Raw genomic sequence first — 72,089 nt, forward strand, 5'->3', positions numbered from 1 at the left:
GGAGTCTATCTTGAGATAGAGGAGTCTATCTGTGAGGAGTCATCCACAGATAGAGGATGGGCGGTTACGGTAAAGTCTTACAGAGGACAAGTCAAGTACAGTTGGCTAACACGGATGTTCGTTATTCGATTTACATTTAAAAAAGTAGGAGAAGCTTAGATAAGTTGTGCGTAGGTGTAAGGACCAATCGTTCGCCTCAACATACAGACTTTCAACAGGGCTTGTCCTAAATGCGCCTGTTGCCAGCCATATACCTAGATTGTGAACTGGGTCAAGAATTTTGAGAGCAATGGACAGTCCACTAGGTGGACTCTTACAGAATACCTCCCCAGAGCTCAGTCCACGTGAGCGAAAAGTTGGCGCGCGTATCATATTCGCGGCGTGCGTTGTTTTGTTTCGCTTGTGAAAGCGCGGAATGCAACGATGAGCAAGCCTCCTGACCAACAGAAGGTGATCGAAAAGTACCTCCAAGGGTTACATCATCATGAAGACGGCTACTCCCATGGCTACCTGAAGTCAGACGATGAGCTTAAGCTTTTTGAGAGGTCCTTGGCTGCCGGCAACGAGAGGTATATGCTGTGCGGACATCAAGCGACCTGAACAAGCCATTTACATGTAAGGATATATCGACTGCTTCTTAATGTTTCACTGTGTGCATAGATTTATCTTTGAAAAACGCAGTAGTAATTTTAACTAGGGACTCAACGCGGCTGAACGACTTGTTCCTGTTTCCCGGCTCTTGCATTTCTTTTATACAGTCCCGTGAAAAACGTATCAGTGGGGTTCTACTGTATATAATTTCACTTACAGGTACTGAAGTGCGCACTGACTACGGCGTGCGTTTATTACAAAGTTCTCAATCAGTTACTGATAACTTATACTAACTGAGGGTGGGCCAATATTCAGGTTCGGATATGAATAAAATATATTATTATGCACTGACTATTCATATTCTTATTCGAAAAAGAACTATTCGGCATTTTCAAATATTAAAAACGAACAAAATATTTCGCAACCGAAGTATGTTAAGGCCTGGTTACTGTTCTTTGTCAGGTAAACAAAGTACTGCTAATTATCAGAAGTGAAACAATGACAAAAGTTTACGAAAGAATGCAAAAAAAAAAATAGGTAATGCAATCTTTGTGTTCGAACCTGCGACTTTTACTTGTAGTCTTCGATTTAGTGCTTTTGGCCGTCTAGCCTTCTAGCAGTGTCTAGGCTTCAAGCAGTTTTATTTATTGTGCTACATTCTGTGATGTTTACCTTGCAACAGGCAAGGTAAATGTTTTTTATTCAAAATTTCATTTGTGTAAAGATAGACAGCAGAGTAAAGCTTCATTTAGGTAATATTACAAGAAAGAATGGTTGAGGCAGTTGAATACCTCTCTATGCAGCTTAGAAATCACCTACTGCCATAAAAAATTCGACCAACTGGTTTATTAAAAAAAAAGCAGCTCCACGCCCCTGACGTTTAGGGCTTGTTGCCTGTGTGAAGGGACATGTGGATCTAGAGTCTCGCCTTCTGTAAAAAGGACATGCCGCAGTGCAGACAGGAAAAGGGACCATCTCCTGTGTGCCTGCAGAGATGCCGTTTCAAGATGAAGCTGTTAGTGAATGTGTCCATGCATGCACAGGTGACACTGGTAGGGACGCTCGCCTGTGTGGCTGCACACATGCTGTTTAAGGTTCCAATCTCGAGAGAATGTGTGCGGGCAGAGGTGGCACTTGAAGGGGTGCTCGCCCGAGTGTGTGCACAGGTGAGTCGTCATGTTCCACTTGTGTTTGGTCACATACGAGGTCTGTTAGAAAAATAGCCGACCTTTTTTTTTGCCAACACCTGATGGATGTGAAACTAGCGCGCTTGCATCAGCCGACCTTTAATGTTCGTGCGCATGCGCAAATTTTTTTCCGCCTGCCGATAGCATCAGTCACTGGGACGCAGCGTTTGAGTGAGGTAGTGCGCAGTGCTCTCGTCAATTTTTGTAGGATAATGACGGAGCGACTGGAGCAGCGCTACTGCATCAAATTTTGCCAGAAACTGGGCGACAGCCAAGTGGGAACCCTTCGGAAGATTCAGATGGCTTTTGGTGACGATGCTATGAAGAGCACATAGATTATGGAGTGGTACAACCGGTTTAAAGACGGCCGCACATCGCTGGCGAGCGAGCGAGCCACGCTCCGGTTGGCCATCGACAAGCCGAAATGACAAAGTCATTGCCGAAGTGAACGCTGTGGTGATTCGGGACCATCGTGTGACTATCCAAGAAATTGCGGAAGAGGTGGGCGTCAGCACTTTTTCTGCACATTCCATTATGACCGAAGATTTGGCCATGAAGAGAGTTGCGGTGAAATTCATGCCGAAGCTGCTCACGGTGGAGCAAAAGCAACTTCATGTTGAAGTCTCACAGGACATGCTGGATTCCACAAACAGTGACCCCGACTTCATGAACACCATAATCACTGGTGACGAGTCTTGGGTGTACGGGTACAACCCGGAAACCAAATCCCAGTTGTCACAGTGGAAGTATTCCACGTCACCAAGACCAAAGAAGGCCCGCCAAGTAAGCAGCAACGTTGAAGTGATGTGGACTGCTTTCTTTGACTCCCGTGGTGTGGTACACCACGAGTACGCACCACAGGGTCAAGCAATCACCAAAGAGTACTACAGGGGTGTCCTCCGTTGCCTATGTGATGCTGTGTGGCGCAAGAGACCGGAGTTGTGGTCAACAGGAAATTGGCGCATCTATCACGACGATGCTCCTGCATATTCCTCGCACTTGATTCAGACTTTTTTGTCGAAAAACCAGACTCCTGTAGTTCAACAGGCTCCTTACTCTCCTGATATGGCCCCCTACAACTTCTGGCTGTTCCCCAAAATCAAGAGACCATTGAAAGGAGCGCGAATTTAGACAAGAAAGCACATTATGGCTGCAACAACAGCTGAGCTTAACTCCATTCTGAAAGAGGCCTTTTCGTAATGCTTCCAACAATGGCAGCACCGCTGGGAGAAGTGTGTGGAGTCCCAAGGAGACTACTTTGAGGGTGATTAGGTTTCCAACGCTCCAGTTATGCCAGTTTTTGTTCTTCAGCCAAACGTTGGATACTTTTCTAACAGACCTCATGACTGCACTGCCAGCAGGAATGCTGCTGGCCATGTACGGACACAAGAGAATAGTACTACTCCAGGGACCCTGAAGGCAAGGAACCTGCGAAGTTAGAGAGTACAGGAAGGCGTCCCACAGGCTTAAAGTCTCCCTTCAGTGCAGGGGGGGCTCAAATAGCACACACGCTTATATCTATATATTGTAATGAAGTGTGGGTCCGTGGCTCGGAGGCGGGATGGAAGAAGTGAAGGACGAAGCAGAATAGAACAGCATGCCCAAGGAATGCAGCAACGTTGAAGTGATGTGGACTGTTAGAAAAATAGCCAAACTTTTTTTTTTTTGCCAACACCTGATGGATGTGAAACTAGTGCGCTTGCATCAGCCGACCTTGAATGTTCGTGCGCATGCGCAAATTTTTGGACTGTCGTATACTGACAGTCCAAACGTTACTAAACATATATGCTTCTCCCCAGAGACGCTCCTTCTATATGTTTATTAGAGAACCGACTGCATTCTTTGAGAATCAATGGTCCAGACTGCATTGTCCCCAGGTAGTTTTTGTGCAGAAACTATTAGAGCCATTAGAAATATCAATCCGTGATGTGGATTTTCAAAATTTCCCTACTGCGACAGTAAGCGTTGAATTCGATGATACATTTCCTAATAACGCTAAACTCCTGCCTATTTGATACCTAAAAAGTTTGCTAGATGACCACCTCGAGAACCTCCAAATAAATGCAGTAATAGCCACAGATGCTTCTGTCAGTGAAGAGAAGGCAGGTGTGGGTATTTTTTTTTCGCCATCCTTAAATTGGTCTTTCTCCCTTCGACTACCCGACTTTACGCCAATATTTCAGGCGGAGTTATTAGCGATCATCCTAGCTCTACGAAAACTTCCCACATCTATTACTTCAGCCGTAATCTTAACCGACTCCTTGTCTGTTTGCTCCGCTTTATCAGTGCCCAATTCATCTATCATTCTCCGAGAATTTCATTCATCCATCCCCCAACATTTACGCCTTATCCATCTCGTATGGGTGCCTGGGCACGTGGGGCTCACTTTAAACGAATCTGCAGACGCACTAGCAGCGGCATCTCTTAACGGCCCGGTACTGAGGATCCCAAGACCTTCGGCATACGTCACTTCTGCGAGATTTAAAAAATTTTCTGTCCAAGAAGAACAGGCCAAATCATGTGTACTCAATAACACCAATTTTCAGCACCTTAGGTTTCCTTGGCACAGCAGATGGTGTTCAACAAGAAAATTTGAAGTGTTGTTTACTAGAATGTGTTGCCGAATACCAAGGCTTAATTTCTATACCCATAGGTCTGGTTTGGCGCCTTCCCCTCAATGCTTTTATTGCAATGAACCCGAAACTATGGATCATTTCTTTATAGATTGTCGTAGGTTCACCATGCATAGAAAACGACTCCTAGAAGGTCCCCTTCGCCAACTTGGATTGAACATTATGTTACCTATCATTCTATCTCTGGGGGCGTCGGCACTAGCACACTGTAATAGGAACGTATGTGATGCCATATTTAATTTTGTAATGGAAACAAAGAGACTGCCATGCTAATTTATTTTTCACAACAAAAATATTCGCTTCAAATTTTAAGATGCTATAGCATGAAAATTAATATTAACGATTATAATTTATTGATTATCTCATTCTTAAGTAAGAAAATCCCATTTAGGTATCCTTCATTTTTCTTCCCACTGCCGCCCGATTCATGGCCAATCCCCCATAGTGGGTTGTGCTATATCTACAGGCACCAAACCAAACCAAGGAATGGGTGTCGTGTCTGTTCTCGTCTCTTACAATGGCACAGTTGCCAAACCGCAACTCCTTCGAAGACCTCGACGTCCCTGTGTCCATGAGACTCCGAAGTGGACGTACACTCTCGGACTTGCCGCCAGGGCCGTCCACGGATGGCGTCCAAGCAGTCCAAGCCTCCATGCAGCGTCGTCACTCCACTGCAGCATCGTCATTTCACAAGCTATGTCCCTGCTGACTCAACAGCTCAAGACATCCGGATTTGGGTATGCCACACTCACACCGCTCTCCGAGAATGAAATTCCATGTTTTCATGGTTTTAAAGATGACCCTACCACGTGGCTTATCATAACTCGGCTGCTCTCAAGCACCCCTGGGCAGTGACTACCGAAAAATCCGTTGCCGAAGGACGTCTTCGAGGATCCGCCCAAGCATGGCATCGATTCCAAGGTAGCGATTACACATGGCCATTGGAGCGCGGCTGCTTATGATGCGCGTTTTATGATGATGCGGTCACGCCGACAAGTTTAAACCGAAGACATAGCAACCTACATTTACGACAAGCTGTCCCACTTACAAGCATGCGACATATCCTGGTCCTCCTCGGCAGCCAGGCAGTACATCATTGATGGGCTACACGACTCAACGCATGCAGCCGTCTTGTCCCTGCACACACACCAGGCCGACATTGCCACTTTTGTACGCCAGGCGGTGGAGTTGCAGGACACTTCTAGTCGCTGCTCGTCGGCTGCAGCCTGCCCGCAAGAGCCGGCTCCACCAAGACACAGATGCTTTGCGTGTGGGCACTCCGGCCATGGAGATAAGAACTGCCCCCAAGCCCAACATCAATCCATGCAATTTCAAACATGCCCGCTCCCAACACTCAAGGTCCGTGTCGACGGCATCGGAGAACTTACGGCGCTTGTCGATACTGGAGCACAGCGAATGGCGTTGCTTTGACACCACGCCCCTGAAACTCTCGAGAATTGGACTGAGGCACCCCTACGGGGCCTCGGGCGTAACATACTGCCGGTCGGTGCACTGAACCTCCACCTCCAAACCGAAGCCGGCACGAAAGTCTTGAACGCAGTGCCTGTCCTCGAGGATCTGCCTGCAGACATGGTTTTAGGGGCCGACTACCTTCGTTCAGGAGAAGTGCGGCTCACTGTGGAAGGAAGCAATGTAAACGTTGTTCCGTGGCTCCGACTACGTCTCCTGCTCAACCTTCTGAGGGTGAGCTGACTACGCTACTTACACTCTCTGCTGATACTACTGCTCAGCTACCTGGAACTAGCGTGCTAGAGCACCATATTCCAATCGACAATCATCCGCCAGTGTCTATACCGCTGCGAAGATATGCCGAACTAGAGCGGACTGTAATTGCCCAACAGGTACAAGAAATGGTAGCCGCTAACATTATCAGGCCGTCTTCCAGTCCGTGGGTTGCCCCTGTTGTCTTAGTCCTTAAGAAGGACGGGAATCTTCGATTCTGTGTCGACTACCGAGAGTTGAACACACACACTATACTAGACTCGTACCCACTGCCACGCATTGACGATGCCATTGACGCCGTAAGGAATGCCAGGTTCTTTTCGTCTCTAGATTTGAAAGCAGGATATTGGCAGATCAACGTGGCTGAAGACGATAAGTTTAAGACGGTCTTCTGGACACCATGTGGCTTGTCCGAATTTAACCGGATGCCTTAATTTCGGACTGCGAACAGCCCCAAGTACTTTCCAGAGCACCATGATCACAGTTTTGGGTGCACTGATAAACCACGTATGCATTGTGTACCTCGACGACATTCTAGTTATTGGGGAAACCGAAAAACAACATCTGCAAAACTTCGACGAAATACTGCAGAGGTTGCATAACGCCGGTTTTCGACTTAACCTCGAGAAATGTCAGTTCGGATTGACTACAATATCTTATCTCGGCTATAAGATATCGCGTAACGGTGTACAACCCCTGTCCGAATGCATAGACGCCGTAGCCAAATATCCCGCACCAACCTGTATTAAACAGCTCCAAGTATTCCTCGGAATGGCATCGTACTTGCCCAAGTTTGTCCCGAAATTTGCTTCAACTGCTGCTCCCCTCACAGATTTGCTAAAGAAAGGAGCTCAATTTCAATGGGGGCCTTCGCAAGATACAGCCTTCCAAACCCTCAAACACCAGCTGACACATTGTCCGGTGCAGTGTCACTTTTATGCCAATCTGATGCGAGTCAGATTGGCATAGGGGCAGTTTTGCTTCAGCATGACACAGATGGGCATACACACGTTGTCGCTTATGCCAGTCGTGAACTCTCAGACCGGAGCGTCATTACCACTCGAACGAACTGGAGTGTTTGTTTGGCTGTAGTTTGGAGCGTGGGCGAGAAGTTCCGTCATTATTTGTTTGGCCGACAATTCACAGTGGTAACGGATAATTCCACCATTGCATGGATGTTTCAAAAGCAGTACCTGAAACACAAGTTTGCCCGATGGATTGTTCGGCTACAGGACTAGAAGTGCATCTGTCGACAGGCAACGTGACATCATGTGCTTTTCTTACAGGAGCAAGCCAGTCGCAGTGTGGCAGAGTGTAATGAAGAGTGGGTCCGTGGCTCGGAGGCAGGATCGAAGAAGTGAAGGATAACGCACAATAGAACAGCTTGCCCTAGGAACGGGTGTCTCTTACAATATATATATCCACAGACACACGCACGCACGCCTGTGAAGCGTGTAATCACAGGATCCAGCAGTGATGAAACAGGTCAAAGAATAGAAGCACGTAGGAAAAATGGCAGAATTTTACCATCACAATCACAATTAAATCATGTATTGAAAAACGGGAGAGTTAGAATTGCCCCACACAAGGCACCACTGGTAATAAAATGACCTCCAGCATCTGTGGAAGGGGCGCCACAGTGTTACAGTTGACCTGCGAGTGGGGGGGGGGGGGGGGGGGATCGAGCCTCTCAAAATTGGAGACGGGGCTGGGCCACCCCAAGCGCCCCCCCCCCCCCCCCCCCGACTTTAAGCACTGACGCTGCAAACCATGTGTCAACACCTGAAATGCTACACCTGGCAATCAACGAAAATTACCATGCTTCTTGGCAAAGTATGTCATAACCCAATCCACGTATTACAGTGGTGGCAACAGTGAACTGGTGCAGCACAGGATGCAACAGCAGACTACGACCTACAATCTACACGAGTCCCGATATCTCTATAAAAAGGCTGACTAAAAGTAACAACCTTCTGGTTGTCATTGAGGTAGAATCAGGCATGCAATTTTGATGTTATGGTCAAGTGGTGAAAGTACATGTAGGTAACATACAGCATAATGTACTGCAGTATTAAATAAAACATCACATGCTTTTTTGGCATAGTGGTGGAGTCAAACCTCGATATAATGAATTTCAATATAATGGAATTCTCAACATAACGAAGTGTTTAACTAGTTGTATCTTCTTGTCTATAGAACACCATGTATTTAGAATCTCAATGCAACAAAGTGTGTTTATACAAGATTCTAATATATTGAAATTTCACTGTCACCGCGAAGGAATACCGAAACAATAAACAGAAACTTCCACTGCCGCAGACAGTCAAGTGGTTGAATTACAAGTGACTGCGTGTGAATGCACCTCTCAAATCGAAGCAGCATCATGTTCCATTTAAAGTCCAAGTGCAATAACATCCTATCGGGCCTCGTATACTATATGTTTTTGTGTGAGTGAAAGCATGCAAGGGTGACTCAAAAAGGATGGTGGCTAGATGAGTGCAGTGTTCCCATGTGATAAAGGGGAAAGGGCAGGAGAGGAGCGAACTCGCGGTAGCACGATCAAGCACTCGCAAAGAGAGGGGGAGGAATTGGGATGGGGGGGGGGGGGGTTAGGTTGGCATGCGTTTCCTTTTCTAGTGTGGCCTGGCTGCGCATGGCTGTCAGCGCAGCCGAGTGCATAAGCAACCCACACACACTGTTTTAGAGGTAAACTGCCACGTGTGCAAAGTGTAAGAGTAGGTGTGCCGAGATGGTGTCTTCCTGTGCGTACAGTATTGGAGCTTGCGTAATCTCGAGTTGCGGAGACACCTTGAAGCGAAAGGCAGACGACGCGCTCACTTTCCACTGCCGGTGCTTTTCATGATGCCGTAGTCCTACTGCTCTGGGGTATCAGCCCTGGGGTCGGAGTAGGCGCAAAAGCAGTGTTTGCTTGGCTTCATTCCTCCGATGTGCAGATATTGTCAACACAGCATGAAACCGTATCTTGTGTCGCCAACTCTTAAATGTAGCAAAATTTTTTTTTTCTCATTTAAATTTGTTTTTTCTAATTGCCCGGCAATTCCGGTAAATTTTGCGGCCTCTTGCGTCTAAGAAAAATCTATCAGTAACTACTTATTGGCACAAAAGGCCGAATTTCAATATAACAAAGTAAATTGCCAATTTTACCGACTTCGTTATACGTATAAAGGTTTAACTGTATTTATGCAATGCAGCACAACAAAAGCATCAACTGATGTTTCAACCCATGAGGCACACAAAATAAAATATGAATGAAAGAAATTATATGAAATAAAATTTAAAACATACAAAGCTAAAATAAAAGAATAAAAAGCATTTATAGAAGTTGGAATGGCAGCATATTTGCAGATGGAAGAGGATACTGCCACAATGCTGTTTATTAAACAAACAGTTGTTTCTATATTTGTTCAATTCAAACAGGTGGATGCTTTGCAAAAAGAAACTGGATGCTCTGTAGGAGAACATAACAGAACAGAGATCACTGTCAAGCCAGCACAAACATAAACAACACACACACACAGACAATGTGTTCCCCTTGGTATTGAGAAACACATTTAGATTGGGGACACAGTGCTACACTTTACAATAAATTATAATCCCATGTAGTATTATGACCAATTATTAATTGAGCTCACGCAAAGACTACAAGACTTTTTCTTTTAATGTAAGAGCATCATCGTTATGCATAAAACTTTTTACCTGCCTAGAGTCTTGATCACAACGGCTCCTTCTCCAAACACCAAGTGTCTCAGTGCTCCTGCCAACGTTCATTCAGCACATGAAGAGTCTAAATGGTCAGTATTCTGAAAGGTCTTCTACAGTCACCGAATGTCCACATGAGTTTAAAAAAATGATTATAAAAAGAATAATCCACTGTCATTGAGCTTGCAGCCAGCACATAAATGCTCATTAATGTCACTGATGTTAAAATTTACTTCAATTATGGATTCCTCAGCTTTCTCACTTGTAAAAAACTTGTGATGCATGTTAAGGCCACATCAGACGTTTTTTTTTTTTTCTTTTGGTTAGAGAACAATGTGATCCACAGTACATCCAAACTTCCACAAGTATTGCTGTCACTAGGTCGAAAACACCAGTCAACATGCTTGTAGCCTAAGAAGAGATTAAATGTGCATTTTTGATAAGCACAAAGTTCCTGGCAACGCACACCAGCTCACATTGATTCTAACACTGCCACGGCACGTTTCACTGGTTTGCCCCTGACAGAACAATCCAGTGCAGATGCAACGGTGTTAGGGTGGCCAGAATACCCTAGGTGTGCTTTAATGCGTTTACTTTGATGATGCATTAAGTTGCATTTCTGTAGGCAACCAGTGGCCCACCTGATGTGGCCCAATGCATCACGCACTTCTTTTTTTTTAAACAAAGTTTAGCATGCTATCACTACCAGTGGTCACAATTTTCGTGATCCTGCACAAGTTTCTTCCATAGAGTGTTTGTTTTTTTTTGTTTTTTGGGGTTGTGTGTTTCTGCACAAAAGATCCATCCGTACATGTGAGGACACTCCTTCAGGACAGCATGCTCTAATTTTAGAATGACAACTTTAGCAAATTTGCAACAAGTTAGTGAAGCACAAATGCCTTCCCACAGACTGTGACATAACAGCAAGTACACAACTGCAATATTTTTTTATTAGAGGCAATAGGCCAGGCTCCATGGACCAGCCGAATCGTGGATAAAACCACTTTCGATCTGCGTGCAACTCCCGATATGTGTCATCAGTTTGAAAGTCCTTCTGTGTGGTTTCACAGTGAGGCATAAAAATAAAAACACTTGCACGTATTAGGCACCGCTTTTCTCACAGGTGTAAATATGTTGCGAAGGAAACACACAGGTAAAAGAATGTATACTGATGGTCCTGTCACGTCTGGTCTGCTATTATGAACTCCTTGCTAGCTAATTTAGACAATACACCAAACATTAAATCCTAGCTGGCTTAACACAGCATAGTCTGCATGCTGCAAGTGCAAAATGTTCTAGATAATTTTTTGTGTACTGCAGACCAAGTGACCATTAAGAAAACGCTACTTGTAAGACATAAAAACCCTGTAATTTAAAAAATAACGTTCGCCATAGAAATGCTGCAGAAAATTGATCTACATATATTAGTAGATTAGGAAGCACCGTGTGTGTGTAAAACATCACATGAAGTGCAAGGGAAGGTTTAAGCCAGACTAAACAGTCCAGTTTGTAGGGTCATTAAGGATTGTCACTGCCACTGAATAGCTTGACAATTTCTGTAGTCAATTTTCACTATTTTTTTTACATGGTTGGTTTACAAGATATTTGAATCCATAATTGGACACAGATGTGCAGTTAAGTCATATCAGTAGGACATTTCTTTGGGACCAGGACAGCAGCATCCATGCGGATCTCTAGCACTTTTGAAAAACAAGCGAAACTCAACTGCCATTGCCCATATATGCGGCCAAAGAGAAGTCAGTGCTGACAACCAAATTCTGGCTTTTATCTCATTATATTTTAATCAATTTGTACCCTTAGTGTAGAGGTGTATAAAAGTTTGTTTGAAAGTTACAATGTAAAAATTGTAATTTTTATTCAGTCAAGATCAAATTTTTAACAATTTATTTAGACAAAATACCTTGTGTGAATAGGGCTATTTTTGAAGAAACTGGGCAACTAACATGCAAATGGTTTTTATGTCTGATAAACCAATCATCTGGTTAAACTGCTTATGCCAGTTGTGTGCCCCCTTAAGCAGTTTTTTTTTTTTTTTTTTTTTTTTTGTTTTTGTAAATGACTGACAACCGCACAGTGACATTTTGCTTGCTTGAAAAAGAAAACTTTTATACCTTGTGTTTAATGTATGATCATGAGATGATGATGATGATGATGATGATGATGATAATAATACTTTATTAGCAGGCTTTTATTGGCATCAATACATGATAGGCCTGCCAAAGCCACATTGAGCTTGAAGGGCAGAGCCGACAGGCAGTGTTTACAAAACTGCTATATCGCAGACACAACAGAATATGAAAAAAACGTTTTTGGCAGGAATAAGCAAGTAAAAAAAAAAAAAACCCTGACAGCAATGAGGACGGAAATACTAAAATACAAAGTAAACAAATGCACATGATAGGAAAATACATATGACGCCAGCAGGGTACAGGATACCCAAATAAAACCAAAATAACAAGTTACTGTCTTCGCGGTCTATTCTTACACGTCAGCACCTGTATGATGCAGTGGCCAAACCATATGTCGTCCTCTTAAGGCGTTCATATCAGATAGTTATCTACGATTAGAGTGAACCTGCAAGGGAAGGGTGATGGCTAAAATATCAGACTAATGCGATGAAGAATTTGCTTTAGTTTATATTTTGTTTCCACGTGAAAGGCACTTGCTGGTAGTTGATTGAGACAGGAGGGTATGAAGTAATTACGAGTGCGCTGACCGTATCTGGTAGAGCAGCAGATCACCCGAAAGCGATCTTTAGGACGAAGACGGCGCGCAGGAACATATTCGACCCTATACTTGTTTGACCAAAAATGCCTCAGGGTAGCCATTTCTTTGAGAAGGGAGTTAAAATTTAAGCACCTTAATGCTTTGAAAAGGTCAATGCCGGAAGGTAATCCTAAATTGTAGCCAATTATTTTCAGAATAGATCGAAGGATAGAATTTATTCAATTTTCCCTTCGAATCGCACAGTGACCGAACACCATAATTCCATAACGAAGTATACTATAACCCAGTGCTTGTAGAATCATTTTACGAACTGATAATGACATATAATATCTAATGTTGTATAAGGTACCTGAAACTGCACAAAGCCTTGAGCATGGTGGTAATTCCAGCTAGGTGGCAAGCTAGGTGGGAATTCCAGGTAAAGTCACTGTCAAGTAAGACACCCAGGTATTTACCAGATGAGACGAATGGGACGGGTGTACAGGTCCAAGGAGAACAAGATGAAGGGTGCGCCAGTAGTGGGAGGTTTAAACTAACTTTCTTCAAGGGATTGTGGAAACAAATAAGCTGTGTTTTGTAGACATTCACTTTTATCACATTTTTACTGAACCAATTCATAGCGCTATTCGTTGACTCTTGTAAAAGGGAGATTGCATCTGAAAAACGAGAATGTTGAGACAACATAACAATGTCGTCCGTGTACTGGAATAAGACAGCAGGAATAGCAGCGGCGAGGTCATTTACATATAAATGAAAAAGAAGTGGACTTAATATAGATCCCTGAGGTACTCCAGCTTTAATTACGGTTACATTGCTTCGGTGCTGCCCTATGGAGACTAACTGTGTTCTACCATCTAAAAAGTTAGTCAGCAGCTTTAAAAAAGGCCCACGAAATCCAACCAATGAGAGCTTAGATATTAGATGACTATGGCATACACTGTCGAAAGCTTTGCTAGCATCTAGGAAGAGAGCGCAGACAACCTGGTTAGCTTCGAAAGCTGAATTGATAAGATCTGAAATATCCTCCAAGAGAACCTGTGTGCCTTTACCTGGTAAAAAACCGTACTGCGTACTGTTATTGGCATCAAGATACTTAGACATGACTTGCAGCAGATGTTTTTCTAATACTTGAGAGATACACGGTAGAATTGAGAGTGGCCGGTAATTTTCGTATTTGTTTCGTGCACCTCCTTTGACCAGGGACATTACTATGGCCTTTTTCATTTCTGTAGAAATAATACCACTGGCTACAATATGATTCAGCAATGTTAATAGCATACACTTAATAGCATCAAAATTTATGCGCAACTCGTCTACAAAAATGCCGTCAACGCCACGTGATTTATTAGATTATAAGTTAAAAAGAATTGATCTGACATGAGAATCTGAAAAAGAAGGAAGCTGCGTGAATTTACATACACTGTGACTTAGAGTACAGAAGTCGGAGTGCAGTTTAGCAATACCAGAGACTTGTGAAAAGAATGTATTAAATTCATTTGTAACAGTTGCCCCATTTGAGGAAAAATGAAAAATAATTGATAGCTGATGGCCACCCCGTCTAGGCGCCCCTCTTAATTCATTTGCGAGAGACCACGTGTTTTTCATGTCTGAGCGAGCCGCATTGAATTTGGTGCGCATGTGGTTTCGCTTTGCCAACCGAATCATGGAATTCACTCGATTTCTACACATCTTAAATTTCAGCAGCAGCTCAGGACGGTTAGGAGCCCGTTTTGCTTGGGCCCACATAAGGTCTTTTTCCTTAACTGCTGCTAATATTTGTGGCGACAGCCATTTGTTCTCTTCTCGACGTAATCTGACATTTATAGAGCGAGTACATTTGTTCCTATAAGTCTGGAGTACCTGGACAAAACGGTCGTATAAATTAGCTGGACAGACTGTGTGTAGGAGGGACTGCCAGTCATGCTTTGCGATGCATTCGTTTAAGAGCCTTGTATCAACAATGGAAATTTACTTCTTTGTGCTGTTGGCATTCAAAGGTTTAGAATAGTCTACGAGACAACAGCAGACTAAATAATGATCGGCAAGCTTGGTTTCAACTACGCCTGCATGTGCCGTGAGATTGGAGCACCGGACATTAATATGGTCAATGCAGGATTTGACCAACTTTTCAGATAAAAATTCTTCATGTGTTGTTTGGTGTGTTGCGTCTTCTAGTCCCCATTTCGACAGAAGGTCGAGATAGTCAGCGACCGGCGGCAGAGGGTATCAATGTTAATGGCGCACACACGTTTTCGTCAAGAGAAAGGGACGATAATGCTGTGTCAAGTTCTCATAGGAATAAGCGTACATTGCAACAAGGAGGGTGGTGAATAGACAGCACAACAATTGACAACGCAGATGAGCATAGTCACAAAGCAACCACTTCAGCTGGCGAAAAGGAAAGTGGTATTTTTGATACAGACCACATATCTTTCACGAATACGGCAACGCAGTGTGCCCTGTATGAAAATAGTTGATACCCAGATATAGAATAAGAAGCAATGGTATCTGCAGAAACATTAATTTCTGACAAAACAAAGACATCACAACTAGACAGCAAAGGCGAAGTTACAGCACAGAAATGATTCCAGTGTTTTCGAATGCTACGGGTGTTTGACATGGATGGCAGCGAAAAGCATTACCGGTCTTTAGCAGTAAAAAGGTTATGAACTTCCGAAAAGGTACCAAACGAGACTGAGCTGGCAACATCCATATTTAGACGAGTTTTTTGAGGTCATTTGGAATATAAATGCGGATGAGAGGGGTGCCTTCAACCTTTCTCGCCAGCACCCTTCCGTTGCATATCTAGACAAACTTGTAATCCTTTTCCTTTCCCCTCATGCGAGCCTGACGAAACAGGTCCCGGTTGGCACGCGTCAGATTATCATTGAAATATAAACGAGGGTTTGGATCCATGCCATCCAAAACAAGATTCCGGAGACTATCGCGAGCATCCAGCCATTTTTGCTGCTATAGTCTGTGTTTGAACAAGGATAGCTGGAACACAATCTACTAGCTGGGAGCCTATCCACAATGGCAACATGTGTGGGGTTTAACATGTGCTCTTGGGACAAAGGAACGACAACACAGTAGTGCAAACAATCAAAAGGGCATTTATTGCACCTTTCATACACTAATGCACACTAGCCGAATTACAACCAATAGAACATTCACACGGGAGCGCAACAAATCAAGGAAGTCCGACTCACCGCGACTGGATAGCGAGCGAATATGTTCACCCCATGCTATGATACCATCGCCTAGTCATTCACGTGTACGGTCACACGAACGGTGGCGCGTTCGAACGATCCGTGTTCGTCCGTACCGGTGCCCCGCTCCGAGCCACGCGAGACGTCTCGCGAAGCGTGGATTGGCGCACGCGCGGGACGTCCGCGTCGCTCACCGATCCCAACCCAAAAAGGAAGCGCCCTCGACCTTCCTCTCCCAAGTCACCCCGCCGTTCGGCGGCGTTAGCATCACGACACTCGCACCATCTCCCGCAATGCGCCGCAACCACCACGACTGCCACGGGCTTAGCCACGCGGAGAAGCCGGACTACAGGAGACATGCGGGGAAAACAAAATCAGGGGACGCGTGAGAGTCGCGCATCCCCACACATGCGAAGGCTGAAACTCTATAGCTAGCTTTCTTGCCACTTGGCCAAGTACCAATAGAAGATCCTCATTACGCTCAACAGGGAAACCATGTATTTCAAAATTGCACCATCTCGTGTACTGTTCAAGAGCATTGATCTCTGGCCATGCTGTGGATGGCTGTAGCCTGACAGGAAACAGTCGAGGACAGTGTTTCGCACTGGGCATGAAGCTGGCCAAGTTCAGCTTTATTATCTGACACCGCAGAGAGTACGGAGTTGTATTTAGCGGACAAAAACTCGATAGACTTCTGAATTTCTCTCACAGTCACGGCCAACTTTTCTCCGGTGTTTTTGAAATCCAGTAGTTCTTCTACTTTAACTACAAGTGCTTCAACTGTTGTTGTGAGTTGATCTAGTTTTGATTCAATGACGTCAACTGATGTGAGAATGAGGCATCACCTGTTGCTCCATATTGCCTACATGTCTGGCAAGACCAAGCTTCGCTCCTTTCGGTCACCATTTTAGTGTAGGCACCCTCAGCAACCACTGAACAGCTTTTGCCGAGATGACACCCTCGCTTGCAGGAAGAGCAAGCAATTTGCCATCTGCAGACAACAAATGGGAGCACACAACACAAACATTCGACATCTTGGTGCCCTGGTGCAGTCAGCGGCAAACAAGGGATGAAAAAAAAATGACCAGGTCGATACAAAGGACTCACCGGCCGATAGCAAGGTGAAAGATAGGTCAGTAGCTGGTCTCGGTTTGCCGCCGACTGCAGAGAAGCCCGGCGGAAACAAGGTTTAAGTATACTGCGGTTGACACAAGGTGGATGACGACTACAGTGGCTGTGACTTCAGCGACAATGGCAGTCGCAGCGAGCAGGCCAGAAGCGTCCAAGGCAGCAGGTCAGCAGTCCACATGCGCCAACGTGCACTCAGCAACGAAACAGCTCGCTCCAGATATATCCTCCCACACACTGATACTGATGTAGCCGGGTATCCTGCCGATAGCAAGGTGAAAGATAGGTCAGTAGCTGGTCCCAGTTTGCTGCTGACTGCAGAGAAGCCCGGTGGAAACAAGGTTCAAGTACACCGTGGTTGACACCAGGTGGATGACAACTACAGTGGCTGTGACTTTAGCGACAATGGCGGTAGCAGCGAGCAGGCCAGAAGCATCCAAGGCAGCAGGTCAGCAGTCCGCATGCACCAACGTGCACTCAGCGACGAAACAACTTGCTCCAGATATATCCTCCCACACGCTGATACAGTGAAAGCTCGTTAGGCCCCCGGGAAATTCGGATCCTGCTAATTCGTACATAGTCTAAGCGAACTCTCGTTAAATCATTACGCGTCAGTATCGGACTGGTCCCGGTTTGCCACTGACTACACACTAGCAGTAAGCAATCACGTGATAGACTGAATCTAAAAAGGTGCCTAACATAGCTTAGGGAATGGTCTAAATTCACTTAAAATTAGTACTTCATGCACCCCTTTTTATATTTATTGTTGCACAGTGAAACAACATAACATTTCAAAAAATTAGCGTGGCTGGCCGCGAACGATGCTGAATAACGTCGGACTAGTATGACACCAGTAAGGGAATGTCAAGAAATTATGCAGCAGATATACCAGCTTCATCAAATTTCCACACGACTTTCTGAAGATGACCTCAGATAATGGAGCGGACATTTTTTTACTAGTCCGAACAGGTTTGACAATCCGGGTATCCTGCCGATAGCACATAGGTCAGCTTCCCGGTTTGCCATAAGTGCACTAAAAAAAAGAATAAATTCACTGCACTTTTTATATTTATTGTTGGACAGTGCCAGAAAATACGCATATCTCCCACCTCGATCCTTCATCGGCTGCTACCTGGATGGTAAGTACCGATTGCGGAGCCATCAATGCATGTGGACGCATGTAGTTTGACTGCCAGAGACAGCTACTCGCAACTAACAGCTACAGAATCACTAAAATGCACTAAACTGCAGTTCAGTCTGTGTAGAGTGTGTATACCAATTAGAAAGACCTATTTCTGGTACTGGTTCAAAATTGTACAACTTAGTATGCAATGAAGCACATAATGGTTGCTACAAACAAAGCATAGGAACCATACAATCAAGGCACCTTAACACAACAGTACAAGAAACTTGTTTACTATAAAATAATGCAATGATAATCTCAATAAGTACAAAAAAAAAAAAAAGCAACGCTAGGTACGCTGTGCCGTAACACAGTATTGACATTTATTGAATACCAGTAAAGTGCAAGGTGAAAACAAATGCAGTTCAGGGACCAACGTTCGCAACTGAGACATAATGTACAATGCAAAAAGGTGGTGTACTTGAAACCAGATAACATGCAGTCTTTCCTTGGGTCCAGAAACACATATTCTTTGTGCAGCAGCATCAATTCTTCGGGCTAATTGCATCGCTTTCTCTGAACACCATAAGATTCAAGAAAACAAGAGTAAAACTATGCATTGGTAACATGCCAGCAAATCATGTATTGATAACCGCAATATTAAAGGACACTGAAAATAAACACTTATCAGTCCATATCTACCATTGATCACCCTCATGTTACTACCTTTTTATTGTTCCTAAATAACCACTATTCCAGGTAACCTTATGGTAACTAATTAAAGAAAAGTGCACTTTAAATTACAACTACTGAAATTAGAAAGAACATGCATATTTCACTGTTTCTTGCACATGTGTCACTTCAGGAAGATTAGTATTTGGTGTAGTCACCCTAATGTTGGCTTCAGATTCCAACTTCTGCTAAACACATATGAGACCACAGAGAGCAAAGCATCCTTACACCACCTGCTATTTGCTGCTAATGAGCCACTAGTAAAAGAATTATGATCTAGGAGACAACCACAAAATTTCTTCGCAAGAACAACTATAGCGTTAGGCTTTTGCAGCCCAGAAAAAGAAGTCAAAAGAAGCTCATTATCTCATAGGGCTAGCTACATTCAATACGCGCTGACAGCATGCACCACGTACACATATACCTTAGGTCACGGTCCTAATGAGACTGTATAAAGACAACGCAAATCTATAAGGTAACTTAGGAGAAACATGTCGATAGTATTAAAGCATATATAACTTCAACATTCATTGTACTCAAGAGGAAAAAGAGGTTTAGAAGGCACATTAGGCAAATACCCTTAAAAAAAGGATGTGTTGAAGGCTTGATTCAAAATTTAAGCTGAGAGTACATGCACTCATATCAGGCGTCACCCTTAGTAATAAATGGCCCATATATAAGGGCCAGACACAGGTTTTGTGGACAGAATAAGCACAGAGCACAAGACATGTGATACATGGGACAATTTCCACAATCTTCCCATAGCCCCCATCATACGTATCAATATAAATAAACACACAAATAAAACGTAGCACAACAAGAGAAGAGAAAATGGAATGCAGAAAGGGCATTATGAACCTGTCACTCTGTACCGCGCTTACTTCAGCGGCAAACAATGAACTTGCCCAATTTAATCTGTTGGCTCGCATCTAGACTACGCATTTATTTGAAGAAAATGTACCCCAATATAAATCTCACTGGGTAACATAGATTTCAGAATGTGTTTCAAAGAGTAAATAGTGCACAATGCCCAGACGCGCTCGCATTATCTCTCAACAATACATAATACAAATGCTAAATTTTTGGCAACATTGAAAGAGGGAACTGTGGTGGCAACCATGGCTTCAACTGTGCAGGCTCCTGATCAGCAGGCTGCGACGAGAAATCAAGTGTTCAAGCGGGATGTGCCCTGCTCGATATTACAACTCTGGCTGCTGCTTTGGCTGTGGTCTTGGCTGTCGGCTTCCCTGAAGATAAGCATGCAGATGCGGAGGCTTAGTAGGCACAAACTTGCACCTCTTTGAAGTTTCCAAATTCCTCAGACAGGGTTTTCAAGCTGCAAGAACACTGGCGGCACCTGCGTGAAGAGTCCAGTTGGTAGCATTCTACATATGCAAGAACATTAACAACAGCAGGCACTTTAGGTGCCATGCAAAACACAGAAAACATTTTCCTACGGCTGCTGTGACTTTTGTTTCTCGTTTGTGAAAACTGAATATAGGTGTCATTAAAACAAAGCAGCTCCTAGAAAAAACACCCACATATTCTCTTTGGATATGCATTTGTCAGATCAATACTGATAACAATTAGTGTATTGTACCTGCCCAGGTGACACAAAAATTCCCACAGACGATCCCAAGAAGATCCACATGTCCCTCGTCCTAATGAAGATCTACCGTGGACTTCCGAGCAACGTCCTAGCCAGCCAAATCCGAAGAATGCACCATCACTGACGTGACTGGAATATGGAATCGGCACGTGAAATATCTTCTGCAAATGTGCATCAGGAGATATCATGCCAGATGCCTATGTATCTGCTTCCCAGACGAGCATCTCATTATATTTACTTAACATTTAGGTTGTCCTAACCAAGATGTCCACAGAAAGTCACACCAGGGCCTTTATTTGGCCCACACAATAATAGTTGGCCTCCTAATAGTTTTGTCTTTGAGTCTCCAGAAAGAGAAACATAATTTCTGATATGTGTGCGCAAATTATAACCCAATGAGATACGCCCCAAGCTCATGCATATGGGGCACTATAGTTCACATACTTTCTGATAGTGCTAACTTTGAAAACTTTAGTTATTTGAATATAACAAACATACACAATGGTACGCATTGCATACGTGTGTTATGGATGCAACGCATACTGTTCAGTGTCTGCCACAGGCACTGCGCATGTCCGCTGCAAACACTCGCAGCAGACATCAAGCAGTCGTTCTTATATACACTAAATTCGCTCGCATTGTGTTATATCTGTAAAGAAAATAGAGCTAGTTTCGTTATATTTTGCTGTAGTTACCAATTAATTGACATCTTGTATTACAGACAGTTGCAATAAAACATTGGAACTGTCTGTTACAGGTTGCTGTAATCAATAATGTGCAGTATGCCGAGATGCGTCCTAATGGCACTAAGCTGTCATACTATTGAGTTTTCAGGATCATTCTGGTACAACCGTGGATGTCCTCAGCATTATCACGATCCCTAGCAGATAAATATTACCAGCACACAACTTTTCTGAAGTGCTGTCTTTGAGTGCCATGCAAAGGACAAGCGTGAACTGTGCATTATCACGATTATGCTCAATGAAATGTTGAGCACAGACAGGCCCTGGTCTTCCAGTAACATCATTAACTTGTTCAACTTTTGAGTGATGCATTTATACAAGCAGAACGAATTTTAGAAACTGCTAAACTTGAAATATAGATTTCAAGGGACAGTATAGATTGACACTACAGAGTAACAGTGACAGTACAGAGTGACAGTATAATATAGATTTCAAGCTGCTGATCCTGAAATAAATGGATTGTTATCCTTTCAACAAGCATGTGAATTACTCCTGATGAAAGGCAAGCCTTACATGTAAGTAAGAAGTGCTTCCAATAATCTGATGATAATTTCCCAGCACGTATTATGCTGTAAACAAGCATTGGAAGGCTGTAATGCAACAACTTATGCAAAGTGTCTAATCACATCTTCAGGGTATTACACTCGAAACTGATCACAACAAATTCGAAGGGCGAGTCGAAATTACTTCGTTATGTTCATTATTGCCCTTTACTGCAATATCTGCCCAATGGAGTGCATGACTTGAAACATGCATGCCCCTCAAAACCACTGCAGGACTACGTATGTGATGAAACGTTAATAAAACAATAAAAGAACCTTCGGTATGTGCAACAAGTGACTTCCAAGTGCCTGACACGACAGCCTTTATCATGGTAGCCTTCAGTTCCAATGTGATGCTCTTTTGCTTCCGCTTGGTTCATCCATTTTGTCATGAAACCGGCAAAACGATGACATGGTGGAAGAGGCAGGCTTGCAGGCTTGCCACATGAACAACAAAAAATGTCCGTCATGGTCGAGCAGCACGTGGCACAGCACACAGCATGCAGACCATGAAACTTATTCAGGCTGACCTGCCCACCTCACGGGGTTCTGCTGTGTGAACGAGGAGGCCAATGAACAGCTTGCTCTGGCCAGCTCATGCCCGCCTAGATTGCACCGCAACCGATTCCAATTCTGTGGCCATGCCTAGCTGCACCAGTATCGTGGTGTGCCGCAATTAAAAAGAAGCGGGTGCACAGATCTCTAGCACTGCCCCTGCTGTAGCTCGTTGCACTGTGCAGATAGGTGTTGTGGCATTAAAGATTGCACTAGTGCGATCTCAGAGGTTACGCCCAAGCCACACCTAGCTCTCCCAGCCTGCACGTCGCAATGCAGTGCGAGAGTAATGTGCCCTGACAGGGAGCAAGGAGGAAGGCAGTGATCCACCGCTCACACATGGTGGTGAGAACAGCAGTGTATCTGCACAGTGTATTCAATGCAGAGAAACGACAGTTTTGAACTGATGAGTTGAACAATTGTCAATCACTGAGAAAAGCGATGTACAAGGCGTGCAACGATCAGGAATTCTTCTCTTTCGGAGGCAAATTTAGTTCTTTATATCCATTGGCAGAACAATTTTACCTTGTTAAAGCCACACCAGTCAAGCAAGGTCATTAAGTGCAACACTGTTGCCTGCTACTATTCTTGAGAAGCAAACACAAGCACTGGAACTGCAATCAAGTTCAACTTTGCTTGCACATATACCACAGTACCACCCAGTAGCTCCTAGAACTAAATCGCACTTAACTTACTACAGCTAAATAAGTATTTCCATAGCATTTCACTCGCAGGTGTCATTACGTCTGGAGCGACTACAGCATGTTTGTTGTAATGGTTCACAGTAAATATCCGAAGTTCTGCACCAGTTACAGAAAGTGCAAAACAATGTAGGCTTAACATCTCGTAGTTTAAGATTGCATTTGTACAAAGGACATGACAATAAATTGGACATAATACTAGTTATGACCACGTTAATCAGAATAAATCATCCTTTCTTCTGCAGCTTTTGCCGTTTCCTTCCATGCAAGTTTGAATCTAGATAGAGAAAACACGACCATTAAGCTTCGTTTTGACAATTCACATATAGAGAATGTGGCATTAGGCTTTTTGATAGCAAATCTCCAGAAGTGATGGAGGAAGTCACACTGCCTCTGGCTTCTTACGAGATGGACGGACACAGTAACACTAGTTTAGAGATTTTAACTGCTGCTGAAATAAAATTGCAGACTGCTGCTGGAACAAATGAGCTCACAGTAGGCAAGATGTAAATACACTAAGAAGGTAACAATCTGGTGATGTTGGAAAATAACTGTGAACATAGTTACGAATAAGACAGAATTTGAAAGAAAGACAAACTTAAAACAAGGAGCCGCCGAACACGGAATGCCACTTAAAGCTAACGTTTTGACAACGAGACTTGCCATGCCAGGCAGGAACTGATTCTCGTTGCAGCGTTTTCATGAATGTAGAAACGATGGAACCCAGCCTTTAAGATACAAACACAAGGAGAGAAACAGACAGACACACGCTGGGACTAGCAACAAGTTTAATGAAAAGAACCACGGATAAGTTTGCAGGAAAGCCAGATCGCGCATGCTTTTGTCATTTGTCCATCTACTTGTCTTCTGGTATGTATTTGTGTCTTATAGGCTGGGTTCCATCGTTTATACAAGTATGTACAAACAGGCCCAGCAACAGACTCTTCTACGTTTTCATGAACGTGTATCTCACTCACCCCTATGTCATAGAGTAAGAAAATAGGCCAGAGTGTGGTGTGGCGTAGCTATCACAGAGGTAGTAGACACATCAAAAATGGTAGGGGGAGAAACGTGGCATATATTACTCTGTGCCCTGGTCTCAATTATACGTTTCTGTTTTGCTTGCCAACTTTCTTTTCCTTTGTTAAAATAATCTCGAGAAACTTACTGACGCAGTCACAAGCACATTTCAAGCCAAGCAACATTAAGGGTGAACCGTACCTGCGATGTGCTGGCATTGCGCTGAAGTCACATGAAGGCAAAGTTTTTAAGAAATTCTCATAAACTGCTGCGACACCTCAACTGGGGTAATATTACAGAAACTCTATGGTTGAGGGAGCAGGAAACGTTTCATTGCACTTTAGAGATCACCTAGTGCCACAAAAAATTTGATGAGTTGGTTGAACTACAAAAAACTGCAAACCTTTAGGTCTTCTTCCTTCCATGACAGGACATGTGGGCCAAGAGTTTCTCCTTCCGCAAAAAGGTTGCACTGCAGTGCACGCAGGAAAAGGGACGCTCTCCTGTGTGGACCTGCAGATGCTGTTTCAGGTGGGCACTCTGGGTGAATGTGCTTCGGCAAAGGTGGCACTTGTAGGGACGCTCTCCTGTGTGGCTGCGCAGATGGCGCGTACGGTTGTAGCTACTAGTGAATGTCTCCAGGCACAGATGGCACTGGTAGCGACGCTCTCCTGTGTGGCTGCGCACATGCTGTTCCAGGTGGGCTTTCTGAGCGAATGTCTGCGGACAGAGGTGGCACACGAGCGACTCGCACTGCTCCACGGACCCCAACGCTGAGGAACCTGCAAAGTCACAGAGAGCACCGAAAGCGATGCAAATGAGGCATTGCACAACTGAACTATAGTGCTAAACCTGGTAATCAGCCACACTTGTAGGCCAAATACATGATAACCTTGGACAACTCAACCCACATATTACTGTTTGGGCAACACTGCAGTACATGTCTCACACAATTTCCTATCGCTCTATACATACAAATTCCTGCTGGCAATACATAGAGGTTGAATGTGGCATGAAATTTTGACATTATATACCTAAATATATGAAAACTACTCCTTCTATTTACGACTGCATCACACACTCGGCTATAAAACTAAAATGACACTTTTTCCGCACCAAAATGCACCAGAATGAAGCCCTTAAATGATATTAGAACACGCCCAGAATACAAAATGAAAAATATGAATATGAATGAAAGAAATTTATCTAATAGAAAACAAAAAACCTACGCTAGAAAAAAAAAGACATTTAGAGAGGTTCGAATGGCACCACATTTGCTGGTGAAGGACAACACAGCCACACTTCTGTGGATTAATAAAAAGATTGTTTACCTTTACCGGGGCACTGTAAACAAGTACTAACATTATTTTTTTATTACTTTCAGCAAAAGCAAAATGAAACTACAAAGTACTGAATGTAACTAATCCACCAGATTGTGTTTCTGTCACTTAAACTAATGCAAACACACACAAACCAAACAAGGGAAAATTCCATACTATGTATTACCTTGCCTAAACTACGTTCTCTGCACATTGTAAGATATACAGGATAGCCAACTGATGTGATAGCAGTGTTTCCCTTTTGATGAGGCGAAACGGCTGTTTTGCCACTTGTACAGATCGCGTCACTTGGCATTACTTCGCACCAGCTGCTAGATCTTGTGCGTTTTTTTCACCGCTGTGTCACCAACGACAGTCGTCCCGTTCGCCCCTTGTTTGTTTCACCTCCAACTACAGATGCTTGTGCTGTACATCGCCTTCAGCAAATCAGTGTACATCAATCTTTGTCGTCTCCTTCAGCTTCCACTGCAGATACTTACATGTGGATATTCGCTCATCATGATCACTTTGGATAAATGGTCTCGCTCGAAATCCGCACCAAGTTTTCACATGAAGCTCCCGCTATCTCCATTCCACAGTCTGTTCACGGTATTATAGTAGCAACTGGACCATCAGGAATACCTAGGCTTTTGCTAGATTTTCCGCATGCATATATCATGCATATATCACGACACAATGATTATTTGAAAAAGAAAAGAGCACTTAAAAGACAAAATAAATGGGACCAGGAATGCACTATAACCAGAAACTAAACCTGCAACTACATTCAGTTTTGCAGCTATGGTCTTAGGAACATGGAGGCAGCTCTTAGGAACTTCCTTGCTTCACAACCTAAACAACCCATCGATCACGGGACACTAAGAGGAAATTTTTCATTTCCTTTGCCGTATCCGCACCGTCACCCGAGAACAAAGGTGTTCTTGGCCTCTCTAATTCACCATCAAACGAGCTTAACCTGAAACCATTACATGCGTGCCGAGAAATCATCCTCGAATTCGACAAAACATAGGAAAACCAATGCGTGCTAGCTGGAGGCTGCAACCATGAGAGAAATAATACAGTGTGCCGTGACAACTGCGTTGCATGATCAGCGTTTGACACAAGCTGGGATCGAATGAAAGCAGCTGATTTAAGCTTCCAAATCTTATCCACTAATCAAGCAATGCAAAGCACATTTTTAAAATCGGACAAACCATGCAGCTTTCTTATTTTCTTGTCTGCTATGCAGCCCTCTTTGGCTGCGTAAAAGCTGCTTCTCAAGATGGCAATTTATTATCTGATTACAACAGCATGTGGTGCGCTGTATTTGTGCAAGCACCTTGGAAAAAAAAAAGGAGAGGAGGCGCAGCAAGGCAAAGGCATGCTACGTGTGCCGAGTGCAAATGTGTCCTCTGTATCATTAACACAACTGAGCAAATGCATTAGCAAGTGCCACAGTCGGATCTCCTGCACATTTTACACCATGGTTCTCTGCGAGTACACTGCAGTGTCATTTTCTTTACCCTGACAATTAAAGCTCAGTAACTGCTAAAACCAAGTTTTTTTATAATTTCTGTAAAATGATGCGGCAGCAAGCAAATTTTCGCATGTAAAGTTTATCCATCAATTGATGAGAGGGCATCTCTTCAGCAGCACGTGCTCTAATCTGAGGATGAGAACTTGAACAAGACTGCTAGTAGCTATATTCAAACGCATATTCCTTCTGACCGACTACTTTGAACAAACACAAAATCCTTCTCATCGACTGCATTTTGCCAATGGCAATACTTTTTCTAGAGTATAAGAAAGAATAAGTCAGGATTAACTGACAAGCTATATTACAGATCAAACCACTTCAAACTCGAACTCATGAAATTGGTTATCCCTGTGGAAAATCTCTTGTGCAGTTTCACAAGAACAATTAAAGAATAAAGAAATTTACATGTAATATTAAGCACTGCTTTTCTCATGAAAAATGTAAATATCTTGCCATGGAAAGGCATGAATCTGTCTTGATGATCCTGTCATGTCTGGTCTGCCATTATGAACTCTTTGCTAGTTAAGCAAGTCATCAACCCTTAAACAGAATTGGCTTAACAGCACAAAATGAACTTCACACTGCATTTGCAAAGAGAAAAAAAGAACACTCCTTCGAAGGGATAAAAACCTCGAATATTGAAAATTGTCATTTGATGTAGAAATGCCAAAAAAGTTTATCCATACAGATCAGTAGATTTGAAAACACCGTTTATAGTACCGTGTGGTAGAAGACAAGCTTTAACCTGGACCGAGTAGTCTTGCTCGAAAAAAGTTCATTACTGCTTGTCATTTCGAATGAAAAGCTCGTCAAGCTCGTCAAGCTCGCTGGTCGCATTTTCTTATTTTTTAGCTATTTGTTCCTGAGGAAGTCTTAACACATAAATTGGATGCATAATCTTGCAGTTAGCAGCTACATCACAATCAAATATTTTGTGTGTCAGAGACTGTGGCATTAATCTGGATCCATAAGACTCTTCAGAAATAATAAGAGGAAGTTGAATAAGACTGACCGAATAGGCTAACGAAAGGAAGCACTTTAGCTAATGTTGACTGTATTTTGGATTTTAATAATGTTTCGACCAAATTGAGCCCTCGCTCAAAAAATGTAGTATGAATGCGCATGCACAAAGCACCAATCATATCTTTCAATAACCAAGTTTAAATTTATAATACTTTCTTCAAACGAAATATTTTCCGTGTTGTGCTGTTTTTGGATAAGCTGTGCCACTCTTTAGCACTTTTGAGAAAGCTATCCACCCGTTAGAGAAAATTTATTTGCTCGCACTGCATACGACTGCTGCATTCACTGTACCAGCTCTGGCCCATTGTTTATATTTATTTATTTGCTTATTCTGAAACTGGTGGGAGCAGCAAAGTGATATTTTCCTCACTTGAAGGGTGAAAATAGTTCATATTGTGTTCATGGTACGACCAGCCCAGAAGGTTGTCATCAAGTGAGGAATGCAAGTGTGATAGAAAAACAAAATATCCTACACATACAGATACACTCTAAATCAGAACTCCATATCTTTTTTTGGAAATTTCAGGTCATGAAGCAATGTTGTTCATATTTATAAGCTGTCCGCAATAAATTGTACATTATATGCAGAGGCTTCATCAAATTGCAATATGTGACTGTTTCGAACTCATCTCTTGAAGCACCATAACGCAATATGGATTCAGAGTACACAGGCACTTGTCACCCCTTGGCCATCTGTCAGAGAATGCGTGTATCTCACATCAGTTGCTACCTGGACGGTGCATAATAAAGGCAGTGCATTAGTGCACACTGGTAATTATAGTTTGAGTGTCACAGCACACCCACTCGTAACTTGGAGCTACAGATTAGCCAACAAGCACTAGGAGAGAGTACAGAGCTTCACATAAATACCCGCTAGATAAGCCTAATTCTGGTTGTAGAACAGCACTGTACAATAGAGGCGGGAATAAAGCATACGAAAATTGCTATGAACTTGTCATAAAGCATAGTAGTCATCAGAAAACTTTAAAAACAGTAGCATATGAAATGTGTTTAGTAAAAAAAGCAATACTGGCTTCTCAAACAGTAAAAGAGAAAATTAAGTGATTCTATGCATGCTGTGCAGTACTACAGCAATGACTATTTATGGATACCCGTAATATGCAACATAAACATAAATGCAGCACAAGGAACCAAATTCAGAACTGGGGCATAATATACAATAAAAAATTGTACTATACTTGAAGACATGATAACACATAGTTAACACATAGAGGGCCAATGTTCAAATGAGCAAAGCACACATATAACACCTGGTACTCTTTGTTTGCAAATTACTAATCAAATAGTTTCAGAGGCAGCAGCAAAATTTTCTCTCATGGACAACTATGGCTATAGACTTCTTAAGCCCAGAAAAAAAGAAGGAGCATAATTCAATGGAAGCTCACTATGTCAAATATCTGGCTATAATGCTATGCAGGATATTTGTAAGTGTGTTATGTGCGATTACATGAGAACTCAAGGCACAGTGGTATTGAGGGCACAACTTGAGCATATGCTCACACTGCTAGCCTGGCTACCGCCGTCACACATTGACAAAATGTTCAAAGTATACACATATACAATATTGACCTCATGACCACGTTGTGACATGGGTCATCCTTTCTTCTGTAGGTTTCGCTGTTCCCTTCCATATAAGTGTGAAGCTAGGAAAAAAGAACAAAACTATATTGCTTGGTTGTGACAATTCACATATAGTGAACGTGGCATTAGGCTTTTTGATGGAAAACCTCCAGAAGTGATGGAGAAAGTCACTCTGTCTTTGGCTTTTCACGAGGCGGATAGACACAGCAACACTACTTCAGAGATTTTAACTGCTGCTGAAATTAAACTGTAGACTGCTGCTGGAACAAATGAGCTTACACAAGTGCACTAAGAAGGCAACAATCTGGTGATGTTATAAAACGACTGTTAATATAGCTCCGAACAAGACAGAATTTGAAAGAAAGACAGAAACTTGAAACGCTGAGGAGTAGCTGAACAAGGAATGTCGCTGTAAGGCAACGTCTTAAGGGGACTTGTCACTGTCAGGGCAGCAACTGATTTTCGTAGCAGCGTTTTTATGTAATTGTAGCGATAGCTACGATTACCGTAGCTATCGTGGAACTAATAGACACATCGGAAATGGCAGCGGGAGGCACAAATAGAATATAGCGTATCTCAAAGCGTACATTTATGATTGGACTACCATTTCATGGGTACCTGCCGAGATCTATCGTATATACTCGTGTAAGGGCCGCACCTTCTTTTTTCACAATTTTGACATGGTGAGGGCCTTACACAGGAACGCGCCTTCTGGTCTAACTTTCCCACACCCTGGGTCCCCGGATGTAACATTGCATTAGAGGTCAACATGCGGCTCTCGTCATCTATTAGCGGCACACCGAAGTATGCACAGCGTGCAAGAATTCGCCGATACACTCGCACAGCATCGGGGCACCAAAGGCGATTGCTTCTTCGTTAGAATTTTTTTTTTACATATTTTAGGCTGCCAAGTTGGGAGGGCGGCCCTTACATGGGTCTATATAGTACTTGTACACATGTTGGCCCTCTGCGTCTAAAGCAATATATATACCCGGTGCTTATCTTTGGCGAGATGTTATCCATAAGTGTAGCAGCCCTGCCAACCTTAACAGTTGAGACATACTGCAGTGGAAGCCAGGAAACAAAAATTCACAGGAAAAAATTCACAGGGTCTCATATGCTATCCCTAAGACGACTTGAAGGCGAAAGCCCAAGTGCTGATGCATTAAAGACGGACACATAATGTACACATCCCCTTTAGTTCGCTTAGCGTACTTTGCTTAGTCCTCCTTCTTAATTCCTATGGTCGGGGGTTCAATTCCCACCCAAGGTGGTGGGTTCGACTACCACCAAAGGCCGTGGCTTCCAATGCCCGCATTCGCCTCCCACCAAAGGTCGTGGGTTCGAGTGCCTTGACTTTATCCTAATTAACTGTGCCTGAATTAACTTCGCCTTCATTAACCACAAAGGTCAAGGGTTCGACTCCCACCAAAGGTCGATGGTTCATAGCCTTTTTGTACCTTTCATGTTTCGTGGTGATGCATTTTCTCTCAAGGTCAACTGACTAATGAGACATGTGAAGCTTTCGCCTTGAAAATAAAGAATGATAAAGGCTGCCACAGTACTGTGTTAATCTCATATTACTGTGCAAGTGTGGCATCCACACAGCAACCCTGACAGCTGTGTTATGTTACCTTGGGATAACATTCGTGTATTTTTCAGTAAGGGTGCGACAAACACGACACTGTCATCAATTCAAGCGAACCATGTGACAATAGTACACTTGCATGACACGTTGTTCACCTGTCTGCACGTCCAAATATCGCAGCAGGTGATTCAATCCTGGAAGCTGTGTTGTTACCTTATGCTAACCTTCATGTATTTTGCATGGGATAACCTTTATCTATGTTGCAGCAAGGGTGTGATAAACACGATACTGTCATCAATTTAAACGAACCATGCAACACCAGTACACTTGCAGGACAACTTGATCACCAGTAACCATGTCCAAATATCTCGGCAGGTGTTTCAGGCCACAGGCAGCCCCTACGACACCATTTCAATACTGCTTACCAGGTCTACTTGGTATTCCCGCATGAATATATCATTAAACATCACCAATGGCTTCTCAAGAGTTCCCGTGCCCACTTGCTCATGTCTTTGCATCGCTGTGCAAATACCAACTAGCATTATGGGGTCTGCTTATGCCTAAACACAACTCTGATACTGGATGTTTTAAGCTAGAGAACAAACTGCGCAATTAAGAACAGCCTGACAACATCACTTGCCACAATGGTTTACTTTCTAGTACAACAGTGTCTAACATGGAAGCCTTGCTGTATTAGTAAATAACAAGTTGCTAAGTAAACGTAAGCACTTCAACTACGCAGCAAAATTATATCAAACATATACAGTACCACCAATGTACTGATAACATTGCAAGATAAACTTGGCACATACTACTGTGCCCTCGTCTCAATTGTAGGTTCTTGCTTCGTTTGCAACTTTCTTTCCTTTGCTAAAATAATTTTTAAAAAGTTATTTACATAGTCACGAGCACATATCAGGCCAAGCCGAGTTCATGATAAACCGTAGCTTCGATATGCTGGCATAGCCATGAAGTCGAATGAAGGCAAAGTTTAAAGAATTCTCGTACACAGTTATGAAACCTCAACTTAAGGAATATTCCTTAAACTCTATGGTTGAAGGAGCATAAAACCTGTCATTGCACGTTAGAGATCACCTAATGCCATAAAAAATTCAATGAATCGGCTGACCTACAATAAAGTGCAAGCCCCGGACTTTTAGGTCTTCTTTCCTGCATGACAGGACATGTGGGCCGTGAGATTCCCCTTCCGTAAAAAGGACGCATTGCAGTGCACGCAGGAAAAGGGACGCTCTCCTGTGTGGACCTGGAGATGCCGTTTCAGGGGGGCACTCTGGTTGAATTTGCGTGGGCAAAGGTGGCACTGGTAGGGACACTCTCCTGTGTGGCTGCGCAGATGGCGTGTAAGGCTGGTACTTCTCTTGAATGTGTCCTGGCACAGGTGGCATTGGTAGGGGCGCTCTCCTGAGTGTGCGCGCAGATGCCGCATACGGTCGGAATTCTGAGTGAACGTGCGCGGGCAAAGGTGACACTTGAAGGGGCGCTCGCCCGAGTGCATGCGCAGGTGATACTTCATGTGCGACCTTTTCTTGGTCTCGTAAGGGCACAGCCGGCAGGAATGCAGCCGGCCGTGCACAGACACAAACGACTCACACTGCTCCAGGGAGCCCAACGGCGAGGAACCTGCAAAGTCACAGAGAGCACATGAAAGCAATGCAAATGAGGCATTACACAACTGAATTAGAATGCTAGATCTGGTAATCAAAAAGACTTGCCACACTTGTAGGCCAAGTACATGATAACCTAAGATTACCCAATCCACACATCACTGTCTTGGGAGCACTTATTTCACGTCACCATGCGGCACAATGAAACCATCAACTGATATTTCAACACACACATATAAGAAATGAAATGTGAAAGAAATTTATCTAACAGGAAATGAAAAACATATGGTAGAAGATAAAAAAATTGATAAAGGTTAGAACGGCACCACATTTACTAGTGGAGAACACAACCACATTTCAGTGGATTAATCAAAAGAAAGATTGTTTCCCTCTACTGGGGCACTGTAAACAAGTACCACAATTATTTTATTACTTCAGCAAAAGCAAAATGAAACTAGAAAGTACTGAGGGTAACTTGTCCACCAGTTTGTCTTTCTGTCAATGAAACTAACTCACACACACACAAATCAAAGAGATTTCTTCAGGCCGAATCCCATGCTATATATTACTTTGCCTAAACTACGTTCTCTGCACATTGTAAGATATACAGGATAGCCAACTGATCTAATAGCAGTGTTTCCCTTTTGATGAGGCGTAAGGGCTGTTTTGCCACTTGTACAGATTGCGTCACTTGGCGTTACTCCGCACCAGCTGCTAAATCTGGTACGTTTCTTTCCCCGCTGTGTCACCAACCACTGTTGCCGCGTTCGCCCCTTCCGTTTGTTTCACCTCCAACTATAGATGCTCGTGCGGTACATCGCCTTCAGCAATTAAATCAGTGTACATCAATATTTGTCATCTGCTTCAGCTTGCACTGCAGATGCTTACACGTGGATGTTCGCTGTCATGATCATTCTGGATAAATGTTCTCGCTTGAAATCCACACAAGGTATTCACATGAAGCTCTCACTATATACAACCCGCAGCCTGCTAACACTATTAGTAGCAAATTAACCATCAGGGATATCTAGGCCTTTGCTAGATTTTCCACATGCAAATATCACGACACAATTATTATTTGAAAAAATTCAATAATAATGTGCGTAGAGTAATGTCGTAGCGAAGATCACTTAAACGACATACGAAATGGGACTACAAACGCACTATAATCAGAAACTAAACCTTCATCTACAGTCCGTATTGCAGCTATAATCTGAGGAACATACGAGCAGCTCTTAGGAACGTTGTTGCTTGACTTGCTAAACAAGCCTTTGATCGTAGGTGACACAAAGAGGGAATATTTAATTTCCTTTAACATACCCGCACTGTCATTTGAAAAGAGAAGTGTTCGTGGCCCTACTACTGGTAACAATATCAGCCGTGAGGGCGGAGTGGGCTCAAAAGCAAAGCTGGCTTGGCTTCATACCTCCGATGAGAAGATATTGTCAACACAGCATGAAACACGTATCCTCTGTCGCCAACTTTTAAATTCAGCAAAATTAATATTTTTTTTCTCATTTAAATTTGCTTTTTCCAATTGCGTGGCAATACTGGTAAATTTTGCGGCCTCGTGCGCCTAAGAAAAATCTATCGGCGAGTACTCATTTGCATAAAAGGTCAAATTTCAACGAAGCAAATTGCCAATTTTCCCAACTTCGTTATATAAAGATTTACCTGCATTTATGCAATGCAACACAACAGGAGCTCATCATGTTTCAACCCATGAGGCACACGAAATGAAATATGAAGGAAAGAAACTATACGAAAGAAAATTAAAAACATTAAATGAAAATAAAAGAATAAATAGCATTTATAGAAGTTGAAATGGCAGCACAATTGCAAATGAAAAAGGATAGTGCCTCATTGCTGTTTATTAAAGAAACAGTTGTTCCTATATTTGTTCACTTCAAACTTATTTCGTGATTGTTTTGCTTTTCTGTAAGTGTAAGCAAAACGCAACTGGAAACTGGTGAAGGCAGCTTATTCACCAATTAATCTTACTTCCACAGACAGCATCACACACACAATGTAAGCTAAGCAGCAGGTCTGTAAATATTACTTTTACTGAACTACGCTACCTGATAGCACTATACACCCTATATTATAAAAGGCGCCATCCACTATATCGCGCTCGGCGCGACCAGCGCGATCGAGGCGCGATATCGACAGTGGCGCTGCGTCGGCCTGCCGTGGCATAACGACCAGAGGAAATCCGAGCTTCGATCGCGCCCTGCGGAACAGGCGCGATCTGTAATACTGGTCTTAATAATGCCCAACTTATCTTTTTTATGCCTCGCTTGTCGGTTGCGGCATTTCCATCACAACGTAACACGTGAACAGCACTTTCGTCGCACAGGCCCGAGAATGGCAGTCGTCGAGCGCGCTGGAGGATGCGAACTTCCACGTGACCGGATTGCACGAGGAGGCTGGGGCGACAGGAGGCGGCTAAGAGAGGCAGGAGGAAGCGCCGGGGTGAGCGCGGTGGCGGCAAGATCTAAGAATGGCGCTAAAAATATAGCATATACACGGTCTATTTTTTGCCCTGATGATTACCTAACAGCATCTGTAATACACCCCTTCTTTTTTATGATTTCTGTAGAATGACAAGGGAGCAAGGAGATTTGCCATTGCACGAGGTCAAGACAACAGAAAAGCATACAAGGCAGTAAACTGCCATGTCATTATCACAATGGTAAGTCAATCATTTATCAAACTGCTGTGTCAAGTAACATAGCAAACAGGTGGCTGCTTTCCGAAAAGAAACTGGATGCTATGTAGGAGAACATCTGTAAGAGAACAGAGATCACTGTCAAAGCCAGCACAAACATAAACAACACACAAACATCGTTTTCCCCTCTGTATTGAGAAAAACATTCAGATTGGGGACACTGTGCTACGCTTTATAATAAATTATAATCACATGTTGTATTACGACCCATTATTCATCGAGCTCATGCAAAAACTACTCAATAATTTTTTTTTTTTAAGGGTACGAGCATCATTGTTACGCACAGAACTTTTTATCTGCCTACAGAATTGATCACAACACCTCCTTCTCCAAACACCAAGTGTCTCAGTGTTCCTGCCAACGTTCATACAGCCTATCAAAAAGTCTAAATGGTTAGTACTGGGAAGGTTCTTCTATAGTCACTGAATATGACATCAATATGTCCACATGAGTTTAAAAAAATGATTATAAAAACAATAATCCACTGTTACTGAGCTTCCAGACAGCACATAAATGCTCACTAATGTCACATAGTTAACTTCAATTATGACTTCCTCAGCTTTCTCACTTGTAAACAACTTGTGATGCATGTTCAGGCCACATAAAACGTTTTTTTCTCTCTTTTGGTTAGAGAACAACAATGTTATCCACAGTACGTCCAAACTTCCACAAGTATTGCTGTCACTAGGTCGAAAACACCAGTCTACATGCTTGTAGCCTAAGAAGATATGAAATGTGCATTTTTGATCAGCACAATGTTCCTCGCAACGCACACCAGCTCACATTGATTCTGACACTGCCACAGCACGTTTCATTGGTTTGCATCTGACAGAACAATCCCGTGCACATGCAACAGTGTTAGGGTGGCCACAATACCCTAGCTGCACTGTAATGTGCTTATTTCGATGATGAATTGAGGTGCATTTCTGTGGCCCACCTGATGTGGCCTAATGCAGCACGCACTTCTTTTTTTTTTAAAGAAAGTTTAGCATAGTATCACTACTAGTGGTCACAATTTTCGTGATCCGGCACAAGTTTTTTTCCATAGGGTGTTTTTTTTTCTGGGGGGGGGGGGGGGGGGGGGGGTTGTTTCTGCACAAAAGATCTATCACTACATGTGAGAACATTCCTTCAACACAGCATGCTCTAATTTTAGGATGGCAACTTTGGCAAGTTTGCCACAAGTTAGTCCTGCACAAATGCCTTCTCACAGACTGTAGCACAACAGCAAGTATAAAACGAACTGCGATATTTTTTATCAGAAACAATAGGAAGGGCTCCATGGACCAGCTGAATCATGGATAAAACCACTTTCGATCTGAGTGCAACTCCTGGGGACGTATTCTGAAACGTTCCACTGAAACGTTCAAACGTTCACCTTTCGCCTTCAGGTGTGTGCTGATTGGCTGGCTGAGCAAAATTGAATGACGTTGGGCTCAACCAGCCAATCGGCACATCCAATTTTCCTAAACAGCCAATAAGCGCATGCCTGAAGGCGAAATTGACACCTAGGCGAAATATCGCCAAAGTGGAACATTTCAGAATACGTCCCCTGATATGTGACATCAATTTGAAAGACCTGTGTGGTTTCACAGTGAGGCACAAAAATATAAACACTTGCATGTAACAGGCACTGCTTTTCTCACAGGTGTAGTAAATATGTTGCGAAGGAAAGACACGGATAAAAGAATGTATACTGATGCTCCTCTCACTTCTGGTATGCCATTATGGATTCCTTGCTAGCTAATTTAGACAAGACATCAAAACACTGAATCCTAGCTGGCTTAACACAGCATGAACTGCATGTTGCAATTGCAAAATGTTCTAGATTATTTTTTTGTACTGCAGACCAAATGACCATTAACAAAACGCTACTTGTAATACATAGAAACCCTGGAATTTGAAAATTAATGTTTGCCATAGAAATGCTGCTGCTGGACCTACATGGTAAGTATTGAATGTGGAGCCATCAGTGCATGTGAACGCTTGTAGTTTGACTGCCAGAGACAGCTACTCGCAACCAACAGCTACAGACTCGCTAAAATGCATTAGTAGACAGTATAGCCTGTGCAGTGTGTAAAAAGCAATTAGAAAAAAACTATTTCTAGTACTGATTCAAAATTGTACAACTGAGTATGCAACGAGGCATATAATGGTTGCTACAAACACAACATACGAACCACACATTCATGACACTTCAACAAAACTACAGTACAAGAAATTTGCTTGCTATAATAATGTGAACAATACCCCCTTCTCAAGAAGTAAGAAAGAATAGCAATGCTAGGTACACAGTGCAGTAAAACAGTATTGACAATTAATGAATACCAGTAAAGTGCAAAGTGAAAGCAAATGCAGTTCAAAGATCCAAGTTCACAACTGAGACAACATGTACAATGAAAGAAGGTGCTACACTTGAAACCAGCATACATGTAGCCTTTCCTGAGATTTGCTTTATGTTTGTGCAGCAGCTGCAATTCTTTGGGCTAATTGCATCGCTTTCTCTGAACACCATAAAGTTCAAAAAAAAAAGAGCAAAAACTATGCATTGCTAACATGCTAGCATAATCACGTATTGATAACCGCAATGTTAAAGGACACTGAAAAGAAACATTTATCAGTCCATATCAATCATTATTCACCCTGCTGTCGCCCCCGTTGTTATTATTCCTATATAACCACTATTTCAGGTAACCTTATGTTAACTTTTGCATTTTTGCTTTTTGCCTCCATCGAAATGCAGCCAGGATTCAATCCCGCGATCTCGTGCTCAGCAGCGCAACGCCTTAGCTGACTGAGCCACCACGGCGGGTAGGCCAAAAGAAGCTCATTATCTCATATGGCCAGCTAAATTCATTATGCGTTGGCAACATGCACAAGATACACATATACCTTAGGTCACGGTCTTAATAAACCTGTAGAAAGACAACGCAAATCTATAAGGTAACTTAGGAGAAACATGTCGATAGTATTAAACATATATAACAAACATTCATTGCACTCAACAGAGAAATGGGTTTTACAAGGCACGTAAGGCTAATATCCTTAAAATAAGGATTAGTGTCTAAGGCCTGATTCCAAATTTAAGCTGAGAGTACATGCACTAATATCAGGTGTCACCCTTAGCAATAAATGGCACATATATAAGGGTGACACAGGTCTTGCGGAGAGAATAAGCATAGAGCACAAGACATATGATATATTGGACAATTTCCACAATCGTGCCATAGCCCCCAGCATATGCATCAATATAAATAAACACACAAATAAATAAAATGTAGCACAACAAGAGAAGAGAAAATGGAATGCAGAAAAGGCATTATGAACCTGTCATGTGTACCGCGGTTACTTCAGTGGGAAACAATGCACTTGCCCAATTTAATCTGTTGGCTCACATCTAGACCACACATTTATTTGAAGAAAACGTACCAATAGCAATCTCACTGCATAACATAGATTTCGGAATGTGTTTCAAAAAGTAAAAAGTGCACAATGCCCAGACTTGCTCGCATTATCTCTCAACAATACATAATCCAAATGCTACAATGTTGGCAACATTGAAAGAGGGGACTGTCGCGGCAACCATGGTTTCAACTGTGCAGGCTCCTGGTCAGCAGGCTGCGACGAGAAATCAAGTGTTCAGGCGAGATGTGCCCTGCTCGCCATTACGACTCTGGCTGATGCTTTGGCTGTGGTCTTGGCTGTCGGCTTCCCTGAAGATAAGGATGTAGATGTGGAGGTTTAGTGGGCACGCACATGCACCACTTTGAAGTTTCCAGATTCCACAGACAGGGTTTTGAAGGTGCAAGAACACTGTCGGCACCTGCGTGAAGAGTCCAGTTGGTAGCATTCTATATATGCAAGAACATTACCACAAGCAGGTACTTTAGATGCCATGCAAAACACAGAAAACTTTTTTTTACAGCTGCTGTGACTTTTGTTTCTCATTTGTGAAAACTGAATACAGGTGTCATTAGAACAAAACAGCTCCTAGAAAACACACCCACAATATCTCTGAATATGCTTTTGTCAGATCAATACTGATAACAATTATTGTACTTAACCTGCCCAGGCAACACAGAAATTCCCACAGACGATCCCAAGAAGATTAACATGTCCCTCGTCCTAACGAAGATCTACCTTGGACTTCCGAGCAACGTCCTTCCTAGCCAGCGAAATCCAAAGAATGCACCATCACTGACGTGACTGGAATATGGAATCGGCAAGTGAAATATCTTCTGCAAATGTGCATCAGGAGATATCATGCCAGATGCCTATGCATCTGCTTCCCAGACGAGCATCACATTATATTTACTTAACATTTAGGTTGTCCTAACCAAGATGTCCACAGAAAGTCACACCAGGGCCTTTATTCGGCCCACAGAATAATAGTGGGCCTCCTAATAGTTTTGTCTTTGAGTATCCGAGAAAGAGAAACATAATTTCTGATATGTGTGCACAAATTATAACCCAATTAGATACGCCTCAAGCTCATGCATACACCATAGTTCGTGTACTTTCTGATAGCGCTAACTTTGAAAAATTTAGTTAATTGAATATAACAAACATACACAATGGTACGCATTGCATACGTGTGTTATGGATGCAACGCATACTGTCAGTGTCTGCCACAGGCACTGCGCACATGTCCGCTGCAAACACACGTAGAAGACATTAAGCAGCCGTTCTTATACTAAATTCCCTTGCATTATGTTATATCTGTCAAGAAAATTGAGCTAGTTTTGTTATCTTTTGCTGTAGTTACAGTACTAATTAATTGACATCTTGTATTACAGACAGTTGCAATAAAACATTGGAACTTGCGCATCAACTCTTCATGACGCATTACAAGCTTCGAAAGCCACAAGGTAGCACCACAACGTAATCATAAATTTGGAGACTAAGACCTATGCCAAGATTTAACGTCCTACTAATGTCCCAACGACATCCAAAAAGGCAGTCCAGCTGGGCAATCCATAAGACATCTTTTGGTGTTTAACTAGGGAGTTTTTCAGGATCCTTCTGGTACAACCTTAGGATGTGCCCAGCATCCAAAAAGAGATATCTGTAAGACATCCAGAGGGTGCCCGTGTCTCCTCTACGGCATGAATATTTACCCATATTCACAAAACTTTTCTAAAGTGCTGTCTGAATGCCATGCAAAGGGCAAGTGTCTAGATATCCCACTGTTCATCATCACGATTAGCAGATGCCAAAGCGCTACTAAATGAAAAAACGCTCAATGAAAGTTGAGCAAAAAGAGGCCCTGGTCTTTCAGTAACATCTTTAACTTGTTCAACTTTTGAGCGAGGCATTTATAAAAGCACAACGAATTTCAGAAACTGCTAAACTTGAAATATAAATTTCAAGTGACAGTATAGATTAACACTACAGAGTAACAGTGACAATACAGAGTGACAGTATAATACAGATTTTCAAGCTGCCGATCCTGAAATAAATAGATCGTTACACTTTCAACGAGCATGTGAATTAATCTTGATGAAAGGCAAGCCTTACAGTAAGAAGTGCCTCCAATAATCAGGTGATAATTTCCCAGCATGTATTATGCTGTAAACAAGCGTTGGAAAACTGTAATACAACAAGTTATGCAGTGTCTAATCACATCTTCAGGGTAATACACTTGGAACTGATTACAACAAATTTGAGCAGGACGCCTAAATTACTTCGTTATGTTCATTATTGCCCTTTACTGCAATATCTGCCCAATGGAGTCATGACTTGAAACATGCAAGCCCCTCAAAACCACTGCAGGACTATGTATGTGATGAAACTTAATAAAACAATAAAAGAACCTTCGGTATTTGCAACAAGTGACTTCCAAGTGCCTGACACGACAGCCTTTAGATTCAATGTCATGGCCTTTTGCTTCCGCTCGGTTCACCCATTTTGTCGTGAAACTAGCAAAACAATGACATGGTGGAAGAGGTAGGCTTGCAGGATACCACATGAACAACAAAAATGTCTGTCATTGTCGAGCAGCACGTGGCACAGCCCACAGCATGCCAACCATGCAACTTATTCAGGCTGACCTGCCCACATCATGGGATTCTGCTGTGTGAACGAGGAGGCCAATAAACCTCAATGGGCCAGCTTGCTCTGGCCAGCTCATGCCCGCCTAGATTGCACCGCAACCGATTCCAACTCTGTGGCCACGCCTAGCTGCACCAGTATCGTGGTGTGCCGCAATTAAAAAGAAGCCAGTGCACAGATCTCTAGCACTGCCCCTGCTGTAGCTCGCACTGTGCAGATAGGTGTGGCATTAAAGATTGCACTAGTGCGATCTCTGAGGTTACGCCCAAGCCACACCTAGCTCTCCCAGCCTGCACGTCGCAATGCAGTGCGAGAGTAATGTGCCCTGACAGGGAGCAAGGAGGAAGGCAGTGATCCACCGCTCACACATGGTGGTGAGAAGAGCAGTGTATCTGCACAGAGTATTCAATGCAGAGAAACGACAGTTTTGAACTGCTGAGTTGAACAATTGTCAATCACTGAGAAAAGCGATGTACAAGGCGTGCAACGATCAGGAATTCTTCTATTTCAAAGGCAAATCTAGTTCCTCATATCCACTGGCAAAGCAATTTTACTTTGTTAAAGCCACATCAGTCAAGCAAGGTCATTAAGTGCAACACTGGTGCCTTGTACTATTCTTGAGCAGCAAACACAAGCACTGGAACTGCAATCAAGTTCAACTTTGCTTGCACATATACCACAGTGCCACCCAGTAGCTCCTAGAACTAAATCGCACTCAACTTACTACAGCTAAATAAGTATTTCCATAGCATTTCACTCGCAGGTGCAATTACGCCTGGAGCGACTACAGCATGTTTATTGTAATGGTTCACAGTAAATATCCGAAGTTCTGCACCAGTTACAGAAAGTGCAAAACAATGTAGGCTTAAGGGGACACACTGGTGTTCGAATTTTTTTTTTTTTATTTTTGTCATATACAAATGAAATTTTCAGGCAAGGTATACTTTAGCCTGCTAGAAGCATATATGCAATCTATTTTTTTTAATCATTTTTGAGATATTTAATACCTTCTGAAAATCAATTTGCCCAACTTTTCAACAATTTTACCACTGAATATCAGAGAAAAATTTATATGTGCATATTCTAGAACATTCAGAGATCACAATTAGACCATCACTGTAATTTTAGCTCAATTGTTACAAAAGTTATAGCCATATCTAATATGATGGTTATGAAGCTCAAAATTCTTATCTGTTGTATTGCCACATAAAAAATTCCTGCATAAACGATATCATATTTTATTAGTTTTATTGTGTGTAGAAACTCATAAGCTTTTGAATGCAAGAAAAATAATTGAAATCGGACTATTACATCAAAGATACTATGGGCAACAGCACATGTTATAGGAGAAATGCAGCTTCAGGGTTCGTACAGGTTTTGAAGGCCAAAATTTAAGGATATTCCAGGACTTTCCAGGACCTGTCACAGCTTTTTCAATGACTCAAAGTGGCATCCAAAGTAGGATTTCTTTACTCTAACATTTCCAAAAATGACTAGTTTTATTGCACTTACAATAAATAAATGTATATCACAATTATAATAAAAATGTATAGCCTTGATACCTCTCAAGATCACAACACAAAATGATGCTTACAACAGCGGCTGAGATTTCTCCAGTATAGGCTGGGTAAGTGCACCAAAAATATTCAAAACATTCAGCAGAGGGGTATTGCACTAAAACAAAAAGAAATAAATGTATATCCAATGATGTTATTATTGTGTAGCTTGATCACTTTGCAAGTTCACAACAATGCCGAAGAAGAAAGAGTTACAAAACACAAATAATGCTCCAACAGCTACTCTGACTTCTCCAGTACTAACTGGGCAAGTTTATCGAACATTTCCAAACCCTCCAGTGCAGTCTACCTACACATCCATATATTATTGAAATAGATGTACAGTATATTGCAATTTTTAAAACATGGCTTGAGCATTTTTCAAGTCCGCAGTATTAAATTTAACACAACAACACTCACACAGCTCTCAGGCTTCTGCAGTATTAGCTGGGTTGGTTCATCAAACATTTCCAAAACATTCAGCATAAGGTAATTGCACTTATATTATCCAAAATAATATTATAACAAACCTCCACCCGAAGGCACAAAGGCACTGAGCGTCAGTGGTAAAGTTGCTCCCCTAAAGCTCTCTTAGCTTCACCTCACGCGCAAGAGGGAAAGTGGGAAAAGGCAGACCGACAGGTAAGGAGTGAAATGAACGATAGGGTGAGGAAAGCAGCGTAAATACTGCCAGCCGAGCCAGCACCCAAGTGTGGCACGCATCTCTTACTCCGTTCCCAGTTTGATGCTTCAAGCCTTTTATTTTCTCCCCGTAGTTCTGCAAAACGGAACCGTGTGTGCTCGTGCGGGCATATTGTTTCTGAAATGGTGAGTATGTCAGATCGATGCCGATACCACAGAAAGGCGGTCGCAATGTAGATAGCAGAGTGCATTGCTCATGAAATTCAAGGATTTTCAAGGAAGCAAAAAAATTCCAGGACTCTCAAGGGCCTTGAAAATGCACTTTTCACTTTCAAGGGTTTTCAAGGATTTCAAGGACCTGTACGCACCCTGAGCTTTATGAAAATGCAAAAAAGTTCCAGAACATGATCTAGGTTTATTCTTAGCAATTAAAGCAAGAAATTCAAGTCCACCTTGCACTAGAAGCCACCAGGCACACAATCACCATCGTTCTCTTTCATGCGCCTCTTCTTTATGGCGTGCATGAACTTTTATGCTCTGGCGTGCTTCTTGTCAGATGCCACTAGCCGGTGCCGGTCTTCTTCAGCACATCTTTGAACTGCTGTGCTGCTTTGGCTCAAGTGTAGCTCATTCAAGATGGCCTCAGAGGCATGTTTCTTCCCAGCATCAAACCTGGTGATTGCTTCAGCAAACAGCAGTTTCTACTGTGAAAAGCGAGGCACAAGGGACCAGATGACCGAATGGAGGCTCTCGTTTGCATTTTGAGTTTTCCCTCGCTGACAGCGGTTCAACAACTTTCGGTCAGAGAGGCGAGTATACACTGGCTGGAGGGCTTCCGCAACATATTCAGGAAGGTTGTAGCGATGCTTAGGTGGAGCCTGCTGTCTTGCCACAGCCTTGTTGTATGTGCACCCCGATTCTTCACCCTTTGGGCACCGTGCATGATTCGGCTTTGCATCAGTGGAAGTCACATGGTCAAGGACAGCATTCTCCATCTCTTCAATATACCCTTGGTGCTCCTTGAGTGCCCAGCCATAATAATTTGTGAGCTTTGCCACAAGCTCGCTCACCTGTGAGCTTCTCTTTGCCACCAAGGCTTGGCCTACCTTCTCCCTTATTTTTCTGCAGGAGGTTTTGGAGTGCAGCACCCATCCATTTGTGCACATAATTTACGCAATCCTCCTTTGGAATTGCTATGTAGCCATATACCTTCTCCTCCTGGAGGCTGTTGAAAGCGCAGCTATCGTCGTCACACAAGATAGTTGTGTATCGGAGTCCATGTTTCTCCAATGACCGGCCAAACAGAATTTTCGCAGCCTCTACCTCCATTTGGCCAGGCCTGCTCGAAGTGTTTTTTTTGGGGGGGGCACTTATGTCTAACTCGTAATTCACTATATTCAAGGTCATCATCCTTGGGGCCGAGCTCGCATCCCAGGCAAAAGTTGGACAGAACTTGAAAGTCCAGCACATAGCCAGAAAAAATTTCTATCACAGTTCCCACACAAATGTGTGAGAGGTGTCCACGAGTCAGTCAAATCCCGTCAAACGAAACTGCTATGTTTCCGGGATTCCCAAAGTTCAGTTCAGAATAAACAGACTTCACAGCTGCCGCGCACTTGGTCATAACACCCGCGGATGCGTTCAGGGCGGTGGGGTTCACCTTATTTTTTACATAGTCTTGGTATGTTTTGGTATGCATTCCATGAGAGGAAATGTTGAGAGCCGCAAAAATATCATTGAGTACAATCTGTCCGTTGCCTGTGCTCATAACAGCACGAGCCGCGAGCACATTCACCTCGAAAGGGTTGCAGGTCGTATTCCCACCTGCTCTTGGCGAGCTCCATCCGGTGCTTATGTCGCCGCAAATGGCACAGTTCACCACTAGTTTCACGGCCACTCGATATTCCCGGTCGCCGTTTGTCACGGTCAAGGGGCCACGGCAGAATTCGCATTTCGCGCACTGAAGCAGGTAATTCAGGGCTGCTAGGCTTAGAATTGTAAACGCGGTCCCGCTCGCCACCGCTTCCGGGGAATCTCCGATAAGCGACTGCTTTCGGCGGGTAGCCGATAATGAAGACAGCTTCTGTCGTTCCTCCTCCACGTGACGTTCAATTACCACTTGTTCGGCTTCTGTGATGAGAAGCGTGTCGACGTGCGTTGCCCTCGATGTGTCGAGGACCGCAGGCATTGCATGCGCGGCCGTAGCTTCGGTAACTGCCGTACGCTCGCTGACGCATGTTGCTGTGCTGGTCGCCGTAACTGCCAATTCATCCGACTCCACTTGGGGTAACCGAGAACGTCGCTTGCGGCTTTTCCCGAAGGCATAAGCCGTCACGAACTTCCGTCGACCACCAGCTATCGTCGCGTTGCTACGGCGCACTAGACTGGGTCCAATTCACGTCTAACATGGTGTCTCGCATTGTCGGAGAAACGAAACTACCCGTCGTCCAATCAGAGATCAAGATTTAGCCCACGTGGTACAAAGGCACCAATGGCGTGCGAGTATTCCCCCTTCTTCTAAAGCGTGTACCCTTCATAGTATCCAGACTTGGTGCCCTTTTCCCTCTAAAAACAGAATGTAGAAGAATCCAGCTAGCGAATGATTCAAAAATGGCCGCGATGCGGGTAATGATTGCCGTAAACGAAGGCATTGATTCGCCTCTTTTCGAGGGGCGTTTGCGAGCGAAAACAGTGATGAAGCTGACTTTAGAGCGCAATAACAAAATAACTACTCATGAGAACGCGTTAATAATGCAGCAATAGCTGCTCTAGGATGTTGAGATTGCGAAAAAGATTGTTACATAAAGTAATTTTTTTTTAAAGATTTTTTTGGGGGCCAGAAGACCCGTGTCTTCGCTTAGTCATCCCTCTAAATTCCAATGGCCATGGGTTCAATTCCCACCCAAGGTGGTAGGTTCACCTCCCACCAAAGGTCGTGGGCCCTTAATTTGAGTGCCCGAATTTGCCTTAATTACCACCAAAGGTATGGTTGTGGGTTTGAGTGCCTTAACTCTACCCTAATTACCTGTGCCTGAATTAACTTCGCCTTCATTAAACCCAAACGTCAAGGATTCATAGCCTTAATTCACACCTAAGGGCGAAAGTTGAAAGCCTTTTTGTACCTTTCGTGTTTCGTGGTGATGCGTTCTCGCTCAAGGTCGAGTGACTAATGAGACATACAGTATAGACCACTTATAACGTAACCGCTTATAGTGCAGGACTGGATATAGTGCGGTCTTTTCAGACTCCCGTTAATTTTCCCATAGCACTCCATGTATACACGTATCGCTTATAGTGCAGTCGCGGGAAACGAAGTACCGGTTACAGTTCGGCTGCCTGGGAGTATGGAAGTCAGCTGAGACGACAAACGCTCCCCTCAAACGGGCGCCCCAAGGAGTGTTCGAGGAAGAAAGAGACGAAGTGGAGGAGAAGGGCACGTGGTGCGAATGAACAGCCAGTGAGGCTGAAACCAGAATCTTGAGTGCGAATCGTGAAATATCATGGTGCGCATAGCGAGCGAGGGCCACGAAACTGCAAAAGCCATCCAACACTCGCTTCACGATAACGGCAGTAAACGAAACTTCAGGGAGCGGGTGGCGCCGGCACAGCACGGCGAAGGGCACACACGGAGACCGTGGAATGTGAGGGAGGAGGGCAGCAGGGAAGCAGATTTCGCCTCGGCAACTCCGTCGCTTCGGTGGCTCCCCTTGCCCTCCCTCGTAGCTCCCTCACTTTCGACTGTCAACGTGCGCGCCCACCGCCGTGCAGGTGCCACCCCTCCAGCCGGCCCGGCGCTTGCCGGCGTGGGCAGTTTCGTTGGCCGGCCTGGGACAGTGCCGCTGCTTTCCTCTGCGCCGTAGCCGCAGCGTGCAAGGTCAACACGTGACTAGAAAGTAGAGGAAGCATAAAGGAGAAAGAAGGCTTCACTGCCATTTCCTACGCGTGGCTACGGTAGCGTGGCAGAGATGTCGGCACTAACACGCATGTTCCGGCGCAATGCAGAATCGGCGACCTTGCCATTTGAGAGAGGATAAAATTTCCACCGAGTTTTTTTTTTTTTTTTTTTTTTTTTTTTTGTTCGCGCGCGAGGGGTCTTTCCTAAGCTTTTACTCTAGGGCGGTGCCGGAGCAATGCCGGTCGGAGGCGCCGCCGCGTGATGTGGTTCGAATTAACGAGATTCGACTGTAAATTGAATGCAAACGTTCTAGCCGCATTCCTCGACTGTCGCATACGCGTGGCGGCTCGGTGCACATGTTTTGCATATGTGCGGGCCTTGAAAATTGTTGCTTTGGTTATAGTGCGGTACCGCTTATAGTGCGGATATTCGCGACTCCGGCGACTTACGTTATAAGCGGTCGACACTGTATAAGGCTTTCTCCTTAATAAACATACGTGAAAAATACTGAAATTGTTTTAGTAGTCAAAATCATAACTGTTTATTTTTTTTTAATTCTGCGACGTTATCCTCTAGGGACACTGAGCAAGCAAAGTGCTACGGCTATATTTTATATATATATGGAAAATGCTGTCGATATATTTCCTTGCCTGTAGAAGCTATGGGCTTCTGCCACACCAAGTTTTTCACACATAGGAGGCAAACACAATTGAGTCAGGGGAACAAATTCAACAGTCAAGAGTCAACAACCTATAAACACCAGTCATATGAGCAAATGAATGCAGAAGCAATGCTGAGAATTGGTTTTGGCTGTCTGGATTGCAATGAATTGCTGGATCCTTCTTTTTCCATGTTCTTTTTTCTGATTATGAATGAGAGGTCGGAGTCGTACACAGGTAGGAGCGATGTCCTACAAAGCAATCCAAGAGCTAGCCAGCTACTAATCTCAGCTAAATTACATAGAATGTGCACAAAAATAGCTGACATGATTTTATTAACCTTCCTTCCTTCGTAACGTCAGGTCGTAATTCATATGAAAAAAGACAAAAAGAAAAAAGGAAAGAAGCATGAAATTTATAAAAATGATAAAGATTGCCACACTGCTGTGTTAATTTCATATTACTGTGGAATCCACACAGCAACCTCGACAGCTGTGTTATGCTACCTTATGATAACCTTCGTGTATTTTGCAGTAAGGGTGAGAAACACGATACTGTCATCAATTCACGTGAACCATGTGTCACCAGTACACTTTCATGACAGCTTAATCACTAGTCACCGTGTCCAAATATCTTGGCAGGTGATGCAGGCCACAGGCAGCCCCCACTACACGATTTCAATACTGCTTACCAGGTCCACTTGGTATTCCCACATGATATATCATTAAACATCACCAATGGCTTCTCAAGAGTTCCAGTGCCCACTTGCTCATGTCGCTGCATTGCTGTGCAAATAAGAATTGGCATTATGGGGTCTGCTTATGCCTAAACACAACTCTGATACCAGAAGTTTTAAGCTAGAGAACAAACTGCGCAATTAAGAACAGCCTGACAACATCACTTGCCACAATGGTTTACTTTCTAGTACAACAGTGTGTAACATGGAAGCCTTGCTGTATTAGTAAATAACAAGTTGCTAAGTAAATGTAAGCACTTCAACTACGCAGCAAAATTATGTCAAACATGAACAGTACCACCAATGTACTGATAACATTGCAAGATAAACTTGGCACATACTACTGTGCCCTGGTCTCAATTGTAGGTTCTTGCTTTGTTTGCTTTCTTTTTGCTAAAATAATTTTAAAAAGTTATTTACACAGTCACGAGCACATTTCAGGCCAAGCTGCGAGTTCATGGTAAACCGTAGCTTGGATATGCTGGCATAGCTCTGAAGTCACATGAAGGCAAAGTAAGAAATTCTCGTAGGGTGTTACGACACCTTAACTTAGGTAATATTACAAGAAACTCTCTGGTTCAAGGAGCAGAAAACCTGTCACTTGCACTTTATAAATCACCCATTGCCATAAAAAAAATTTGATGAATCAGTTGAGCTACAAAAAACTGTAAGCCCCTGACCTTTAGGGCTTCGTCCCTGCATGACGGGACATATGGGTCACGAGATTCTCCTTCCGCGAAAAGGACGCACCGCAGTGCACGCAGGAATAGGGACGCTCGCCTGTGTGGACGTGCAGATGCCGTTTCAGGTTTGAACTCTGGGTGAATGTGCGTCGGCAAAGGTGGCACTCGTAGGGACACTCTCCTGTGTGGCTGCGCATATGCTGTTTTAAGTGGGCTTTCCGAGTGCATGTGTGCGGACAAAGATGGCACTTGAAGGGGCGCTCGCCTGAGTGTGTGCGCACATGAGCCGTGAAGTGCGACTTATGGTTGGTCTTGTAAGGGCACAGCCAGCAGAAATACAGCCGGCTGTGCACGGACACAAGCGACTCGCACTGCTCCAGAGACCCCAACGGCGAGGAACCTGCAAAGTCACAGAGAGCACATGAAAGCGATGCAAATGAGGCATTACACAACTCAACTAGATTGCTAGATCTGGTAATCAAAAAGACTTGTCACACTTATAAGCCAAATACATGATAACCTAAGATTACCCAATCCACACATTACTGTCTTGGGAGCACTTATTTCACGTCACAATGCGGCACAAAGAAACCATCAACTGATATTTCAACACACATATAAGAAATGAAAAGTGAATGAAAGAAATTTATCTAACAGAAAATGAAAAACATATGGTAGAAAAAAAATGTATAAAGGTTAGAATGGCACCAATTTACTAGCGGAGAACACAGCCACATTTCTGTGGATTAATCAAAAGATTGTTTCCTACTACTGGGGCCACTGTAAACAAGTACCACAATTATTTTTTTATTACTTCAGCAAAAGCAAAATGAAACTACAAAGTACTGATGGTTACTTGTCCACAAGTTTGTCTTTCTGTCACTGAAACTAACTCAAACAAACACTTAAATCAAACAGGTTTCTTCAGGCTGATGCTATATATTACCTTGCCTAAACTACATTCTCTGCACATTGTAAGATATGCAGGAGAGCCAACTGATCTGAAAGCAGTGTTTCCCTTTTGATGAGGCGAAGGGGCTGTTTTGCCACTTGTACAGATCGCGGCGTTACACAACTGAACTAGATTGCAAGCTCCAGACTAGAAGTCCGGGGCTTGCAGTTTTTTGTAGGTCAGCCGATTCATAGAATTTTTTATGGCATTAGGTGAGTAACACTTGGTGTTACTCTGCACCAGCTGCTAGATCTGGTACGTTTCTTTCACCACTGTGTCACCAACCACAGTTGTCGCGTTCGCTTCCTTCCATTTGTTTCCCCTCCAACTATAGATGCTCGTGCTGTACATCGCCTTCAGCAATTAAATCAGTGTACATCAATATTTGTCGTCTGCTTCAGCTTGCACTGCAGACGCTTACGCGTGGATATTCGCTGTCATGATCATTCTGGATAAATGTTCTCGCTTGAAATCCACACAAGGTATTCACATGAAGCTCTCACTATATCCGACCCGCAGTCTGCTAACACTATTAGTAGCAAATGAACCATCAGGGATATCTAGGCCTTTGCTAGATTTTCCACATGCAAATATCACGACACAATTATTATTTGAAAAAATTAATTTAAAAAATGTGTGTAGGGTGATGATGATGATGAACATTGGAGTTTTTGCCAGATGTGGCCAAAGAGCGCCAAGGCGATGTAAGTGGCATGGCTGTAAAGGGGCCTAAAAACAGTCGCTATGTAATAAGGTAATAAAAAATCAGTAGGTAATAAGATTATGGCAATGACTAATGAAGTGTACTATGGATATGAGAGATGCATTGTGAAAGGATGATATACTAATAGGTCACAGGCGGGAATTTTCAAAACGCACTACTGCCTAACAGAGCCCTTGAAGTGCAAGGGCCTGGAGGCATGTGCTATACTGTACTCTATCGCGGCGGCATCCTCTGGAGAGAGGATGCGCTACGTATTTACTGGGCTTAGATCATGTAGGACTACATCGCTCAAAAAAGCGAGGACTGCTTTGGTATTAAAAAGCGGTTCTTTACCAAGAAACATAGCGGGATGGAGAGGGATAGAACAGCGGTATGCCAGAGGAAAATGTTTCTTCCTCTCTCTCTCGGCTTCCCGACACTCCAGGAGGACGTGGAGGACGGTGAGCCTCTCGCCACATCTACCACAGGTTGGAGGATCATTACCATTCAATAGAAGATTGTGGTTACCATATGTGTGTCCTATTCTGAGGCGACAGAATAGGACATCAGTTCGCCGTGTTTTCGATGCAGAGGGCCAGAAACCTAACTGTGGCTTAATCAAGTGAAGCTTATTATTTGTTTCCGCATCCCACAAGCGTTGCCAGTGGCTTCGCAGTTTCTTATGCAAGAAAGATTTCAAATCTGTTACAGGGACAGCAGCGGTAGGATTAATAGCGTGCGATGTTATTGATGTAGCCATTTGGTCGGCAAGAACATTACCCTCGATGTCTCTATGCCCAGGCACCCAGCATATTATGATTTGTTGTTTAGATGCATAAACAGAGCAGATCAGTGAGTAGAGGTTGATAATTACAGGGTGTTTTATGTTTTTGCGGCATCATTAACGCTTTAACAACGCTTAAAGAGTCGGTAAATATTACAGCCTTTTGGAGTTTCAATCTATCAATGTGTTTCACCACCGATAGTACTGCATAGGCCTCTGCCCTAAAGATACTTGTTTGGGGATAAAGTACATCGGATTCCGAGAAGGACGGACCCACTGCCGCATAGGAAACGCCAGCATGTGACTTTGATGCGTCTGTGTAAAATTCAGGGCAAGAGTACTTCGACTTTAGTTCTAAAAAGTGCATTTGAATGTGTGCATCTGGCGCGTGTTTTGTGACTTGAATAAACGATGTGTCACATTCAACCAGCTGCCACTGCCACGGCGGTAGCATCTTTGTTGGAGGCATTAGGCAATGTTCAAGTAGTGAAGCACCCATTTCTTCACTGAGCTTTCTCACGCGTAGCGAGAAGGGCTGCTTCGCTGTTGGTCGATTATTAAATAGTGTGGCACATGTGGTATCGTTTATGGTAAAATACGTAGGATGTGCACGGTTTGAATTTGTTTTAAGGAAATATGTAAAACTGGCATAAGTGCTCTGAAGGTGGAGCGACCACACGTTTGCTTCCACATAAAGGCTTTGTACGGGGCTTGTCCTGAAGGCCCCAGTCGCGAAGCGGATTCCTAAATGGTGAATAGGATCCAACATCTTTAAAGCACTGGGTGCAGCAGACTGGTAAACTATCGCCCCGTAGTCAAGTCGTGCGCCGACAAGGCACCTGTACAAGTTCAAAATGCATTTCCTGTCACTGCCCCATGTTGTACGCAACAGCAGCTTCAATACGTTCATTGTTTTCAGGCACTTAGCCTTCAAGTATTTGATGTGGGGAACGAATGTGAGTTTCGAGTCCAATATGATGTCGAGAAACTTGTGCTCTTTGCTTACAGGTAATGTGGTACCAGAGAGCTCAATAGCAGGGTCTGGTACTATTGCTCTCTTATTAGTGAAAAGGATGCATGTGCTTTTCTGTGGGCTCAACCTAAAACCGTTTTCATCAGCCCATTTAGTCACATTGTTTAAGCCATGCTGGACATGTCATTCGCAGACAGCAAAGTTGCACGATTTAAAACCAATCTGGACATCATCTACATATACAGAGTAGAACATCGTCCGTGGAATAGCCGTGCGTAGAGAATTCATTTTCACAATAAACAGTGTACAGCTAAGCACACCGCCTTGAGGGACACCAGTTGCCTGGGTGAAAGACCTAGACAAGGCCTGGCCCACCCTTACACGAAAGGTACGGTTAGAAAGGTAGCTTTGGATAGTACTCAACATGTTGCCGCGGACACCCATAGCGGAAAGGTCTTGGATAATACCGAAGCGCCATGTGGTGTCATACGCTTTCTCTAAATCAAGAAATACGGAGAGAAAATACTGTTTGTGTATAAAGGCATCCCTTATGATCGCCTCAATGCGGACAAGGTGGTCTGTAGTAGACCTACCTTCTCGGAAGCCACATTGGTAAGGATCTAGTATTCCGTTCATTTCTAGGACACAGATTAGGCGCCGGTTAATCATCTCTTCGAAGAGCTTGCAGAGACAGCTTGTCAAAGCAATGGGTCTGTAGCTACTAGGTAAGGATGGGTCCTTGCCCTGTTTAAGTATGGGGATTACTATAGCTTCTTTCCAAGAAGATGGAATGAAACCAGCAGCCCACATGACATTAAAAAGAGAGAGGAGTGTCTTTTGTGTTTCAGGGTGTAGGTGCTTGATCATTTCATACATGATACGGTCAGCACCTGGTGCCGAGCCGTTGCAACAAGCGAGAGAAGCTTTAAGTTCAGCTAAACTAAACGGGCAGTTGTAATGTTCATTTCGGGCACATTTCCGATCGAGGGGCTGCGCTCTGCGCACTCTTTGAACCTCAGAAATGTTTGTGTGTATTGAGATGCACTGGAGACATATTCAAAGTGTTCGCCCAGACAATCTGCCTGATCCTCCAGGCCATCTCCTTGGGTGCTCACTAAGGGCAGCGGGTTCGTCTCACGGCCCTTTAATTTATTCACCCTGTTCCATACTTTTGCCTCGTCTGTGTAGGAATTTATACCAGAAATGTGCCTCTCCCAACTCTATGTCTTTGCACGTCGACGTGTCCTTCTGCCTTGCGATTTAACCTGTTTGAAATTAATAAGATTTTCGGCAGTAGGAGAATCGCGAAGCAATCCCCAAGCTTTGTTTTGATTTTTACGTGCTATACAACATTCTTCGTTCCACCAAGGAATGTGGCGCTTCTGAGCCAGTCCGTTAGTTTGTTTAATACATTTTGTAGCAGCATCAATAATAAAACCAGTTAGATATGCTATGGCATCGTCTAAGTTAAGAGCAACAATGTCATCACGGCCTAAGTGTGTTAGCTCTCGGAACAGTTCCCAGTTCGTCGAGTCCAGGTTCCATCGAGGAGATGGTGACAAGCATCCATCTCGTTTCGTTGAGTTCAACATAATTGGGAAGTGGTCGCTTCCATAGGGGTTCTTGAGAACAGACCACTCCAGGTATGGCATTAATGTGCTCGACACTATGCTTAAGTCTATGGACGAGTATGTGTTATGTGTAATACTGTAGTACGTAGGTTCTTTCTTGTTCAATAAACATTCACCTGAAGAAAACAGAAAATTTTCTATAAGGCGCCCTCGCGCATCGCAACGAGAGTCACCCCACAGGGGGCTATGAGCGTTAAGATCACCAGCGACTATGTATGGTGGAGGAAGTTCATCGATGAAGCTCTGAAATTCTGATCTGGAAAGCTGATAGGAAGGGGGGATGTAGATAGAGCTAATTGTGACTAGTTTACCAAACAACACTGCTTGGACAGCAACTGCCTCAAGGGACGTTCGGAGGCTTAATTGCTGACATGCAAAGCCCTTATCGACCATTACGGCCACACCCCCTGACGAGGCTAGAGCGTCGTCGCGGTCTTTGCGGAAAGTGACATATTGCCTTAAAAAGTTCGTCTGTGTTAATTTTAGGTGTGTTTCTTGTACACACATCACTTTGGACTGAATTTGCGGAGGAGTTCTTTAACATCATTAAGATTACGTAGAAGTCCTCTCACGTTCCATTGTAATACTTGGGTATCCATAATGGAAAAGAAGTTAATGATGTGTGTACAGAAAGATAGAAGTTAGTTCACGAGACCTTTCCAGGCCCCGTGATGCGTGGTTTTTCTTTCTTCCCGGTGCGCTCCAGGGAGCTGCACCGTTCTTTGGGCGTCTGAGACACCGGTGTTTTGCTTGTATACATCACCTCGTATGAGGCGGTGGATAGTGCCCGCTCAGCGGGGATGTTTGCGGAGGTTTCGGGCCTATCTGCACGGGCAGTGGCCCTGGGTCCGGCAGGCCCGCGGATCTGCTGGCCCTCCTTGGCAGGGGGCGGAACAGCGCTGGCTGCTCCAGCCGGGGGGGGGCTGATGGCGTGACCGCCGTCACATTCCGTGTGACTTGGGCAGCCGCCGAAAGATGTGACGCTGCCCCCCGGCGCGCCACCTCGGTGTATGAAGGACTGGACTGATTGTGGATTGAGAAATGCTTACATGCCTCTGGGAAAGATAGGCTCAGTTTAACTTTCAGTTCTATAATTTGTTTCTCTTTTTTCCACGAGGGGCATGATCGCGAGTAGGCGGGGTGATCTCCTTCACAGTTGGCACAGCGGGTTGCTGAAGTGCAAATGTCAGAGACGTGTTCATTTGAACTACACTTAGCACAAGTAGCGCGCCCTCGGGAGTTTTGCGACCCATGCCCAAAACGCTGACACTTGAAACATCGACGCGGATTTGGGATGAATGGCCTGACACGAAGCTTGCAGTAGCCGGTTTCAATTGATTCTGGTAGACTGCTAGTTCCGAAAGTAATGATAATGTGCTTGGTAGGTATTTGCTTGTCATCTCGCCTTAGTGTTATCCTCTGCACCTTGACTACGTTCTGGTCTTGCCATCCTTCAAGTAGTTCGCTTTCACTTAGTTCCAGGAGATCATCTTCCGAGACGACACCGCGCACTGTGTTCATCGACCTGTGGGGGCCCACAGACACGGGGATGTCTCCAAACGCCACAAGTTTCGAAAGCTCGTCGTACTGTGGTTTGTCGCGAACTTCTAGAAGATCGCCGCTTCCCATCTTCGTTACTTTATAACCTGGGCCTATTGCTTCAGTGAGACATTTGGCTACAACAAATGGCGAGATCATTCGGACTGTCCTAGTTTCGTGCTGCCTGTGTATAACGTGATACTTCGGGAAAGACTGCTGCGGTTTCATAAAGAAATTAAAACTTTCATCGGTGCACCCCCTTTTCAGGGAGCGATCCGGTAGTACGGGAAAAGCATTTGCCATGTAAAAATGGAAAATTCGGCGGCGATGGTAGCCACCCACCAGCGAGCCCAACAAGGGGACGCTACAAAGTACAAAGGGGACTACTTGCAGACACCAGCCATGCATCGCCGCTATAACATAATATAAAATACCCAAGGCTGGATAGCTACACAGGGTTAACCCTTGCCGCCCAGAAATTCAGAAGTGAGAAGAAGTGACTAGAAGACAGGACAGTTGGGGAAGTGAGAGAGAAAGACAAAAGATTGAAGAGGGGAACAGGAAAAGGCGACTGCCGATTTCCTCCAGGTGGGTGAGTCTGGAGGTGCCGTCTATGTGAAGCAGAGGCCGAAGAGGTGTGTTGCCTCCGCCGGGGAGCCTTAAAGGTCCAAACACCCAGCATCGGCTCAACCCCCAGGATCCCCCTTTCCCCATACACGGTTAAGCCGCACACAGCTACACGAGGGAGGGTCCAACCCTCATGTGCTCGGGTCCGTGGTGTCGCAACACACCAAACGCCTGCTTGCGCAGACACCCCTGCGGGATGTGTGTAGGGTAATGTCGTAGCGAAGATCACTTAAACGACATACGAAATGTGACTACAAATGCACTATAACCAGAAACTAAACCTTCATCTACCGTCCTTATTGCAGCTATGTTCTTGGGAACATACGAGCAGCTCTTAGAAACGTTGCTTGACTCGCTAAACAAGCCTTTGATAGTAGGTGACACAAAGAGGGAATTTTTAATTTCCTTTACCATACCCGCACCATCATTTGAAAAGAGAAGTGTTCATGACTTCTCTAATCCAACATCGAACGTGCTTAACTATATGCACGAGTAATCACCTTTGAGTTGGACAAAACATAGGAAAAGCAATGTGCAGGGGTGGTTGTGGCCAAAGTCATTTTGGAGCAATTTTCTGAGCAAGCCAAATTGCATTTTGGAGCAGTTTGGAGCAGACAAAACTGCATTTTAGAGCAGCTTGGAGCAGAATAAATTGCATTTTGGAACAGTTCAGAGCAGGCCAATCTCAATTTTGGTGGAATAATGGCATATGGAATATGGCACCGCACTTCGAAACCTGCCGCGGTGGCTCATTTAGCTAAGGCGTTGCGCTGCCAAGCACGAGGTCGCAGGATCAAATCCCGGCCGCATTTCGATGCGAAATGCAAAAACGCCTGTGCTTGCGTTTTAGTGCGCTTTAAAGAAGCCGAGGTGGTCAAAACTAATCCGGAGCCCTCCACTACGGCGTGCCTCAATCAGAACTGGTTTTGCATGTAAAACCACCCCAGAAAGAAGAGAACCACGACGAAACACAGATTAAACCAACACGAAGTCCTTAGTAGAAGTGCACCTTGTAGCTATAGCGTACTAGAATATAGAAGAGTGGGTCGATCGAGCGGCTTCACGGAGCATGCTTTCCTGCAAAGCCGAAAACATTGGTTGCACTCCGATCTAACTATATATCCCCACGCCGACGCTAACACTGATAGCAAACAATGTTCTCAAATTATGCTGTCCAAACGACGCGGTGACATAATTTATGGGTCAACGTATGTCACCGCAGACCCTGAGAGCTGCTATCAACCTTGGACTGGTATAAAGTAAAACAATTGGAATTGGTTTTTATCGCGATAGCAATACTATGAACACTCCAGGGGGATTTCTGCCGTCGTCGCCGTGATGTTCCATGTAAAGTCCAGGGACGAAAAAATCGCCGCCGCACGCCTTATGTTGTAGCTGCGAGTGAAAGTGTACTTGGGTCAGTCGACGATAGCGACTGATCTCGCGTGCGCAAGAGACGTAAGTGACAGGCGCACCATCTTTCGTCGCACATAAGGCACCAGGGGGAGGGGATTACTCTGTCAGATGCTGCGTAAAGCGCGGCCGCATGGGCCCTATCTTGAAAGCGATCTACGATGGGGACAGAGTGCACATAGCTTCGTGTGCATTGCCTTCAGTTCGCATTGGAGAGGGAGCACGAAAATTCGCTTGCTGCTGCTGCCGCGCTTCCTTACTCCAGCGTCTTGACAGCGAGTTCCTCCGATCATCGAGTGTGATGTGTTCATGTTTGCTTGAGCGCACGTGACACTATGCTTGTTAATTTAGTTAGTAAGCAAATGTTTACAACTTTATGCGGCCGATAAAACTACTATCCTTACTTCATATAGCTGTCTACTAATTTGCAATCGCAATCGATGCTTCGCCTTCCGGCGAAACTGCGACATTTTATTCCAAATTCGCCATTATAGCCCTTCGTGATAGGTCAAAATATCTCAGGCCTTACCGATATGGGCATAAAAACAGATTGGAATAGTTTTGTGTTATACTGGCCTTGGGGACAGACGCTGAACCGCCCGCTGAACCTGCTTCAGGGCACGCCTCCCTATTATCTAGTTCGCTCGCAGCACCCTCACCCTGCCTTTTATTTTACGCCACAGCTATAGAGCGCCGCACCACTCGGCCCTTTCTATCGTATTCTATAGTAAACTGTAAACACAGCCGCCCTGGCCGTTCTGACAGCAGCGACAACAGCCGGGAGCAGCTGCATGAGCGCCGGCAACTTGCCAGAAGCGCCGAAAATTCCAGTGTTATAAGCACAAAAATTAAGAGAAACTGTGGGGGAGGCGCCGTCGCACGATGTGCGGAATGTGAACAGCTGCACTCTTTTTCGTAGAACAGATCCGCTCGCTGTTCTTGGCCACTGGCGGAGCACACATACCGAAGCCGTTAAGCCTCGCGCAATTTCGGTCAATTTTCTCTGTTTGGTGCAGGAATTTGCGTTTGTATCAAAATGGCGCAATTGGCGCAGGAGTCCCACCCCTGAATGAGCTCAAGCTGGAGGCTCAAATCTTTACAAAAAACAAATCAACACACTTCTGACAAATGCATAGCATGACGACAGTATCAAATGAAAGCAACTGAATTAGGCTTGCAACACTTATAAAACAATCGAGCAATACAAACTAGATTTCTGAAATCAGACCAACCTGCAGCTTCATTCATTTCTTGTTTGCTATGTAGCCCTCTACGGCTGTGTAAGAGCTGCTTCTCAAGATGGCTATTTATGATCCAATTTCTACGGCACGTGGTGCGCTGTATTCGTGCTAGCAGCCTGGAGAAGAAAACGAGGGTGAAGCAATGCCAAAGGCCCGTTGTGGAGAGGGTGAGCAGCGGAGGCACAGCACGGCAGGGGCTTGCTGTTACACGTGCCGAGTGCAAATGTGTCCTCTGCGTCAATAATAGCACAGGAAACGCAATAGCGAGTGTAAATACTAATACATTCCTACAGAGCATACTCGTAAAATATACTCCAAACATTACTGAAAATGAGACATGCTCGCAGCAGGAGAGAGATAAGAAGAAAAAAAATGCACGGGCCTCAATGGTTATAATCTGGTCTACAAATGCACACACTTTGCAAGTATAATGTCAAGAGAAATATAGCACCTAGCCTAGCAACGAGCCTTGTTAAAATATAGCATCCAGAAATGTTTTAATTAATGATAGCCCAGTGTTCCAAGCCACAGCTATTACATTCAATGCTACAGCTGACATAAAACTGCACCAAAATATCCACAGGCTCAAAATGTAGGCTGATCTTCTAACACACAGAAACTATGACAACCTGTGTTCTTTACCAGCATTTACGGCAAAATAAAACAGGCAGCGAGATTCCATTCTACAAGTTAATAGAAAGCCGAGTCCTATTTCCAGAAACAATTGTCGTTTTGAGCCTACTTGAGCAAGATGAAGGTCTCTCTCTAGGCCTGCAAACTTATTACCTCCCCGTTATGTTACACTAACATCATAAATGAAGCAGCACTAAGATAAAACACTGTTGCTGTTCTCCACCAAATGTTTCGTTTTTGTGCTGCTATCTTCATGATACAAGTGCCTGTATTCGTTCTACACAACTCCACTTCCTATCCGTTAATGTAACAGGTGTTATTTTCAATTATATCACTCTGTGGTCCCCCGAGAGAGACAGAAACAAAGCTGCAGGGTGGAGAAGGGATGAGCTTTTTTAAATATATCTTGATCCTTCAAGTTATGGCTCCGAAGGTTAGTGCAAGACGAATGCATGAATTACACACTTTCCTACTTTTCAAGAATAAGCCCCCCCCCCCCCCATACTTACCGATATTACCCAACTTCAAGGCAAGAAAATAGGCTGTGGCTAAAGGTACATTCAATGTCTCCATTCTACTTTTACAGGTACGTTAGACAGATCCGGTAGTTTTTAGAAAGTACGTCCAACGTATTTTGCTGGTTATTGCACGTTGCCCGTTAAGATACGTCGGGCGTAAGCACACTGAACACCTAAATACAAGCTTCCCTCTGCGCAGCGCTCATACTGAGTTACCACAACCCCCCCATGCGGATTCGGCATTCTAATTACTGCTGCAACAATCGCCACATCTGCTTTCATAGCATTAAGTGCTTTCACAGTAACAAAAACGCATTCCATTTGGTGCCCCTCGACACAATACTGTAACAATGTGTGATTCTCGCAAATAGACCGATGATGCAGATACGCCCGCTACAGTTTCATTCAAGTGAGTGGTGCAAATGCATCTGTGCTGCAGAATTTCGCAATTACAAAGATGTTGAAGTCAAAACTGCGATCCACAAAGTGAGAAAATGTTAACCAAAGCAGAGAAGCGCAATTCTTCTCTGAACAGTTAGCTCCGCTAACTACTCTTCATGTCGCCTTAAGATTTCACTCGTGAACAGGCACAAGTGACCCTTGTCGTACTGTTTGCTTTGTCGTTTAAAACAGTTCTTTCTTAACGTTTCTTCTGGAGACTGCTTTAATTATACCCCTATGAAGACCACTACAAAAAAAAAGTTCTAAATTGTTAGAGCAAGCAAGTTACAGCATCTTTTGAGACGTTGCAGTTGTAGTCATTATCATGTTGTAGTGACTGTGATGAACACAGTAGAAAAAAACGCTGTATTGCAAAATTAGCTCTTTATAGGGCAAACCTGTGCCCAGAAAGACAGGCTACACTCAAAGCACAACAATAGCGCCGATCGTCGAAATCTCATCTGTGGGTCAAGCGCGTCAGTTTTGATGATTGATTGAAGGTTCCAGCATAAGCTGGTGCCGAGCAGCTGGTGCCCATGCGCCTTCCAGAAAGCACCACACAATTCACATTGCGCATAGAATCAGATTACACAAGGTTCGGTGCGGTGCCAACAGACAACGAATAGAACTACCGATAACATTAGGGAAACTTCCGAATACAAGCAGGCATGTCCTGCGCCGAGCGATTACTTTTAACATTTGTTAGCTAGTGAAAAGCGGTCACCAGAGCAACATAAACAAGTACACATGTCAATATGTTTAAAAACAGTTTTGGCCATGTCCGTATTTACACACTTCTACTTTAATGCAAGGTGTGAGACCGGGCTAGTTGGTAATCCTTGATGCATAGCGCGACAGCAGACAAAGGATGGAAAGGCAAGACGGGGACAAAGCGCTGACTTCCAGTGACGAGTTGAAACTGCTGAGTTGGAAGTCTGCCCTTGTCCCCATCGTGCCTTTCAGTCTTTTGTCCGCTGTAGCATTCTGCACATCTTCTACTTTGATGTTGCTTTGTCTACTTAAAAGCAGTTAATGCTGCGTAGATGGGGTTCTGCACAAACCTCATGGATATTATACGTGCAGCCGCTCACTTAGATGGTAACCAGTGCCAACGCGGCTAGTTACTGGTAGGTTACAGACACAACGGTTAGAGTAGAACCTAAGCGAAGGGCACAAGAATTGGTTTCTAGAAACGCCAAACGAAAAAAATATGCGGGCGAAACTGGAACGGTTTTCAGTCAGTTAACATTACAAGTACAGAAACGATCGCAAGTCGGCAGTTTTTTCAGTGTTGCGGTAAAATCATCGACTGATTCCCGGGTACCTGGGTTGGATACCAAGTGCACTAAATATTTTTTTTTTTCTTTCGTTTGTTCTTGTCTGCAGCAGTTTGCTTGGCATCTAACAAGGCGAGATGACAGTAAGCAGGGCAGCCTCGCTGCTGGACTGCCACATGCATGAGACTGTCTGGTCGGGCATTTAGGTGCATCTATTGCACCGTTCTTACATGCGCTACACAGCACATGTAAAAATATCGGAATAAACGTAGTGTAGCAACAGTGCAATAGACATACTCATAACTCATGACCCAGTGGTGTAATAAGCGGCTGTGAGGACGCGCTGCTTGCTTTCGTTCCCCATTTTCAGTGGTGAAGATGTTTTTGCCCTGTCAGAAGAACTGGCACAAAAAAAATTTTTTTTTTTTAATGCAGATAAAACAATGGCGACACAAGGAATTGAAGCTGGGTCACAACGTAGTAATCATAAACGCTACCGCTACGCCACCGCTTGTATTTATTTATTGCATGGTATTTACTGCATCATGTATAATATATGCAAGAAACGTGCAAGCACTAGCAAACACATCATACTGAATGCCTAGAAAGGGCCTATAAACCAAGCTGAGCACACCATGCACCACAGAAAAACTACGATTAGTTTTTAACTTAAAAATTCGGGAACGTGCATGCTGAATTGCTTTCACAGTTATCATACCAATTACTGCCTAAAATCTGTCGGGGCTTTTGCCGCATTTTCTTTAATGCCGATTTCGGCGTTCTTAATGCGGATTCTTGTGCACTTTACGCACATTCTGCACTAAACTTTTGTCCTGTAACGTTTTACCGTTAACGCCTACAGCCACTTCTAAACGACTCTTTTGTTAGACGAGCGAGCCTTCCGCAGCGCCAGCACTGCTTGCCGTGCAAGTGTGCTACACCTTTTAATATTTTCCGGCTTGTTCGCGCAGGATTCCACCTAGCACGTTCAATGACGGGAAGGTGTGCGTGTATGATGAGCGGCTCTGCGCGTATTCCAAACACTCCATTCTGGAGGCATCACGAAGCTTCGAGGAATTTATGTATCCGCCGTATCTTGAGGACGACAAACTGTATCGTTCGCGAGTACGTCCGACGTAGCTTTGACACTTCGGGGAAAATAATGTGCGATAAAATCTATCGCGCGCCTCATTCTCAATAACACAGACGTAGCATGCCTGTTTTTTGGAATCATGAAAATAAATATGAAACGTGCTTACGTTACCTTCACAGGATGCAAATTTATTCACACAATGTCCTCGTCGAGACACCTTCGATACCGCCGATTGCGTTTGTCATTCCACGTTTTTTGGAATGATACCGCGAACTTAGCGACAGGAGTTGCGGCCCACACCTCAGCTAGCTACTTCGCGAGTTCGTCCGGTGACTCACGCAAGACTGCGGAACGTCAAAACATGTTGTCACCAGCTGAATGTCTCATATCACAGTTTCGAGCGCGTTTTCGAATGAAACTGGCGCGTCGCGCACGTCGCAGTTCAGAAGCCTACAAGCCGAACCAACCACAGAACACCCATGCAAAATTAGAGAAGGGAAACTGTACCTTCCATAGCGCAACGGAAATAAGCGTAGCGGTGGCGTTGCAAACTAAAGTGTGCGACCGAGAGATGGCGCATGGTGTATAGGAGCGCGAGTGAGTGCTGACGAGTGTGAGTGCACTTGAGAATGATTGTGTACATAGCTTACAAAAATATTGGTGAATGAGCAAGTCGTCTGTGTACGTGAGTGCGTGGTGACATTTGTGTTTGTGCTGGTGGGTAACGACAGTCGACAGATAGGCCTAGTTGCCGTAGTTGCCGCTCAGCCCTCACCACCGCCACGGGCGCACGTTCGGATTACCGGCGAGAGGTGGCGCGGGCTGCGCGTCGTCTGCAAGCGACATGGCCCCCCGAGCGACGAAGCGACCGGTTACACAGGACGGCAACGACGAAGACCGCCCCGACATCAAGTGCGACACTTGCGGCAGATGGGTATTCTTAGATGAAACTCCGTTTGCGGACGTTGCTGCAGCGGCGGACGGAGGGCCCTTTACTTGCAGGCTGTGCGACAAGCTAGCCGACCTCAATACCCGTCTGAGTATGCTTGCAAACAACCGCGACGCAGCGCTACATGACAAGTGTGAAGCCCTTGAGGTCAGGCTTGAAGAGCTTGCGATGAAAATCCACCAGCTACATTGTCATCAGCTATACGTTGACGACAGGTCCAGAGCCCCATGGATACCAGCCTGGTGACAGCTAAGCGAGGGTCATCTCAAGTGAGTGCAGAACCCACTGATGCACAGCTAAAGGTTAACACCACAGACGCATCCTCTACATGTGCTGACAGGCAGGATCGGCCTGAAATGCTGAACGCCCTGCAACCTCCAGAAATGGTACGTTGGTCAGTGCGATGGGCGACACAGAGCATGGAGACAAGACACCACCTACACAGCGTACCGAGGTCGACACAACCAGAGGTCGCGGCCGGCAACGGGCGAGGAATCGGCTGAGAGGCGAAACTCCCTGCCGAGATTATCATCGGAACCAAAAGCACCTCCAAACGGAGAGCAACCACCCAGTGGTACCCAGTTCAGTACGGGTTCCAAACCGCATAGCCGGCAGCACGGGAGAAAGTACAGGAAGCAGCAGCCACGTGGCCCAAGGCTAACCACCTCTCAACAGAATATCAAGGGCAGCAGTACATGGATCAGGCCTGACCCGAAGTTGAAAGAGAACTGATCCTGGTGGGTGATGGCAATGTTGGCAGGATCGCTGATGCGGTGAGGAAAGTTGCTAACTCTACCAAAGCAGTAGGCTTTTGTATAGTAAAAAGGCCGATACAGAAAAGGCGATGAGATATGTGACCTCGTATGAGAAGGAAGGTAGATCTGTACAACGCCAATATATTGTACATGCTGGGCTGACAGATGCAATCCGGCGTGATCCTGACGCTGTCACCCGAGCTCTGAGCGTCACGTGGGCGGAACGTACGGCGAGGTTGGCCGTATGCTCGATCCCAGAGGTCACTACAAAGGGTGATGAGGTCCGTGCGGCCATTATCACTGCTAATGCGCAGCTAAAGAGATGGTGCCGGAAGAACAAACACAGGTTCATTAATTTGACCAAAGGATGGAGCCCGGAGAAGCTGGATAGTGATGGTTGCAGTATAGCCCTGAAGGTATCCGTTTCGCTATGGAGAAGATGAGCCCAATTATACAGGGTTTTTTAGGCGACCGACGCAAGAAAAGGCAGATGGGGAGTTCTCAGACGCCGGCGAATCCAGCCCGACCTCAAACATGGTGCCCACAAGAACAGCAGCATCACGGCAGGGTTGGTGCGGCGCATACCGACAGAGACAGCAGGGAACAGATGCCTGCGCAGCCCCCACAGCGGCTCTTTCAGGCGTCCATGCCTATTCATACCGTCCACACTGGGGAACGACATCGATTTTCCCTTGGGGTCCGCAGCTAGCACTCCCCAACATGTACGGGCCAGCAGGGGAAGGGATACGTCAAACCCATGCTACTGGCGTACCGAATCCCACAGTAGTTCAGAAGCACCGCCGCAGAAACCGCTGCAAACGCAAGGCCTCCACCATCAACGTGGGATTTCTTAATCTCCACGGGGCAAGGAAGGCAGCAAAGTGGGGGGAACTGTATACAGCACTGAAAAGTGAAAGCATTACTCTGTACGCTGTAGCGGAGACCCATCTTCGCAACTTGGAGGAACCTCCTTGATTTGGAATGGCACTGGGCGGGTTGCAACCGTACTGATGAATGCCGCAAGGGAGGTGGTGTAGGTTTGCTGTGGCGGAAACCCACCACATGGGTGCCAATGGCGGGCTCTTGCGACGAACACATGGTCTCCGGAAGCATCCTTGACATCCCAGTCCTTGTTGGAGTAGTGTACCTCGCGGTTGCGAGTGGAGGGGAACATGACGGCAACGACAGGGTCATACACTGCATCATCCAGGATGTGAAGAGGGGGCTACAGAGCGCGAAGTGCTGTTGATGGGGGACTTCAATGGACATATTCATCCCTCAGATGGGTACCAGGACCATAATGGGAAAATATTGCTCGGTGTGCGGAGGAGCTCTCCCTGGAGATCGTCAACCTCCGTGCTGACTGCAAGGGTGAGTTCACCTGGTGCGCCCGTGGCAGCCGCTCCACCATAGACTACGCGCTGGTGTCGGCAAAACTGGCCGCACGTCACCCAGGTGCATATCGATGAAGCAGGACAATTCAGCCTAGGGAGCGATCACAATCGCCTTCGACTGTCGTTCTCGGCATCTGCCCACCAGGCAAGCTGTGTGCGACCTCAGCGGAGGCCTGGCCTTTACTTGCCAAATCGATCTGTAGAACAGGTTGCCGAGGACTTTGAGCAGTGCTCCAAAAGGCGAGAGGCCAGTCGTATGACGAATTTGTCCACGCCCTCCGCTCGGTGATGCACGAGCACATGGTGGGGATAGGCGGGACGCACACAAACCATGCAACCCATGGTGGGACAAAGAGGTTGAAATGGCATGGAGAGCACGTCGACAAGCCAACCGGAGCATCGTAGGACCGTGAAGGGCCTTGACGCCGAGGCCTGTGCGGCTGCCTGGGCACTATATCTGGAAGTAAAGCACAAGGTGCAGATACTTGTGCAGAACAAGATTGCAGACCCACCTTCGCCTTGTCCAATCTATACGAATGGAAGGGAAGTCCGCGGCAGGGAAGTTCTGGACCTATGTACGGTCCCTGGACAGAGCTCCCCCCCCGCCACCTCCACTTATAGACGCAACGACGAGACAGCCAGTCACCGAGCTCCAAGAATACCTCACACGCCACTTTTCCAGGGTGTCGGTCCCCCGAACATGGATGATGATTGCCGCCAGTGCGATGAGACAACGGCCCCCCCTGCCCCATCCTCAACTGAGGGCACTATGTGTCAGGATGGACCTTGCTGGGCACTCTCGAGACTCACGGTGGACCGGGCTCTGACACGGATAAGTGCCCGTACAGCTCCGGGTCCTGATGACATGCCAGCGCGCCTGATCAAGTGCATAGGCGCTAACGAGGGAGCAACTTGCCAAGTGCTCACAGCTGTAATTGATGGTGAACCTGTGCCTGAAGACTGGCATAAGGGCAAGGTGACTCTGATTCTCAACGGGGGGGAGATGCAAGCCATCAGGATACCGACCCATTACCGTCACCGTGTTTTTACCGCCTGTTTGCTCGAGTAATCAAGGAATGGCTCAGCGCCTGGGCTGAGGCAAAGGGGCTATTGACGGAGCTGCAAAACGGCTTTAGACCGGGCAGGCGACTAGACGACAATTTGTTTGTCCTTACGCAGTGTGCGGAAATCGCACGGACAGAAAAGAGGGCGCTGCTGTGCTGCTTTCTCGATGTGGAGAAAGCTTATGACAACGTCCCACACTCGCCACTCTTCACTTGCTGTCCGATCTTGGCATGCCGTCAAAGCTCTTGTATACATTACGAAGGTTGTACAGACATAATGTAGTGACTGTACAAACTAGGCTCCGCTGTCTCGAAAGAAATTGCTGTCACTAAGGGCCTGAGGCAAGGCTGTCCCCTCTCGCCCTTGCTTTACATTCTGTACACATCAAGAATGGAGCGGGCACTGCTAAACTCGGGCTCGGGTTCCGACTGAGGTTTAGTACGAGCAGTGCCAATGAGAACCACCGCCTCCCTGGCCTGGCATTCGCGGATGACCTGGTAATCATGGCAGAGAACAGAGAGGATCTACAGACCCTCCTCGACATTTGCCAGGTGGAAATCTGCGCATCGGGCTATGCTTCAGTACCAGGAAGTCGGCGGTCGTTTGTCTGGCTGGAGGGCTTACTGATCCAGCTGTCCTGACTCTCGGGGGCGAGCCGGTGGCTATATGTAATGAGTACAGGTACCTCGGGGTCACTCTCTGTGCTGAGGCAGATAAATACAGCTTTCACGAGACCGCACTGCGGCAGGCGGCTCTTCGGGCGCAACGTATCCTCCGCCGGCGGTGCTTGTGGGCTGTAACCGTTTCCTGATGATCCGCGATCTATGGAAACTGGTTCATGTACCGGCCTCACCTTTGCAAATGCAGTTACCTGCCTCTCACCAGCAACACGAGAGTGGCTGGAGCGTCAGCAGCGGGAGGCTGGGCGCACTGCTCTGGATGCCATGGCCACGTAGCCAATGAGGCCGTGCAGGGAGATGTGGGATGGTCGAGCTTCGAGGCCCGGGAAGCTGCGAGCAAGATCGCCTACCGTGGCCGTCTCTCTTCTACCACGCACGCAATGGGCTCGCCGAGTTTTCGAGTATCTCTCGGCGACATGCATGCGAACTGACTGGACACGCCGAGTGTACCAATCGAGAAAGAAGTACGGCTTCTTTGGTGAAAAAATCGAGGCCGACACTGCAACCAAGTGGTCGATCGAGGTCCGCCGACGCGTGAAGGAAGCGGAAACACCATCTGGAGCAAGGAAATGGAGTCGAAATCCACCCTTGAACTCTACCGGGGAAACAAACGAGGGATCAATGCGGAGTGCTTCTATGACAACAGCATTGGAAGCAGCCTCCTGTTCGAGGCGAGGGCAGGGGCCATGCGCACTATCGTATACCGCAGCCGCTTCCAAGACACCGGTATGAGCACCAAGTGCAGGCTCTGCGGGGCGGAGGCCGAGACGCAAGAGCATCTCATCCTTCGATGCGCTGCCTGCAGATTGCTCCGGCAGAGGACACAGATCTCCCTCGGGCACTCGGTTTTCACAATGCTCGAGGCAGAAGATGGAAACCACATCGCGAATGGACGCAACGTCGGCCGGACCTGCGCTGTAGTGGCCACCAAAAATGGTGGACCAGTGTGCGCCGGATGTGGCTCTAGTTTGCATAGTGACCTACGAAGTGCACATTTCCTTCCTTTCTGTCTTTCCTTTTCTTTCTTTCTTTCTTTCTTTATCTATTTATTTGTTTAAACCCTCCAGGCCAGGACATTGCGTGTGTCCACCCGTTACAAAGGGGCTGGCCGCTACTACATCATCATCATCATCAGCCGTTCGGCCCACTCGACAATTTGGTCTAGTACACTCTAGCGCAACGAACGCTAGGCTTCCGGCTTCCGGTACTTCCGGTGGCTCCGGTGTGTTGCCGTGGCGTTTTTACAAACTTTGTGTTGCGAAAAAAGTGGTAGAAAGCGTGACGATCTTTTACTTCACAAAGGCATGCACCTCGTCGTTCTCGCTGCAATCTTAAGTGCGGTGCTGGCATCGTCGGTGCTAGTCTCTCTCACAGTGCATCATGTTCAACCGACGCCTTATATGGACGAAATCTTTCACGTTCCGCAAGCGCAGAATTATTGCGCTTACAACGTGTCTCACTGGGATCCAATGATTACTACACCTCCGGGACTCTACCTGACATCGGTGCTGTTGCTGCTCCCTCTCAGGCTGGTCAATGAACTCTGAAGTTTGCACGCTGTTTGCGCTGCGTTGCTGCAACATCGTTTTGACACTTGGAAACTTCTACGTTTCGTCGTTGATCTCGATCAAGCTTGCGGGTGCCGCCGGAAGCAAAGCCCGCACGAAGCTCGTTGTGTCGAGCTGCGCGATGTCGTTGCTGCCGGTGCTACACTTCTTCACATTTCTACTACACCGACCCGGGATCCGTGCTCTTCTTGCAGCTCATGTACCTTACTACCAATTCGACCATCACTACCTCGCTGCATGCTTCGGAGCCGTAGCTGTGCTTTATCGACAAACCTCCATAGTTTGGGTATTCATGGTCGCCGCCTGCAAGGCTTTGGAAATCGCCGAAAGTACGATTTCTGCGAGCGACAACAAAATAGAAGGTTTTTCGTGCGCTGCTGCTAGAATCGCCGCTGAGCCAATGAAACAAGCGCGGCTGTTTGCGGACTTTGTGAAGAGCGTGTTGAACGAGTGCTTGGGTTACGTCGTCGTTGGGCTGTCGTTTGTGGCGTTCGTGCTTCTCAACGGCAGCATCGTTCTTGGCGAAATCTTCGCATCAGGCGTGCGCGCATTTGGCGCAGCTCGGTTACTTCGCGCTTTTCCGCTGGTCCACGCTGCTCCCTATTTGGGCTGCCCAGCATTTTGAGAGGCTTCTGCGACAGTGTTCTCCGGAGGCCGTTCTTGTACGCCGCTATTACGTTAGCTTGCGCTCTCTCTGTGCAAAATTTTACCTACGTCCACCCTTATCTCCTAGCTGACAACAGGCACTTTCCCTTCTACCTTTGGAGCGGCTGTTAGGCAGGAGCGACCTTGTTCGATGCTGCCTTGTGCCGTGTTACATCTACGCAGGCTACGCCATGTTACACCAGCTGCAACATAAAACCCCGTTATGGCAACTGCTGTTCTTTTGTGCATCGTCGCCGCTACAGTGCCCCAGAAGTTGCTGGAGTTTCGTTACTTTGTCGTTCCATATCTGTTCTTTCGGCTGCAGTTAAGAGATGTCAAGTATTGGCAAGTGCTTCTGGAGCTTGTTGCCATATTTTGCTAATGTTGCCGTGATGTGGCTCTTTCTAAACCGTACGTTCATGTGGGCAGGTAATCCGGCCGTTCAGAGGTTCATGTGGTGATTCACCACTTGTGTGAAAATTCCGTGTGTTCTTACTTTTGCCAAAAAAGAAATTATGATCTCACCACCTGTGAACTTTTGTCAGCAGGCCAACCCGAGTGAGTGTGAACCAGTGTGGTGCTGAAGAATGGTCATGAGTGTCTAGTGCAGCGTGTGGTCGCAGTAGATGTGCAGCCATGAATAAAATTGAACTAGGCCCTTATTAATGCGAAGCATCCTTTGCTAACTTCAGGCAGTTTGAGTGTGTCTAACTATCTATCTAGCCTCCTACACCGAGGGGCTGGTGGTGCCTACGAACTTGAGCTGCTGCATATATGCTTATAGTCACGGCATCATCATCATTCGAGCTCTGTCATCTGACTCTCGCCTCTGATTGTCGCGCGCCACGCCAGATGCGCGCGTAGGGTATGTCGGCACCGGATGGTGGTTGCCTCTGTGCGAACAGCGATTCAAAACCAAGTTTTCCACCCGTACACGCCAACCAGCTCCTGACACTCGCAAAGAAGCTCTTGGAAGACCCTAGCTTTGTCAAAAAATGCGTTAACTGGGATGTTGGGATTACAATGTCCGAGTTGACGCATTTCTGGACGACAGTATGTGGGATGTGCATAATCTTTTTGTTATGTGCCATTTCTCTTCTGCTATTCAGCCTCAAGTTGGCAGATTGTGGAGGCTGTCCTTGAAGGAGAGGAAACAAAAAAAAGAAGACATGGCACATACTATAAAAACTGCTCCGCCCAGGAGAGCGATCAATTACTTTTCCTGTTAGGCAGTTCATGATTTACATGATGAGCATGCTTAACGTCTTTCATGCCATCAACGAGCCGAGTTCATCCTCGCTTAGGATGAGCTCCGCTCATTCATGATACTTTTCATTTTCTAGCAATGCCAAGGATGAGCTGTGTCCGTCTCAGTGCTTTGACGGGCTTCTGGTAGATGGCCGCACACAATGCATGCAGCAGCACAGCAGGATTGTGTTAATTTGGGTAGGGGAAGTAAAACATTGGTCACTGGGGTCCTTAAAAATCATTTGGCCATTACTCGGCAGAATTCGAAATGATAGCGTGGCACAGAAGGGATCAATGCACAGCTCTAACTTGTGCCCACTTGTATGGGGGTG

At 45.0% G+C, this 72,089-nt stretch overlaps 1 long non-coding RNA gene and 1 pseudogene across 1 annotated transcript; one reads left to right on the forward strand and one right to left on the reverse strand.

The window, feature by feature from the left end:
- Window positions 1–18,443: 18,443 nt before the first annotated feature.
- LOC125941960 (uncharacterized) lies at window positions 18,444–27,600 on the reverse strand. Its single transcript, XR_007464699.1, has 2 exons — window positions 24,388–27,600; window positions 18,444–20,171 (listed from the first exon to the last, which is right to left on the reverse strand). It is a non-coding gene; the product is annotated as an uncharacterized LOC125941960 (long non-coding RNA).
- Window positions 27,601–69,552: 41,952 nt separating this feature from the next.
- Window positions 69,553–71,171, forward strand: LOC119435459 (putative Dol-P-Glc:Glc(2)Man(9)GlcNAc(2)-PP-Dol alpha-1,2-glucosyltransferase; annotated as a pseudogene).
- The last annotated feature ends 918 nt before the right edge of the window (window positions 71,172–72,089 follow it).

Source organism: Dermacentor silvarum, unplaced genomic scaffold (assembly GCF_013339745.2).
Source record: "Dermacentor silvarum isolate Dsil-2018 unplaced genomic scaffold, BIME_Dsil_1.4 Seq724, whole genome shotgun sequence".
Taxonomy (NCBI): domain Eukaryota; kingdom Metazoa; phylum Arthropoda; class Arachnida; order Ixodida; family Ixodidae; genus Dermacentor; species Dermacentor silvarum.